The sequence below is a fragment of the Phragmites australis genome, chromosome 7 (genome assembly GCF_958298935.1).
Source record: "Phragmites australis chromosome 7, lpPhrAust1.1, whole genome shotgun sequence".
NCBI classification, from domain to species: Eukaryota; Viridiplantae; Streptophyta; class Magnoliopsida; order Poales; family Poaceae; genus Phragmites; species Phragmites australis.
In genome coordinates this window covers 12,857,695-12,929,783 of record NC_084927.1, presented here as the reverse complement: position 1 = coordinate 12,929,783, position 72,089 = coordinate 12,857,695, and the positions used below count along the sequence as shown (strand labels likewise).

Below are 72,089 nucleotides of genomic sequence, written 5' to 3'. Positions count from 1 at the left end.
AGTGATGCCCAAATCCATCATCACTGTCGGCTGAAGTCACCGATCGGCAGTGCTAGCATGACATGACTGTTGGCAGGTAATATGAGCCGACAATGATGTCTCGGCCATATAACAGTGGCCCTCCCCTTCTCCAAGCTTAATCACAACAGAGAGGAGCTCTGTTCTTACTCGGTATCAACCATTTTTACCTAGTTCTTGGGGCTTCAAAATTTTGAGGATTCCTCATGTCCTAGATATTCCAAGGTATATAACTTCATCTCCAATCCATTTGTAGTTGAATTTTATTTGCAAAATTGCTCTAGATTTTGAAATAATAGAGATGAACCTATGACCATGATGTTTTAAGACAATGTCCTTATTATTGATTTCGAAATATACCTCATTTAAGATATGAAAGATTGAATTAGTAGCTTCTTGTGGAAAGTGTCCTTATTATTGATTTGCATTAGCAATATTTATGAGCATATTTATTTTTTATTTATTATGAAGTGGAAAAATTAGCCATAAAATTATGGTATAAAGCAAGCTCCAATTATATTTTTATATTTTATTGAATTAGCAAGCTCCATTATAGAAATTTTAGGCATTAGCATATTTTTTTAATGACTTAGAAAAATTAGCCATGATATTTAGGTATGTAGCAAGCTCTAATTCTATTTTTTATATTTTAATTAATTAGCATGCTGCAATATGGAAACATTAGTTATGATCATATTTATTTTTTATTTTTAATAAATTAGAAAATTTAGACATGATATTTAAGTATGTAACAAGATCCAATTATATTTTTTTATTTTATTTAATTAGCAAGCTCCAATATAGAAATTTTATATATAAGTGTATTTATTTTCTATTTTTACTTAATTAGTCCTACGTAAGAGTTAACTAATAATGAGGCTACACAATACCTTTCAGGAAACCTAGGCAGTCTTGCCCCCTAGGTGACCTAAGCATGCTACGCCCGCGGTGTGTGGGCTCTACTTCCTACTAGGGCAAAGCCTACCCTCTGGGAAACCATTTTAGGTGACCTTGGGTTTAGGCAAGCGATGCTTACTAGTGAGTGGGCTTGTCATGCCTCCGGAGAAATCCCCCGGGGGCGCCGCAACTATATTACCAAGGAAGTCTCTTGATAACTGGCATCTACACACTATCGAGGCTACAAAATACCTTCCATGAACCTAGGCAATATTGCCTTCCAGGTGACCTAGGCATGCTACGCCCGTGGTGTGTAGGCATGTCGTGCGACGAGGATTCCTTGCGACAGCATTCCTCAGAGCACTGCAACTCCGCCACTAGGGACATTCTCCGGGGCATGGCTTCGACACCCGAGGCTATGCAATTGTCTTCCAGGGCACCTTGGGCATAATCTGCTTTGCAGGTGACCTAGGCATAAGTGGTGCCCGCGGTGTGTGAGCCTCACTGTCTATCGAGACTATGCAATGCTTCCAAGAAATCTAGGCAGTCTTGCCTTCCAGTTGACCTAGGCATGCTACATCCGCGGTACGTGGGCTTGTCACAACATCCGAAGATGTCCTACAGGTGGCATCACAGCACGGTCTATCAAGGACATCACTTGATACGTGGCAACTACGCTTATGAGGCTGTACAATGCCTTCGACAAAACCTGGGCAAACCCGCCCCTAGGTGACCTAGGCACGATGTGTCTGCGGTAGTGTAGGGATTTTGCATGGTTATACTAGCTAAGTTTTGCAGTCTATTATTGGCAATGAGAAGCTATTTGTAGCATAAAACATAACTAAGTGATATAACTGTTCATGCTAAGTGAGAATGTAACTTAAGTTCTACTGCTTCAACCCAGTGGCTATCTATTGAAAAAAGACTCCTAGCAGTAAGGTTGGAGACCTCTAACAAACTCTAACCTTGCCGTATGAAAGACAGATCACTAGGTAAACTACTTGGTAGTTAATAGTGGGTGTACCTTTGTCGGAATAAGGCCTCTATTGTGAGGCTTGGTGACCTCGAAGCCTATGGCTAGGCTGGGAGAGACGGTGCTTGACCCCCTCAGCCTTTAGCCGTTGTCCGGCTTCAGAGGTAATCTGTTCAGAGCTGGCGATGACATGTTGGAGGCGTAGTTGAAGGCTAGTCAGGAGAGGTGGTCCTCGACTGCCTCGGTCCTTGGCCACTGCCTGCCTACGGAGACATTCCATCTAGAGCCTGGCAACGGCGTGTCCCCGACTCAGTTCTCATTACTGGATGTGGTACTGGGAGTTTGCCCGAGGCCTCCAATCCTTGCGTCATCCTTCGCCCGCTCCTTCTGTGGCCAGCTATTCTGCTTGCCTTCTGAGGTATTCCTCCGAGAAGGTCATGAGGGTGCGGCAGTCGTTGGTGTTGTGGCTGCGCCCTGGTCCATGTAGGATGCACCCGTGTGCCTCCGGGGGCACCAGAGCTTTGAGTTGTCGTCGGGGTCGCTGCCGAAGGAGGACGCTGGGTGGACTGACTTTCCGAAGATGTTGGCTCGCTTGGGATATCCCATGTGTGGTCGAAGGGGACACCTGGGGACCAAGCCCAGGTAGGAGCACCCCTGGGTTGGACTTCCCAGAACCATTGGAAGGCGGCACGCTTACCTGTGGCTTCGGCCGCGTCGTCTCCTGAGGCGGTGAGGTCTTTGTGGTGCGGAGGATGGAAGGCCTCCGCGCCATCTAGAGTTCCTGTACCGACCCAGGTTTTGAGTTGGCTAAGGTTGGAGGAACACTTTCCCATGTGGCAGCAAGACTGGAGCATGCATGCGGTGCATATGGCTGAGACAGCCATGCATATGGTTGCATGCTTGCAACGGTGGGTATGGCGGTTTTAGCTAATCCTTTGGTGGTTTTCCTGGTGGATTCCTACCTCTCTTAGCACTTATGTATTCGGGTCCCCATGGACAGCGCGCTGTTGGAGCAAGAGTTTGTCTTGCCCCAGCAAGTACGGCAAGAGTTTCTTCTAAGGAGAAGACTCAAGCATAGAGACGAAATTTGAGAAGAAGGAACACCACGAATATATTGATGATAGAACAATGTATCACTCTGGGAGGAGTATCGTAGCGTTCACTGTCTTGAGTGTTCTTTTCTGCTGTGTGTCTGTCCTGCCCAGAGGACCATGGTATCCTATTTATAGGGCCATGCTTAGCTTGGCGTACAAGTTATCATAATGTACAAATATACGGGATATGTCCCAATTATTGGGCCTTAACCCGGATAGCTACCTTCTATCCTATCGGGGAGATAAATATCCGTCGTGGTAATTATCATGGTGCCTACCCCCTAAAGGGGGGAGCCAGTTGCAAATTGTGGCCCGGTGCCGCATTGTCAGGGGTGTCAGGATAGCCCTCATAATGCCGGGGTGTTAGAGTGGCGTCCATTAGCCTAGGCCTTTAAGGCCGGTCACTTCCTTACACGCAAAGCATGACCGGCGCTCCCCTTTCGGTAGATCTTTCCCAAGGCCTGTTGACTCACCCCGCTGCCCTCGGGAAGGCAGCCCGATCAACTCGAGGCGGGGGCCTCGGGAGGCATAGAACAGGGAGGTGAAGGCTTTGGGAAGTGGGACCCTGGAGGGCCCGGGCTTCGGGAGGTTGTATTTTGGAAGGCTTCAGGAGGTCGAGCCAGCGGAGCTAAGGGAATGCTTCATAGGTGCGAAGGGGTACCATGAAAGGATCTGATGATATCGGAGATCAAGCTTTTAACAGAGGGTCCGGAGACCAAGGCTCCGGAGGGACCTGGATGGTGATCTTCAACCGTTATCCTCAGGCTGGTTTATTTTCCCCCCAACAATGATGATCTAGAGGAGATGTTGGCTGACACCGACGTCAATGATCTGGAGCAGATGTTGCGCGATGGGGAGGGGAACTGCACTAATGAGAGAGTATTTCAAAAGTTCCAGCGTATGGTAGAGGAATTTAAAACACTATTGTCCCCAGGCTGCGAGAAGGACCACACAAAGTTAGGTACCATACTTTCACTGCTCCAATTGAAGGCATGCAATGGGCGATCTGATACAAGCTTCATAGAGCTATTACTATTCTTGAAGAATTGCTTCCAAAGGAAAATGGGCTGCCAAAAAACACGTACCAGGCCAAGCAGGTTGAGTGCATATTGGGGTTGGAAGTACAGAAAATAAATGCATGTCCAAATGATTGCATGTTGTATCGTGGAGAGCATGCAAACATGCAAGCATATCTCGTCTGTGGTGCAACATGATACAAGTGTGACGGTGATGATATCGATGGTGAAGGAAATAAGAAAAGGCATCCCATGAAGGTGATGTGGTATTTTCCTATAGTCCCCTGTTTGAAGCGTTTATTCACGAACAAAAGGCATGCCGAACTGATACGATAGCACGCTGATGAGCGCAAGGATGATGGAATGCTGAGACACCCCACTGATTCTACATATTGGAGAAACATCGATAGGAAATACAAGAAGCCCTTTGTAGAAGATGTGAGGAATATAAGATTTGGGTTGAGTACGGATGGGATGAATCCATTCGGCAACATGAGTAGTAGTCATAGCACATGGCCTGTGACTCTATATATCTACAACCTTCCTCGTTGGTTGTGTATGAAGTGGAAGTACATTATGATGACGGTGGTGATACCAGGCCTAAGGCAACATGGCAACGATATCGATGTCTACCTGAAACCATTAATGGAAGATCTTATAATACTGTAGAACGATGGTGTGCATGTATGGGATGCATACAAATGAGAGAACTTCAACCTACGTGCAATCCTATTTGTAACAATCCAAAATTGACCGGCTCTTGGTAACCTATCAGGCCAGACTGTCAAAGGGTATTGTGCATGCGTGCATTGCTTAGATGAAACAAAGAGCTTGTGGCTCAAGAACAACAAAAAAAATGGTGTACCTAGGTCATCATAAATTTCTTCGTAAGGATCATCTGTACCGTAGCAACAGGAGAGCTTTTGTTGGCTCACGAACTGTCAACTATAATCTTCACATTTCAAGGTTACGATATAAATGGCTATACATTTTATACGAGAGCTCAGGATAATAAGAGCGACAACCAAAATAGCGGTGTCTGTATAGATGCCTACAACTGTAATGGAAATAAGGAGACCTACTATGGATTCGTAGAGGAGATCTGGGAGCTCAACTATGGAGTGTTAAAGGTTCTTATTTTCTGATGCCCATGGGTTAGACTCCCAGGGGGTGTGAAGATCGACAAGTACGGTATGACTATAGTGGACCAAAAACTTGTTGGATACAGAGAAGAACCATTCATACTTGAGAATTATATTATGCAAGTCTTTGAAGTAAAGGACAATGACCCAACTAACAAGGATGAGCGCCATGTGGTTCTTCAAGGAAAAAGAAGGATTGTTGGAGTAGAGAATATTGTTGACGAGGAAGACTACAATCAATTCGACATGCTACCTCCTTTCGGAGATGATGTCGACCTAGGTCCCATGGAAGACACCGACGAATCTCACTATGTACGTCGTGATCATAATGAAGAGCGAATCATTAAGCCAAAGTAGCTAAATTGTATTAATTATTACGTAAGAATTTGTTTTAGATGTAATAATACCTCACTTATGTTATGGAAGCTTCAATTTGTAATTTAGATAAATATGTATTAGGATTTTAGGTTAACATAATATTAATAAATACAGATAGTAAAAAATCAATCAAAAACATTTGAGTAGCATAGCGGTTTGTGTGGTTTTACTTGGAGCAGGTCGTGGGTTCAAGTCTTAGCATGCGCAGCCAAATCAAATTTTTTTGCTCCCTGCACTTGCAATGAAAAGAGTTTCGCTGTCGGTGCACATATTCGATCGGCAGTGAAACCCCTTTCACTACTGGTTGTCCTATTGAGCCGATACTAAAGGTCACCTTTCACTGCTGGTGGACTTCTTTAGCCGGTAGTGAAAGTCCTCCCCTATAATACTGCTTGACACCTCATACCCTCTGAAACTTAGAAACTTTTTCCCTTCGTCACTCCCTCATCGACGCCGTTGTCCCCGTCCCGGAGCCTCGATACCGCTGTCCCTGTAACGGAGGCCCGACGCTACTGTCCTCGTCCTAGAGCGCTGGCCTCCCCGTCTCGGAGCCCCACTGTCCCCGGAGCTCATCATCGCCATCCCGGAGCCACGCCGTCCTCTCCTTCTCCACTCCCAAGGTTAGTGACGACATCTCCCACCACCCTCCTCCTCTCCTCTCTTCTCCTCTCCTTTCATCTCCTCTTCTTGTTCATCAGTTTCCCGCGACCTCATACTGATGTAGATCGCAGTCCGTTGCATGTACCGCAGCCCATTGCTTGTACAGATTTCCCGAATGAATGCTTTTGTGCACTTATGTATGTTCGATGGATGTTTTCCCATAGACAGGAAGATGAAAGTCATCTTTAATAGTACATCAAATTCATGAAGTCAACTATATTTTCTTGCCTGTTGGGTGCTTCATGTGTTCATGATATTCATTATGTGTATTGGCCTAACGGACAACTATTTGCACTCCGAGTTAGATTTTGCAACAAAATTAAGAAGTAGGTCGAACCATAATTTGTAAAACCAGTCCAATTTTAACTGAATAGATGCGTGTGTCCTATTCCAATGCTCCCCTGTTTCTTCATAAGTGGTGAACTTGAGTGTAAGCCTATTACGATTTTTAGTCTCCTTTTCAATTTCCCCCATATTTATTTTACCGCTCTATCAAACTAAGTCCTTCATGTTAATCTAAAGGATGCATCAATGTTCTCAGTCAAAAAGAGCTATATGATCCTTTCAGTAATGGCAAAGTAAATATAGGATTACTTGCATATATTGTTGTATATCCCAAGTTATGCGGTTGCTTAGGACATGACAGGAAGGGAACTTCAATCAACTAGCTGACATGTTTTTAAGTTCATTCAAAACTCAGCTATTGAAAACTGCACTGTTTTCTTACTTGTTTTAGTTTTTTGCAAATGTTGAAATTGGAGAACTATTTATCATACATATGACTACAAAGCTCGAATGGGATGGTTATTACACATACACCTTGCATGTCTTTGCACTATCACAGTCGAGCTTGCAGTCGAATATAATTATCTCCATAATCTGATGCAGACCAATCAAAGAATAGACTCTTTGTTGGATGGTGGTTGCATATGATGCTAGTCACTATTTTTTGTTTTTGTTTGTTGCTTTTCTTCTTTTGAAATACAATAAAATAGTGGCGATGATGATATGGCTCGAGGTCGTATTTCTTTATTACTTCTAGGACTTTAGTATTGATTACCTGTTAGGAGAGAAAGCATTCTTCTCAAGTCAGCATTTATGTGCTAGTCCTACTAGTTCAGCGAGCAGCTTCTCTCAAGATGAGTTGGACGCCCTGTCTGAGGTTGACCTCAGGAGTTTTCTTTTAGCCCAACCTATAATTTAGGACTCTTGAGGTCAACTTCATATAGGGTGTCTAGCTCGTCTTGAGAGTAGCTACTCTCTGAACTAGTAGGACGGGCACATAAATACTGAATTGAGAAGAATGTTTTCTCTCTGAACAGGTAATCAGTACTGAAGTACTATTAAGGCCATTTGCTAGAGCCACTGTGCCTAATAGTTTTTTGCAAGAACATTCTTTGGCATTAGTGTGGTTTGTAGTATATCATTTTTGCATATTGTCTGAAATTTAGGACTGCTATGACATGGTATGTTGTTCATCGTGGTCGACAAAGTGGAGTGTTCTCCATTTGGAACGAATGCCACGCACAAGTTAGTGGAGATTCAAAGGAGCATGTTACAAAGGATACAAGTCCAAACATGAAGCAGTTGCGGCATACAACAGTCAAGTTATCCAAGCCGAGCTAAAATTGGCTAACTTCGAAAATAAGAAGAAGTGTGATTTCATGTGGAAAGATATCATAATCCTAGTTCTGGTTGTAATCATTATTATTTTGCTATATAAGATGATGTGACTTGTAAGATTAATGTGTCAACTGTCAGTACCTTTATGCCTATTTTGCTAGGTAAGATGTGAGTTTTTTTGTTAAATGTGGTCGTAACGTACTCATTTACAATATTATATGTGTATGCATTCTATCTATTGACTCCTTCATGGTTATCTCACTCTTTTGACACCTCCCTCCCTCCCTCGTCGGTTTTATCTCTAGCTCCATCCTTCCTCTGCTCTTTATATGTAGAATACTCAACCGCTCCTCGTCATGGTATGCAGAACTCCCAGGAAGGGATGGCATCACCAACCGCCGATTCAACCCAGGTGCTAGAAGGAGATGTAGTGCCGCCGTCAAACATTGAAGAAGGTATCCCGAGCCACTACCTCAACCTAGAATAAACATACGCCTATGGAGGCGATGAGGTAATTCATAAGTAGATGAATGCATCTATTCTACATATTATCGTATAGGTTACCAATAATTTTTTCGCTTATGCACATATGCTTGATGCTCCGAAGGGTCACGACAACGAGCAATCCCAGGAGTGGCATCATGTTTGAGGTCCATCGAAGATGCTTGCGGGAGGATTTGTAATCACAGAGGTCTCACCAGCACGAGAGCCAACTACACCAGAGAGAGTTCTGGGGCCCTACAAGTTAGTCTGTAGGATTGCTGTTAAGGATCACGTGTCCATCAGCTACAGATTGTGGATTGGCGAATGTGGTGATCCGCACGTGGTTCCTGATTCGTTCAAGAACGACATCTTGTAGCCCAAGATGTTAGAGATGTTCGACTTCCCTGAAGGGATAGATATGGAAGTAGTTAAGCGTAAAACGCTAATGATCATGGGCCTTTCATTTAAGAACTGGAAGGGCACACTAAACAAAATGTATGTGCAGAAAGGTATAATGACAGATTTTCGCAAGTGGTCGCAACTGGAAGATCATTGGTAAGCCTTTGCGGAGTACAAGTCGTCAAAAGAAGCACAGAGCTTGAATGAGGTGAACAAAGTGAACTAAAAGAAGAACCTCCACCCCCACAAAAGTCGGTAGTCATGGGTACATGAGAAAAGAACGGTAGTGACAGCAACAGCTAGATCAACTGCGAGAGAGAGAGGTGTCACGCCTAAGACGGAGGGCTAGAGCGATCGATCGATGCACTTCCTTCTTAGGAGGGGTGCTTCATACTCTTCTAATGGAAGCTTATGTTTCACGAGCTCCAAAGACCAGGAAGCGACGCAAACTCTTGCAAAAAAGCTTATGGAAGCTCATGAGCAATCTGCACAAGGCTCTTTCAACCCAGACAGGGATAGGAATGAGCTCACCTTGGCCTTGGGAAACGGGAGTTCTGGGAGTTGACTCCATCACTTATCCCATGGACCACATCAAAGCATGGACACCATGTGAACTACACATTGGTGCTAAAAATATTATCATCAAGGTGGCTTCCAGCATGGCTTAACCCCGCACTGCCCATGAACTTTTGCACGAACGTCCGATAACGGAGGGCTACACTGTGGTCGACGTAGATGAGGAAGTTGACAATTGCCGTCATGTTGAGGTGGACAACCTTGTAGTGGAGGAGGCGAACACTATAGGAGAAAGCGATCACATATTTATCGCGTGGGAGAAGGCCTACATAGTGTTTCCATAAGGGAAAGCTCTCGAGAACCTCTACTCTCCATGACACCTCGGGCTGTCATTGCGTCATAGATCTCTCTCTCCTCAGTGATCTCCTAGAAGAAGTGCACCTCCTCAACCATCGCCTCTAAGAGGTCCGCCACTCAAGAAGCTAGCACCATCAAGAAGCCATTCATCATCTCAAAAATCACGATCAGGTTTTGTAGTATCCAAGAATACGACATCATCTAAAAAGTCGATGCCATCTAAGAAGTTGACGGAACCTAAGAATGTCTATTTAGTTAATCCTGAGCAAATTAAAAGGATTATGGACACCAGTGTAATGGCTTTTTACCATGCTCGAGCACCTCCACCGAAGCCAGTTATGCCTGAAGATAGCATGCAATTTTTCATGAATATAACCAAAGTTAATCAGACAGGCCAGCTTCATGTAAGCCACCGACTAACTATAAACGCATCTGCAAGAAGTGGACCAAAAGCAAATCAGGTCCAATCATTGAGGATGCTCCAAGCATTGGGGGCTACCTTACTACTTCTGCATTATTAGCAGAGCAATTAGCACAGCTTGTTGCGAGAGTGGAAATCCCAAAGTTGGATGTTAGATGGCCGTTTGAGTTGGGCAAATTTTTGGTCAAACCAGATATAGAAAATAACCGTACAACTCAAATATGTCGATTACATCTGTGGCACTTGGAGCAGTCCAGGAAGAGTATATAGACATTCCCTCTAAGATATGGAGATGAATATTTCCTCAACGGGGATGACTCCTTCTAGGTGAAGTTAAGTGCTTGTATGAATTGTACTAGGAAGCTGCCCTCAACTTGTCCATAATCTGAGAGTGGACTCTATATGTGAATTATGTATATAATTCACGTATGATCTTGTACCTTAAAATTGCATGGCAAACTTCTTACTTTTGTAGAATGGAGATCCACACATGAAGACAAGAATTAGATAATAAATTAGGATTCATTGATCCTAGGCTCATCAATGAGAAACTTTTAAAGACGAATCCATACTTCACCAAGGATTGCTTATTGAACTGCCTGCTTCACCACCAACATAAGACCGTCGTATTCTTACCATATAGCTTTGAGTACATGTCAGGGCATTATGCTTTTATAAGCAACTCGATTCTAGTTTGATGAACTGATTGTACCGTCAACATGTGGGAGAGCTTCAGATAACACCATACCTTCTAGGAGAGAGTATGCGATAATGAAGAAGTCTACCAAGGAGTTTGACAGCGTATATATGTTAAAATGACACTATATTTCTCAATTTGATACACTATGTATTAATATAGGATATGAATTACTATGTATTAATGAATATGTCTTTATTATTGATTTACATTAAATATGTGTCTCATTGTATGCATGTACTGAGAAGCAAAGAGACAAAGAGAGGAGGGAGAGAGAGGAGAGAGGAGAGCGAGAGGAGAGAGAGGAGAGAGGAGAGAGGGAGGGAGGAGAAGGAGAACACTGTTGGCTCCAGGATTCAACTAGTAGTAATATCCCGAGGATCACTACCGGCAGAAACCACCAGCCAACAGTGATACATGGGCATCACTGCTGGTTGAAGCCTTGAACTGGTAGTGATAACCTGCTACACTGCATGTGCCCGGGCCGACAGTGATAGTCGGGAATTATCACTACCCGTTGCCCACTGCCAGCTGAAAACCAGCAGTGAAGGGGGTTTAACAACTGACAGTGATAGAGTTTTCTGTACTTAGTGAGGGCAACCTGATTAATGAAGTTGCACCAGATTTTTCAACTCACACACAAGCCCACCGGCAGAAATAAGATCAAAAACCGATACTCCAGAGTATATCAGATCTTTTTTCTTTTTGAAACGGATATATCAGACCTTTAGACAACATTGCTGTTGCTAGATTGATGTGCAACTTGTATCCATCGTCCCATTTATATTTTTTTGATCATTGGTACCACTATGGTCAATATAATAGTATATAGCTAAAAATGATGGAAAAGATCAAATGTTAATTCTGGCTAGCCAGTTTCCTAGAAAATAGTTACTATTGTCAAAGTCAAAGCATATATTGATGCATCAGATTTCGATTTGTTGTGGTTCTAATTAACTTAATTTACACGCTCCAGAATCCTTGTCGCACTGTCTGTGCAGGAATTTTTTTCGTCTCAAGTACTCTCTGATAGCTAGAATTTGTGAGGAATTAATTAGACTTTTTCTGCTCAGGTTTCATTTCTAGCTAAACGGTGTCGCGTCTCTAATTTGGCTAGACAATAGTGGATCTAACTAATCTCGAAGAAATTAGCTAGAATTGATCTTGTCCGCTCAATTATAACAGGAGCATGTATCATGGGACAATTAACATATTGTCACACCCCTAGTTTCAAAAGAAAAAAAGAGACAAAAGAAAAAAAATCTCTCAATCTCTCCCTCCCCCGACCTCCTCTGCCACTGTCGGGCGGTGCACAGTACCACACCACCTCATCCCTGTGGTCTCATGCCTCGCACCTCACGCCCCGCACCATCCTCCTCGTGCCTCATGCCGCCACCTCACACATGCATGCACAGTAGCCGTAGCCGCGCAATGTGGCCATCCCATCCACAATGTCCACCGTCTCCTGTTCACCCTGGCAGCCAATAAAAAGGGTATAGATGCAATCTCGAGGCCTGGATGATAACCAAATAGAGACAGTTAAACCACCCTGAGTTTAAGAATAGCCTTAAGGGCAGAAATCAAAATGAGCTGAAAGACCTTTTGGATTAACAGAAATCACCAATAAAGTATTGGTGGATGCAAGTGGGCATGTCGTTGACTAAGGTTTTCTGATGGATAACATGTGTTTATATTGGTAGTCATAATGGATGCCCTGAAATTTAAATATATGAGGAAGTTACAATGAGATTTGGTGGACACCTCTATCAGATCTAATAAGAATAGTATGAAATATGGATCGCCAAATAGTATGAAATATGGATCGCCCCATGAAATATTAGTTGACTAAGCTTTAATATCTAGGGGCAACAATATACTATTCGGTGAATATAACTGGATTAAACCCTTGAGTTTGAATTCATTGGACTTTCTTGGAAATTCCGACAGGATTCGATGGAAACATATGGCACTATATGCTGATAATAGAAAAACATCATTGGTGAAATAGTCAAGAATTTGAAGAAGCCCTAAATCATAAAATTGTTTGCCGTTACCATAGTGCCAATCATAATCAAAGAGGATACACCAAAGATTCCAACAGTAATAATTAGATTATAAAATAGATATCCTTGGATTTTAAGGATACATGTGGAGTAATCAAGGAAAAGAATAAAGACCCCGGAATGAATATATGAATTGCATGAGATTAATTGTGAGGAACAAATTGATGAATTGGTTGGTCATAGTCACTTTCGCTCAGAGAATCCTTAGTCTCTTTTTTTAGGGAAAAATGCAAACCCCCCAGCCCCAAAACAAAGTCACTAGGATTTTGACTTGCCCCCCCCCCCCCCAAAAGTTGTTTTGTTGCAAAACCCCCCAAAAGTTTGACTTTGTAGCAAAAAGCCCCCAAAATTCAAAAAAATAAAAAATCACAAATTTTTTTTAAAAACAACTAGAGAGAATTATAAGACCTTCTGTGAAATTTTTTTTCAAAAATAATATCATTTGCATCATATTTCATGGAGATGAAGTTTGGAGAAAAAAAGAAAAATGTGCAGCTCATTTATTAACTCATGTTATTTTAACTTTGTCATGTCTACCATTATTTTTCCTACACAAATAATTGTTTAAGTGAACTAATAAAAGTGGTTTCACTAATTTTGGGGGTGTTATGGATTAGTTATGAATTAATATATCTGCAACACATTTACTCAATCCTGCACGTTACAATAACTATTTCAAGATTTCATGTATTTTTAGAAGATAGTGGATCATGTAAGAAAAGTCAAAATCCAAGTGACTTTTGGGGGCTTTTTGTATTTTCCCCTTTTTTTATGGAATAAAGGATGTTGAAGAGGAAGTTCCTAAAGTAAGAGAGAACCTAAAGGTAGCAGAAATTAGATAGAAGAGCTACATAGACACCGGGAGAAGGAATCTTGAGTTGAAATTGAAGAACCTAAAGGTATCAATGATAAGGGGTGCATGAAGATTTTGGATTAGAGGCAAAACAGCACCTCGATATAGTGGACATTACTAGATATTGAACATGATAAGAGCTGAGGCTTACCACCTTGAGCTTCCCTAACAAATGTCAAACACACACAACGTCTTTCATGTGTCATGGTTAAGCATATGAGAATCCTTGAAGAGCTCATACCGTTGAAATTAATGGACCATCAACCCAGTATATTGTACTAAGAGAGGCAAATTATAATATTGGATATAGCAGACCCTTAGACCAGTAGATCAACTGCTAGATTCTATTGAGTACATTGGAACAATCACACAGAAGCTAAGGCCACCTGAGAATACGACGACAATCTCAAGAATGAGTTCCCTTATTTCACCCTTCTATATCTCAAGGCCGAGATTTTTCTAAGTGGGATAGAACTGTCACACCCATACTTTCACCAAAAAAAAAGGAGTTGAAAGAAAAATAATCTCTCAATCTCTTAATCTCTCTCTCCCCAACCCTGCCCTCCCGCTGTCGGGTGTGGCACAGTGCCGCGCCACCTCATCCCTATGGTTGCACGCCTCGTGCCCCGCACAATCCCCCTAATGCCTCATGCAGCCGCCTCACACACACGCGCACAGTAGACACAGTAGACAATAAAGGATGTTGAAGAGCAAGTTCCCAAAGTAAGAGAGAACTTAAAGGCAGCAGAAATTAGATGGAATAGCTACGTAGACACCTGGAGAAGGAATCTCGAGTTGAAATTGGAGAACCTGAAGGTATCATCGATACGAGGTGCATGAAGATTTTGGATTAGAGGCAAACTAGCACCTCGATATAGTAGAACTTACTTGATATTGATCATCATAAGAGCTGTGGCTTACCACCTCGAGATTCCCTAAGAAACATCAGACACACACAATGTCTTTCATGTGTCACGGTTATGGAAGCATATGAGAATCCCTGAAGAGATCATACCATTGAAATAAATGGGCCATCAACCAGGTATATGGTACTAAGGGAGGCAAATTAGAATAATGGTTATAGGAGAGTGTCAGACCAGGAGATACACTGCTTCATTCTGTTGATTACATTGGAACAATCACACAGAAGCTAAAGCCACCTGAGAACATGACGATGATCTCCAGAATGATTTCCCCTATCTACCCCTTCTAAATCTCAAGGACGAGATTTTTCTAATTGGGGTAGATCTGTCACACCTGTAGTTTCAACAAAAAAAAAAGATGAAAGAAAAAAAATCTCCCCCAACCCTTCCCCACCGCCATCTGGCATGGCATAGTGCCACACCGTCTCATCCCTACGGCCACCCACCTAGCACACACACTCACAATGGTCGCCGCTCGTGAATCCAGCATAGTGGCCGCCACCTCGCACAGTGGCCATCCCAGCCACAGTGTCTGCTGCGTCCCATTCACCCCTGTCGCCTATAAAAAGGGCCGAGCTCCTTGTTCCTCCTCAACCCGAGCAGCTCCACCTCTTCTACCAACATGCCACCATAGGTCCTACTACCGCCACTGGTAAGCCGCCTCCCCATCTTCTTCCCCTTCTTCTCTCACCCAAGAATTCCAAATCCCCAAATCCAATCCACATACCTTAGCCATGCCGCGAGCCGCCTCCACCATGGTGTAGATCAGGTCGTTGTTGACCTATTTGCTAGTCGCTAGAGCTTCTTCTGCCCCGGCTGGCCGCCAACTGCTGCCGCCTCATCTTCTTCCTCCTCTATTCCTCTCATCTCTATCTCCCTCTCGATTTGTTTCTCCCAGTCAACCAAGCTAACACCTCTCTCTCCCTTATCCCTTCGCTAACATGGGGGGCCCTGCTGAGCCCCCACTCAAATGTGCCGAGCTGAGCACCAACCAAGCCAAGCCATCCATTGAGTCATCAACCCAAGCAATTTAAAACTAGCTGAGCCAATAGCCTGAGCCAAGCCAACCCACCAAGCCGAGTCTAGAGCCAAGCCAAAAATGTAGTGAGCTAAGCCTACCAGCCCAAGCCAAGCCAAACACTAGAATATTCTCGGTTCTCCTCCGTCCTTTTTCCTTTTTCCTAATTTAATCTCCCGACAAACCTCCCGCAACCCATTTCTCCTACTTCCTAGTTCCATTTTCAACGATTCTTCCACCGATATTCGTCAAAATTTGAGATCTATCCAACCATGCCAATTTCATAATTTTTGTAATCTAATTAGTTTTTAACGTAATTTGTTTAAACCAATTATTCGTTGTCGCAAACCTAGAATTAGCTCTTTAGCTAGTTTTATAGTAGTCTTAGTTGTAGTTAATTAGATAACCATGAACTAGGATTATGAGACCATGCTACCTCCGAATATGACAACTCTTGAGGAACGATAGGTGAATTTGTTTATGAAGATTTTATTTATATTGGGTGAGAATATGCTACTACCTTAATATTCGTGAACTGTATACTTTCAGATTATTTTCATCATCAAACTTAGTTCCAAAACAAGAAAACTTCTCCAACCTATTAAAAGCCATCAAATCACCTCCAAGACAAGCCAATTCGGATTACAATCCATGTCCTACTCAGATTCAAAATTAGAAGCAAATTCGGTGTCTACTGATTGGCATGCATAAAAGTATTAATAACTCTTTCTTCTAAAATCCAATGGAGATGTGTGAGCATAATATCGAAAGAGAACTTCATCAATGTAATAATGGATTTGTCCCACCTTAAAACTCATAAGGGAAGTGGGAAATTACAAGAAGTCAACTCAGCTTCAGAATTTTATTCGGATTCAAACAGACAACTGTATGGCAATCGGATCATATCTCATATGAAGTCCATGGAGGTTTTTAAATATAGCTTTGAAAGAATACGAGATAATCATTCCAATGGATCTAGCTCCGCTATGAATTTCATTTTGTGCATGCCACAATCATCCGAGAGAGATGTGGTGTCATCCTGTATATATAGTTAGCCATAGGTACCTGAATAATTCGGGTTTTACTTAGATTATTCCTTTTTAGATAGTTTAACTTCTTGTTAGGTTTGTGGAACCCCAACTCATGTTTTTATTGGTATTTAGCAAGATTCATATAGCATCTATTGTGTTCTTTCTTGTGTTCTCGATTCGCTTGCAGTAAAAGTCTTCTTAGAGAGGTCAACAGTGTTCCGCACGGTTGGTATCCACAGAGTAATGGTGTAGTGGTTGCGAGGATTCTTGATCGGTTCTAGTCAGAGCCTTTGAATCATCAATGTCGAAACTCCACCAAATCGACTTATCATATTACCTTTTGGAAGATCGGGTAATCCACCCATCAAATGGTACCAGAGCTTCGGTTGCCCGTTAGGTAATATCATTTATTCCCCTTTGTTTACTCACATTCCATCACCAAGAGTTCAAAATATTGCCCCACAAAAAATTTAGATCTTAGTTAATCCACTATCCAAACCACTTTGAGCATTTCACAATTGATTTCAGTTTTTGCGTTGTTGAATATGACTCCATCGTCGACGTCTTTGTTGCTAGTATATTTATTGTCTTCGTGGTTCTAAGTCTGCAAGTTTCTACCACCAATTTAGAGTTTAAGTAAATTTGGACTAGAATTCAATTTGGAGTCAGACTAACAGTCCCACATCTCTCCATGATCATATTTCTCACATCTGATTGGTTCGAGTTGTTTAAGTACAGGTTGTTTAAGTTGCTTGCTGCATAGGTACTGATGAGCTAGTTGCTAGCTTATAATTTTGTTGCAGCCAAAGAAATATTTATTGAGTTTTTATCATTTGTGGCTATAGTTAAAATACAAAACAAAAAAGAAGAAGCAAAGAGTGCCAAAAGAAAGAGTACAAAAAAATCAGATGAAAAAGAAGAAAGAGAATTCAGTTTGCATTGTGATTTTGTTACTTTGCGCTTATCGGGTATTTTCAGCATGCTTAAGCTAGTTCTACGAACAGGTTCAAGCCAGAACTGTTACGAGTATCCTGTACTGTTATTCAGCTTTGCTAATCTGAATTTATAATTTATATTCCTTGCTACTAAATATTTCTTGTCCGAGTTCCAAGGCTCTTGATCAGAAAAGGTTTCCCTTTGCAACTGCCTCACTGACACCCGATAAGGTATCACGAAAAAGCCATCGATGTGCCACCTGTTTTGATAGGTAAGAACACTTGCAAGAGCATAGTAAGATGCTTGAGAGTGTGTGATTCTACCTCCACCTCCACCACCTAGTAGCTGATAGGGATAATAAATTTTTGTTGTCTTCTATTTGCTACTAACCATGGCAGGTACAACGTTTGAGGAGGAGATGCGGGATTTCATGAGGAGTCAAATACAGAAATTGGATAAGTTGCTTTAGAACATGACAACTAACATTAAAGAAATAAAATAAATGACTGTGAGTTCCACTACCAACGCCTTATCTTTTACTATGGTTCAAGCTAACCTTTTGCAGGATAAGAAAATCACCAAAGCATTGTATAAATAAAAGAAGAGCAAGGAGAAAGAGGAGAAACTTGCTATTCCATGCATGTTTCAGAAAGTTACAAATGGAAATGCACTTATATTAGCTGAGCAAGAGAACAAAGGTAATAGATAAGGTGCTACAATCACTCAATGTGAGAATTGTTTTGATATGCAGAAATTGTCCACCAAAGATGCCATTGTAGAGGAATTGTTAATTGAACCAATTTCTGATTTACCTTTATAAAATTTGACTTTTTTTGTTCATTGTGAGAAAAAGAGTTGTGTGGTAATTCTTCACTTATATCACAACCAAGACTTATGCATGAATGTGTTAATTCTATTTTACAAATAAATAGTTGTTCTAAAATTTAACAAATTCAATGCATTGCTAGTGAGCAAGAAGAGCTAAAATTGGTTTCTTCTCTAAATACTTTAGGGTATATTGAATTCGATGTTCTTTGTGATCTGAATAGTTTAGAGGAGAAATTAAAACTTAATTCTGACTTGACATGCTTGTCACAAAATATTTTTCATGTTATTGGTAAGTATAATGATAAAGTAGAGTATATGGTGCATCAAGTTTATATTTTTTCAAATATGAAACCTCCTACTATTATGCCACAAAATAATTATTTATAGGACTGTAATAGCGCTATTTGCAACCTACATAATAGTTCTTGAGAATGGGCGCATTATTGGCTGCTACCATATACCCATCAAGTGCTACCATACACAAAAACTGTTGCATCACCTTTCTTTGTATAGAAGATGCAAATTCATACCAAGTTGTCATGCAATACCATATCTTTTAAAGAAGCGGAGAAAGAAATGGCACATGCATACATTGTACCAATGTTGTCTAGTATGGAAAATTATGATCAAGTACAATCATTTCAACGAGGACTGAAATTGTTTGATAGAGAACTTATGATATTACATAACGAGAGTTCCTTAAATATTTTTCTTTGTGTAGAAATTTATGGGCAAAATAATGCTATACGTAATTTTACCTATGTTTCCAAACCAAGGACGGTTTGTTGTCAAGAAGGGAAGGATGATGAGACCATGCTGCCTCTAGATACGAACACTGATCATGAGGAATGACAGGTGAATTCGTTTATGAAGCTTTCATTTATGTTGGATGAGAATATGCCACTGCATAATATTGGTGCATTATATATTTTAGGATTATTATCCTCATCAAACTTGGTTCCCAAACCAGAAAGCTTCTCTAAACCTTTTACAAGCCATCAAATCAACTTTAAGACAAGCCAATTCGGATTACAATCCATGACTTACTCAGACTCGAAATCAGAAGCAAATTCAAAGTCTGTAAACTGGCCTACATAAAAGTATTAATAATTCTTTCATCTGAAATCCAATGGAGATTTGTGAGCACAATTTGGAAACAGGACTTCATCTATATTCCAATGGATTTGGTCCTACCTCAAAACTCGTTAGGGAAGTGGGAATAAAAATTGCAACAAGTCAGCTCAGCCACATAATTTGATTCGGATTCAAATAGATAATTGTGTGGCAATCGGATCATATTTCTCTCATACGAAGTCCTTCAGAGGTGACTAAATATAGCTTTGAAAGAATAAAAGATGATCTTTCCAACGGATCTGACTTCACTACAAATTTTGTTTTGTGGACGTCACAATCTTTCGGGAGAGGCATGGTGTCATCTTGTATATTTAGTTAGCCATAGGCACCGGATTAATTCGGGTTTTACTTAGATTGTTCTGTTTCAGATAGTTTCACTGCTTGTTCATTTGTGGAACCTCAACTCATGTTCTTCATTGGTAATTAGCAATATTCAGATTGCATCTAATCTACCGTCTTCTTGCTTGTGTTCTTGATTCACTTGCAATAAAAGCCTTATTGGCAAGGTCAACCACATTCAGCACGGTTGATAACCATGGAGTAGTGGTGTTGTGGTTGCGAGGGTTCTCAATCTGTTTTAGTTAGAGCCTTTGGATAATCAACGTTGAAGCTCCACCAAATCGACTTATCACATTACCTTTTGAAAGATTGAGCAATCCTCCCATCATAGGATATATAAGAAATCTTAGTTCCTAGTTTCTGTGTGAGGACCCGTCCAAACAGTATTCAAATGAATCATCAGGCGGATCATTATTCATAACCCAACCTCAACGATTAGCCTGAACACCATTCCGGCAGTCCCGGAACGTGTTTTGTGCCCAAGGATTGGAACACATGCCTCCAACATAGTGCATCACAGCATAGCTTAATAAAGAGCAAGTAATAAACATTTATGTTACAAATATTAAGCATGCAACTGATTTCAACAATTTACAACAAAAGCGAGCTAGGAGGAGACAAAACCCCTCAACTCCTAACTAACAAAAGAGACTACGCAGGGGAAGAAAATAAACTATACAACAAAAGGATATGGAGCCACATGCCCTTAGGCTCTATACTAAAACACTGAGTTAGAGTATAGTGTGCTACTCCTGCCCGCCACCCTGATCGGCAGGCACAAAGTAGCCAAACATCGCCTCTTCCTCGCCGACCTATGAACCTGCATCAACTTAAGGGCAGAACCCTGAGTACGAAGGTACTCGCAAGTCTTACACAATATAGAGCACATATATATAGCTCGACTCCAAGGATCATACATTAGCTGGTAGCAAGGATTAAACATGGTTAAGTGAATTAAAGCGGTAAGCAACCTAGACATATGTGTGTGTAACTAACTTGACCAAAATATATGACATTTCCCTGCATCACCAACTGAAAATAAGTAATTGTAATCAACATGTGTATCAAAAGTATAACAAGTACCAACTCTGAACGGTCCCACATAACCACCCTGTCCATACCACCACCACAAACCCGAACTACAAATCCACAACGAAACTCTACGATGGATACAGATGAAACAATAGCATGCTCATGACCGAGAGCGCGGTAGTTCGAACTATTTATACACCCTGCAGGGGGATACTCCTGGACCCACACGACACGAGGACCATACGGCTTGTGCCACCCGCTAAAGTGCACACAAGGAGGTACCCGTGGCAACCTTTCCCAACCAGCCCCAACCGTGTGGGGCATGCATCGCTCGGCGCGGCGATACTAGAACTACTCCCGAAACAAACTAGTACTGCTTACAAGCCTACCCGCTCACACCATCGATGTTCATGCCCACAAAGCCACAACTGTGAAGTTATTCGGCTCTCCTTACCATTAGATCGGAATATGGTGAGTAAGGTAAGTGCTAAAGCCAACGGTACTGACAGACGGCCTTAAACGATGCAAGCGGTCTATGGTGCTCGGGTTTCCTCTCCCGACCTGCCCCCTGGACTTTCCACCGAGGCAGACGACACCCCTAATACTGCCCACATCTTGTCTCATACTCATCACTCACCAACCACCTCACCAATAGTATGTATTTGTAATCAATAGTAATCCCAACACTCGTGAACAACAGAAAACATCGTCGTTCGACTTCTACCGAAAGACCTAAGCATTGCTAAGCATGTATATCGTACTTGTACCTAGACATAACACCATCTCTAGGCTACAAGGAAATTACTTGAACAATTGACCAAGGTAAAAAGTTTTAATCAGCATAGGTTCTACCCAAGGGTACGCGACACATGCATACATACATAAGCATATTCATCAATTGAGACTTCCAAATTTGACATGGGTGAAATATGTTAGTTGCTTGCCTTGATGCACTGGTTCACAAAGGTGCGGTGTTCTAAGAAACATAACGCGTGCAATGATAAGCATAAATAAAATGCAACAATCTAAGCCACAAAGTGCAAATGATGAAATGCCATAAAAATATGCTTTAAAATGTAGGAAAACATTTTTCCTAGCTAGAACAAGTCATAAAAAGACTACCAAAATTGTTTTCATCCATTTTGGACTTGTAAAGAATTAATGGTGAATTAATGAAGCTTAAGCATAATTAATTAGCCTCAAAAAATAATTCGACATTTAATGGCTGGGGATATTTTTAGTAGATAGAGTAGTTTATTATGAAACCAAAAAAATTAGTTTCATGATTTTTGGAGTTCGTATGAATTAATTATGAATTTTACAAATTATCAGCAGATGCTGATGAACAGTGCACCCGGATACTCCGGTGAAGGCCAGATACTCCAGGGTACCGGAGACTCCAGGAGACTCTCCGGCAGCACCCTCTTTGTTATTTTCGGCTGAGGCTCACCCGGAGACTCCGGGGAAGCTCCAGAACTGGATTGTTTTGAGGGGAAAAATGCCCGGAACGAATTGCGATCTTCTCCAAACCAAAAGGGAACATGTTTGAGCTAGTTCAAGGGTTCTATAACTCATTTAACAACCTAGAAACTCCATTCCTAACTCAAATTCATACAATTCTTCAAATTAGGTCTAAAACATCCAAAAATACCCAAACTTCACTACCTAGCTCCAAATTCAGATTTCAACCAACCAAATGCGTATCCAAGCCATGGGAAGCCTAGAGGACTTACCCAAGGTACTTTGCCGAGGTTGGGGACCGCCGGAAGAAGGAGAAAACGGTGGGAAATCGAAGATCCCACCGAAGAACTCTGGTGTTCTTCACTTTTCAACCCTACCACCAAAAGACATCCAAATCAGCTCAAATCCTTCGGGAATGAGCAAACAAATTGGAGGAATGGAATGCTTGTGAGCTTGTGATAGCAATGGTACCACATGCATACCTTGATTCAGCTCCTAAAGTGCGGATTTGAGGGAGAAAGGAGAGAGGGAGTGAGAGGGAGAGTGAGGGGAGCTCCCTTGCTTTGGCTAGTTGGGAGAGGAGAGAGGCACGTGAGTGGGAGTGAGGGAGCAGGTGGGGCTACTGCCCAAGTGGAGGGAGAGATGGTGGGGCCGGGTGGGTCCCACATGTTAGAGAGAAAGAGGTCTATTTTAACTACGAATTTAATTCTTTTCTCTCCCAAATTTCTTTCTCTCATCTAATTGATTTCAAACAAAGTACTCTAGTACACCAAAATAATTTGCCTCAAAAATAATTATGACGCTAATGATGCATGATTAAGCTTAATCACATGATTATGGAATTTGGGACGTGACATTATGCAAGTTTAATTTGTGTAGATAATAATTAAAAGAGTTTTCCCTTTAGGATAAATAATAGCTCAATTAGATAATTAAATACATGTTAATTAGGTAAAATTCCAGATAAATAGGAATTAGGTCAAATACCAGATAAATAGGAATTAGGGAATATGACATAGATGCACTCAATAGTGTACAATCACCACATAAATCGTACCTCACGTTTCTGATTCACATAGCATTAGATAGAAATAGAGAATATCCTGCTAGAGTCGCTAGACCCGTTCTCCCTAGTGTTCATTCCTCATTAGAAATCTGTGTAGATGCTTTCCCGATCAATCGCTTATCGATGTTCGCTTGCATAGATTAGAAGAAGTGTTCTAAGAAGATCCCGATGATCGGGTTATGAAGAAGAAGCAGACGAGGACAACAATGAAGGAAATTATTATACCGTTGATCATATTGCACCTATGTTTTTCAACACAACCAGTAGAGCCTTGTTTTTAAACTATAGTAATATGGATGCTTAAGTTATGAACTCTAATTCAAAATATTGAGATAGTTATGTCCTAGCTTGTTATACACATGCCTTGTTATTTATTACCTTTATTATGTTGAAATCCTAGAAGGTCCCCAACATCAACTATATTTATTGTTTGGATGATTGCTTTCCTACTAGCATGCTTAGGACTACTCTGTGTAAATGAAGGAATCATGGGTTGAATATGCAATAGCAATCCAAGGATGCATACCTCGATGGAAACTAAGTCATAATAACATGGATCATGCTTTTTCGAAATGGGTGAAATGTGGTGTGTGTCCTTTGTGGTGTGAGTGAGTGTGTTAATAAAGAAACCCCAAAGATGTTTTGACGGGGGTGAGTATGATGAGCAAGATGCTGGGAGACACCTCGGTCGCATAAGACTGGTTCATTTTGACATCTCACCTGGCGACCTTCCATACAACCACATGTTCTGGGGAATGGGTAACGGGTTTGGCAACTCACCTTTTGGCCTTTCCGAAGGACCGCCTGAATGAAGGAAGGCATTGCAATGGGAGCTAGGAGAAGACTCGAGTCAGCCATCGGGAGGTGCAAGGTCCAACTAGAGGCTATTACATTCTGGATATGCCTTGAGAGGCCTTGGCCCTATGCAGCTCAGTTGAAAGCCAAAATCCCTTATTGTCGATTTCCCGTAGCTAGGAATTGGAAGGCTCAATTGGTGAGTAGCCTCATTATTCTACTCAACTACTGATCCCAGTCGGAGGTCAGGTATAACATGTGGCTAAATTATTCGAATAGCCTTGTTCCATGGTCATGAACAAGGCTATGGTGTGGTCTCTTAATGATTGATTAGCTCCATGGTGTGAGTATTTCTTGATGTGTGAGTGGGCAGTGTGCATGTGTTTTGGAAATGCAAGCTTTGAGCCTTGGGTTGGCAGGGACGTGGTGTCCACCAACTTTAAGACTTGGGAACTAGAGAGACGGATTGCATCTCCCCCAAGACCAACGACCCCATAATCTTAAACTTAACTTTGTTTTTCACAACTATATTGAAAAAGGCTTTGCAAAACTAGACCCTTGCATCAAAAATTGGCTTTCCGCAAAACCTAAGGGTTCTATAGCCTTTTCCTCGCTCCACACCTATGCTTCTACTTTTCCCCTTGCGGTAGGACTTGCTAAGTACCTTATGTACTTCAGTTGAAGATCCCGAGAAAGACTATGCCAATGGCGATGAAGAGTAGAAGACTAAGGTTTTGTCCGCACCCAAGATGCATGTAGGCCTTGGGATCTACCTATTAAGTTTCACTGCATCGTAAGGTTTTAATTCAGGTAATATTCAAAGTATGTACATGATATCCATTTTTGTTGAAATTGTGCATATCAGCTACTGATCCAGGGACTGATATTGTTTGCATAGGGGACCCAAAGGTGGGGTCCAAAACATATATGTTGTAGAATCATCGTTGTTGAATAAGTTTCATCCAATGATCCTAATTAAGATACGTACATGTATGCAAGACCGGTGGCCTGTAGATAATTTTAATTAATGGGCCCAAGCCACTGTCTAAACAAGAATGTACTCATCCAAACTTTTTGAGATTCTCAACGGAACCTGCATAGGCCTTTGGTCATATTTATTTGTATAATGAGATATAATATATTATAGCTTCATTTAGCATGATCACGAATAATAGATAATTACCATATCCAGGTACCCCAAGCTGTCCTATAATTCTCGAAGCATATCTTTATCTCTAGGAAGGTGATCCCTAGAATAAAGGAAAGTACCCACGGGTATCTAAGGCACCCTGTAGGAAGAGTCATGAGGACTACAATACCTCCATATATATACGGAGCCAAGGGGCCCTATGGAGGAGAGTTCCACAAGCCACTACAAGTCATTAGGAGTCCATACAAGCAAAGCGAAGCTAAGTAAGAAGCTGTCGACTAGGTTTAGATCCATCTAAGCTAGCTACACCCCCTTATAATAGGCTCAGATCAATTCAAGACTAACAGAAGGTCCAAACTTATCTAACTCATGTGTGTTCCCCTTTTGATTCGTCTAATCGAAGCATCCCCCTATTCTTCGACAAGTTCATTATATCAGTGGTTTAGTAATTGCAACAGTTGGCGCCATCCGTGGGTATCAAGATAAAAGGCGTTGAAGAGTCTACACATGACATATGTTGATATCACCCAAAATTTTGCCGAAAACTGGTTTTTCAAATGAGGGGTTCTATGACAACTTTAGCTCTCTTCCCGACGAACCAGTGATCGATCGGGTAGATTTCAGCAATGATTACGGCATCGAGTTTGAACCACTCAGCTAGCAAGACAACTGTGAATTTCTGATTTATAGCAAGTTGGGATCAATCCTCGCATCTTCTGACAACATGGATATTGGAACAAGAGTTCATCTTGTCCTAGCAAGTACGGTGAGAGTTTCTTCTAAGGAGGAGACTCAAGCTTGGAGACGAAGTTTGAGAGGAAGAACACCACGAATGTATTGATAGTAAAAATATGGACTGGGCTAGGAGGAGTATCACAGGAAGAATTTGTGATTATGCTCCTCCATGCTGTGTTGAGTGGGCTCCTTCTCACCTCTCTCTTCCAGGTGACCACAATCCCCTATTTATAAGGTAGTATGTAGCTTAGTGTACAAGTTATCACGATGTACAAATATCTAGGACCTAGCTGAATTACTAGGCCTTATCCTGGATAACTACCTTTTACCTTACATAGAAGATAAATATCTATGATGGTAACTATTTTGGTGTCTGCCCCCTAAGGGGTGAGCCGGTTGCCAATTACGACCCGACGCCGCTCTACCAGAGGTGTTAGGATAACTTGCATCATGTTGGAGTGTTAGGATACGCACCACTTGCACCGGCATTAATCGCCCATCACCTCATGTCAGGTAGGTTCCAGGAGGGTGTCCTTGCTTCCCTGATATTATCTCTGGAGGCCGGCTGCGTCTTTAGGCTTCAGAAGGCCACATGGGCACCAGAGGCAGCCCGAAGGGGTCCGCAGCCTATGGGGATAAGGCCTCCTGCTGAGTCTGGAGGCCGAAGGCTCTGGAGGGACCTTTGATAGCGATCATCAACCATTATCCTCAGGCTGGTATATTTTTCCCCAACAGTACCCCCTCATTCTCTGGCCTCAACGTTTGGAGGGGTGAGAGGATGTAGAGGAAAACCAATTCCAGCCTGGGTTTGTAACAAGAATGGCCAAAGACCATTCACTGTCCCTGAGGAGTATTTTAGCGGGAACTACGGGCGTTGATGGTGAAGCTTAATGTCCCTGAGGAGTATTTCAGCATGAACAATGAGCGTTGATGGTGATGCTCAAGGCTGATGGTGCATTGGTGATGGCAGCACACATTGGGGTTATGCTGAGGTTGGAGGTGCAGCCAGCGTTGAAGTTGGAGTCGAAGGCCGGAGACATATCAGCAGATGATGTATGTTCCGAAGCCTATTGGAGTTAGAGTATGCGGTATCGGGACTAGAGGCTGGAGGGGCATCGGTGGAGGTGATGCACTCTAGGGTCTGTGCCGAGGCCAATTTAGATTCTTTGTATTGTTTTGGCCACCGGCGGTGGCGCTAGTGGGCGTCTAGCTTTCGTCCCTATGGGGTGGACAGCTGCCTGTCACCCTGCCTAACCCCCGGTTCGGGAGGCCATGAATATCGAGATCATCGATATTTCTAATGATGAGGATGAGGTCGACTAGGATCTCGTACGGAGGGAGAGTGACGAGGAGGAGCGGGCTTCAGCGGAGAGGGTCGGGAAGAAGCGGGAGGAGGCCTCAATGGTGGCTCCTTCAGTTTTTTCTTCGTTTTCTGATAGCTCGAGGGCCGGCTACTACATCAGCTTCCATTGCAGCAAGCTACGGATGACGTGCATACGCCGCTCCATGCGCGGCCCCTACCGGGATCCATAGGTGGCGAAGGTGGCCTTCAGGGGTGCTTCGTGGACATCCCTATTTTGCTATTTGACTATGGCCCTGCCGCGGGCCATAGTTTTCTTTTGCCACCATGTACTCTTTCTCCCCCTAGTATGCTCTCTCGAGGTTTGTCTCCTCTACAACGACCTTTGTACTGTTTGCTTCTTTGTACGTGTCCTCCGAATGCACGATTTGTTTAATAATATAATTTGGACCTTCGAGCAGGGACCGCATGTCTGTGTGCCTTCGTGCCTTCGAGCCGCACTTCTTTGTCCCCTTTGTAGGCGATGACTAGTTTTTTGGATAACCGAGGTACCGAGCCTTTGCATAAATCATCGCCAGTTTCATTCCTTCTGGGGGAGAGGTGGCCTTAGGAATCTGGTGGTGGTAGATATGTAGGGTAACTAAGGAGGGTCGGGTGAAGCAGTGGCAACCTCGTTGTTCCTGGTTATCGCATACTCCGCAACGCTAGTAGGGCCTTCTTCCAAATTTGTTCCAGATTTTTGACCCAGCGAAGTCCATCTGGAACCTTTGGAGACAAACTCCGGAGGTGGTCCTCGACCCTTTGGGTCCTTAGCCACCACCCGGCTTCAGAGGCAATCTGTTTAAAGCCTGGCAATAGTGTGTCGGAGGCGAAGCCGAAGGCTAGGTGGGAGAGGTGGTCCTCAACCTCCTCGGCCCTTAGCTGCTGCCCGACTCCAGAGGTAATCCACCCGGAGCCTGGTGATAGCATGTCGAAGGTGAAGCTGAAGGCCAGACTGGAGAGCTGGTCCTCGACCCCGTTGGCCCTTAGCTGCTGCCCAGCACCGAAGGTAATCCACCTGGAGCCTGATGATGGCGTGTTAGAGGCAAAGCTAAAGGCTAGGTGGGAGAGGTGATCCTCAACCCCCTCAGCCCTTAGCCCCTGCCCGGCTCCAGAGGTAATCCGCTCGGAGCCTGGCGCTGACATGTTGGAGGTGAAGTCGAAGGCTGGGAGGGAGAGGTGGTCCGCGACCCCCTTGGCCCTTAGCCGTTGCCCAGCTCCAGAGGTAATCAGCCTGGAGCCAGCAATGGTGTGTCAGAGGAGAAGCCGAAGGCTAAGCGGTAGAGGTGGTCCTCGACCCGCTCGGCACTTAGCCACTACCCTGCTCCGGAGGTAATCCGTCCGGAGCCTGGCAACGGCGTGTCAGAGGCGAAGCCGAAGGCTAGATGGGAGAGGTCAACTTCGACCTCCTCGGTCCTTAGCCACTGCTTGGCTCCAAAGTTAATCTGCCTAAAGCCTGGCAATGGCATGTTAGAGGTGAATCCGAAGCCTAGGCAGAAGAGGTGGCCCTCGAACCCCTCGGCCCTTAGCCGCTGCTCGGCTCTGGAGGTAATTTGCCCGAAGCCTGGTGACGGCATGTCGGAGGTGAGGATGAAGGCTAGGAGGGAGAGGTGAACCCTGACCGCCTCATCCCTTAGCCGCTGCCCGGCTCCGAAGGTAATCCGCCCGGAGCTTGGCGATGGAGTGTTGGAGGCGAAGCCAAAGGCCAGATGCAAGAGGTGGTCCTCGACCTCCTTGGTCCTTAGCTGCTACCCGGCTCCTGTGGTAATCCGCCTAGAGCCTGGCGACGGTGTGTCAGAGGCGAAGCCGAAGCCTAGGCGAGAGAGGTGGTCCTCGACCCTTTCGGCCCTTAGCCGGTGCCCGGCTCCGGAGGTAATCCGACTGGAGCCTGGCGACGGTGTGTCGGAGGCGATACCGAAGGCTAGATGGGACAAGGGGTCCTCGACCCCCTAGCCTTTAGCCACTGCCCGACTCCTGCAATAACAAGTTAGGGATACCATACTATTTCCCGTGCCATGCAAAGTGGGCTTTTCCTTTATGTTAGCATGATCTTTATAAATGATGTATGAATTGTGTCTTTAGACAAGACTTGTCGGTGATACGGGATCCGGGGGTTCCCGAGTCCCGAGGCCAGGACAGCGTAGTGCCACATGGTGCCTTCCCTCGGGGACCACCTCCCCAAGGGCCCGAGGGAGGCCAGGTTCGGGAGGGGGTGCTCGGGGCCAAGAACTGGTCCCCAAGTACCTAGAGTGCCCCAAGGACCCGAGAAGAGCCAGGTTCGGGAGGAGGTGCTCGGGGCCAAGAACAGTTGGTCCCCGAGTACCCAGAGTTTCCCAAGGACTCGAGAAGAGCCAGGTCCAGGAGTGGGCGCTCGGGGCCAAGTGCAGTTGGTCCCCGAGTACCCAGAGTGCCCCGAGGACCCAAGAAGAGCCAGGTCCGGGAGTGGGCACTCGGGGCCAAGAGCAATTGGTCCTCGAGTACCTAGAGTTCCCCAAGGACCCGAGAAGCCCCATGCCGGTGGACTCCACAGGGACTCCACGATGAGGTATCAATCGGTGGGAGGCCCGGTGCTGCATTTAAGGGGGAGCATGGACGGTCACATCCAACCACTCTCCCCCATGCCTGTCGTACTGAATACGTCAGTCCCTGCCACCGCCTGACAGGAGGGTGTGGGAACAATTAATGCGGCGGGTCCCATCGCATGTCCCTTCGCGGGGCTCATGAAGAAAGATGGCTTGAAGATATCTTCGATGGGCTTGAGGCTTATCGCCTATCGCCCTGTTGCATCAGACCATGTCAGACCTACTCTGACCAAACGGGCATGAGAGAGTACTCAGAGACTGGCCGGTGGGCGCCCCTGCGCTTGCTAAAGTTGGGACATGAAGACCGATGGGGCCGTCCGAGGGATGCATTTTCAACCCTTGGTAACATCAACTGTAGACCCATGTTGGTTGCTTTCCATTTATTGTTTACGGGAACTTGTGCCCTCGTTCTGGGCACTCCCTGGAGGGCCTCTCCCCAGTAGATAAAAGGGGGGAGCACTTCGTAGAGAGGGACTTCAAACACAGCCGATAGAACAGCAAAAAGATAGGCCCCAAGACCTTGTAACTTAGAGAAAAATGAGAGTGCTAGAGATCCAGAGAAAGGCATTCGAAGAGCATTGATAATATACTAGACACACAGGAGTAGGGTATTACGCCTCCGTGCGGTCTGAACCTGTCTAAATCCTTGGTGCATTTATTCCTTCCAGCCAATGATGGTTCATCCCGCCTGAGTCCCACATGCATTAACCCCACGTATGAGGTAGTTCTAGGACCAGCCCCTCGGCCGAATCTCAAAGGGGGTCCCTCAGGATCCCTGCTTGCGGTGTTCATCCACCGACAAGACTGCAGGGTAATAACTTTACCTATTCCCATACATGTTTGAGTCATGCAGGCAATACCTCTTCCTGCGGGAGAGGGGTTTATACCCCTTTGGTCTGTTGGTTGTGCTTGTCGGGGGCTAGTGGGCTTCACACCCCTCTGCTACAGAGGCTCTTGCCTTCAAGATACTGGGGGATTTTGTCCGATAGGTTTTTTTGGAACCTCACCATTTGGCTGAGGTTTTTGGAAGATATTCCCACTTGCAGGGGGTTTTTGGAATTCTCTCCATCTTGCAGAGATTTTCTAAGACTCTCCTTCTTGCAGAGATTTTGGGAGTTTCTCCTTTTTGGCGGAGGTTTTGCAAGGCTATCCATTGTTGGCAGAGGTTTTTGTAAGACACTCTAACTCGCATAGGTCTTCAGAAGTCTCTCCATTTTTGTCCGAGATTTTGTAAGACTCTCCATCTTGTGGGGTTTTGGGAGTCCCTCCATTATGGTAGAGGTTTTGCAAGGCTATCTGTTGTTGGCGGAGGTTTTTGTAAGATGCTCCGCCTTGCGGAGGTTTTCGGAAGTCTCTTTGTTTTCGCCGAAGCTTTCATAGGGCTCTCCGTTTTTGTTGGAGGTTTGGTTGGACTCTCCGTTTATGCCGGAGGTTTTGTAAGTTTCTCTGTTTTTTGCCGGAGGTTTTGCAGGACTCTCCATTTTTCCTAGAGGTTTTGTAGGACTCTCCATTTTTTCGAGAGGTTCTATAAGTTTCTCCATTTTTGTCAGAGGTTTTGTAGTACTCTCTATTTTTGCTGGAGGTTTTGTAGGACTCTCCGTTTTTGCCAAAGGTTTTGTATGACTCTTCATTTTTACCAGAGGTTTTGTAGGACTCTCCATTTTTGCCGGAGGTTTTGTATCCCCTTCGGCATGTATTAACGTTGAAGGCTCTACACACTATTGGGGCTACGCAATACCTTCCACGAAACCTTAGCAGTCTTGCCTTCCAGGTGACCTAGGCATGCTACGCCCATGGTGTGTAGGCTTGTCGTGCTCCCGAGCAAACGCCACGGGTGCACCGGAACACTACCCACCAAGGGTGTGCCATGGGGCGTGGCATTTATATGACTGAAGCTATGCAATACCTTCCAGGAAATCTAGGTTTGACGCCCTCACGGTGACCTAGGCATGCTGCGCTCGCGGGATATAAGCACATCATGCAATGAGGATTCCTTGCGACATCATTCCTCAAAGCACCGCATCCTCACATCAAGGTCATCCCTTGATATGTGGCGTCCACACTACCGAGGCTATGCAATGCCTTCCACGACACCCTGGCATAATTTGCCCTCTAGGTGACCTAGGCATGTTGTGCTGCTGCAGGCATGTGGGCTCCACTACCTACCCAGGCAAAGCCTACCCTCTGGGAAACCTTTCAGGTGACTTTAGGTTTAGGTGAGCAATGCTTACAGGTTTGTAGGCGTGTCACGCTTTCTAAAGAAATCCTTTGGGGGCACCGCAACTACATTACTAAGGAAGTCCCTTGATAACCGGCATCTACACACTACCGAGGCTATGCAACACCTTCCAGGAAACCTAGACTTGATGCCTCCACGGTGACCTAGGCCTGCTATGCCCATGGTGTGTGGGCATATCGTGCAACAAGGATTATTTGCAACAGCATTCCTCAAAACACCGCATCACCGCCCTTGAGGACATCCCCCGGCATGGCTTTTTCACTGCCGAGGCTATGCAACGCCTTCCAGGACACCCTGGCAAAATCTTCCCTCTGGGTGACCTAGGCAAGCGGCACGGCTATAGGCATGGATTTTGCATGGTTACGTACTAGTCAAGTTTTGTAGTCTACTATTGAATAAGTATCTAATTGTAGTATAAGACATAACTAGGTCAGATGACTATTCATAACTCATGTCAAATGAAGATGTAACTTAAGTTCTACTGCTTACCGCTAAACAGGGATGTAATCTAGATTTACCATTCTACCTAATGGCTATCTATTGTAAAAACTTCTAGTAGTAAGGTTGGAGGCCTCCAACATATTTTTATCGTACTACACGAAAGATAGACTAGCTGGGTAAACTATCTATAGGTAATACCGGGCGTACCTTTGCCAGAATATGGGCTTGAAGACCTCGAAGCCTACGGCTAGGTCGGGAGAGGTGGTCCTCAACCCCGTCGGCCCTTAGCCATTGCCCGGCTCCAGGGGTAACCCGTCCAGAGCCTAGTGATAGCATGTGTCGGAGGTTGAGCCGAAGGCTAGTCGGGAGAGGTGGTCCTCAACCCACTCAGCCCTTAGCCATTGCCTGGCTCTGGGGGTACCCGTCCGAAGCCTTGTGACGGTGTTCTTCGACTCAGTCCTCGTCACTAGGATATTGCACCGTCGGTAGCGGAGTTGATGGCAATAGAGCGGGGTCGGAGGGCCAAGAATCTACCCGGGAATTTGCCCCAGGCTTCCGACCCCTATGCTGTCCTTCGTCGGTTCACTCTGTAGCCAGGTATCCTGCTTGTCTTTCAAGGTACTCCTCCCGAAAAGTCGTGAGGATTTAGTAGTCATTGGTGTTTTGGTCGTGCCCTGGTCCGTGTAGGATACACCCGTATGCCTCCGGGGGTACTGGAGCTCATGGTTGACATTGAGGTCAGTGCCGGGGGCCACGTGCCCGGAGCCTGTAGTTTCCCTAGGGCCTCATTTCCTCTGGGGAGACCGTCGGGGTCATCTGGTGAACCGATTTTTGGAGCCAGAGTGGCTCCGACTACGCCTCCCTAGACGAGGTGGATTGGGTTTCCCCGCGCGTGGTTGGTATCATGAGGGCTGCGTCAAAGGTGCTGGCAGGGTCTACGCACACTGGTGCATTGTGCATCTTCAGAACCTTCTTTCGCCAGGGGGGGTGAGGAGGACACTGGGTGGATAGTGATGAGGACATCACCTCTTTAGTTCCAGCCACATCACCTGCTGTTTCCACAACTCCAGAAATGATACAAGGACCGATGACTCGAGCTCGTGCACGTGAACTGAACTACGTGATTCTCCTAAGGAATGAAGGTCCAGAACATGGCAACAAATAAAGGGGTGCTGCGCCACCAATCCTTTGGGCTGGGCCCATGTAATAAAGTCATGTTTTAGGCAGTTTAGGAAATGTTAGAAGGAGATTTCTCCCTGCCTTTGCTACTGGCCGAAATCTCCTCCCCCTCCTCCTATTTAGTCCAGGTCAAGCCTCCCTTATGAGGTGGGTTTTCTTTTGTTTAAGTTTAGCCATTGTGCAAACATTGATCTTCAGTTGTGTCCAGCGACCACCTGTAAGACAGTAATTGAGAACCCCATATTCGAGTGATTTCAGTTTGCCTACATCTTGTTCTTGCTTGTTCTTCGATTGCTTGCAGGAATTGAACCTCGTGTTCAGGTTGATCTCGCTATTCCAGCAAGGTCAATAACCATTTGGAGTTGGTTCTGCGATTGCTAAGGCGCCCATGACCTGTTCGTTCATAGTCGAATCGCGAGAGTCACCACCACTCAATCGATATTTATCCTCTCACCGAAAGATCGGGCACTCCAGGCATATCAAGTGGTATCAGATTTTAGGTTGCTCGGTGAGATCGTTCCCCTACCCTTGTCATGCAATTTACGTTCCTATCATCCACATAAAAGCCAAAAAAAAAAAGGATAGGTTAGTCTTGCTGTCCAAAACCGTTGTGCCATTGCATCTTTCTTTCAGTATTTTTGCTTTGTTGAATTTGTGTTCTATCATCGTTCTGTGTTGCTGGTCGCACAACAACTCTGTATTTCTCGCTTTGCACCACGATACAACCCTTGTTTTCCCACGCAACAACCTACACATCCCATCCATACCCGCTTGGAAAGCTCTCTCCGAATTGGATAGTTTCTACTCATATTTCTACGCCCAGGTGTCTTTCCTTTTTAAATGGCTTTAGCAAGGAAAGTTCCAGCGCCTGTTTTTCTTCCAGGAACCAGCATTAGCAAGGAAAAAGGCAAGGTGCACAACACAAAAAGGAAAGAAAAATCCGCACCTAGTTGTCAAAAAAAAGGGGGTCATGCAATAGGAAAGTTTTCTACCATATCAGAACGCTGTTGGGTCGTGCTGTAATTTCCTCTTGTTGTCTCAACCATAGAAGGCAAGAGCCATTTCCAGGGTTTGCTGATCCATTGAAATAGGAAGGAAAGTACCTGGTTGATCCATGCGCACAGGCTTCCTTCTTTTAATAACCTTTTTACCCCTGTGCGCCACAACTACAAAAAAAAATTGTGCCCAGTACACTCCCAGGACCTAGCATAGGCTACACTCGTGCTTCCTGATAGCCTTCGTTGCACCAAAAAAAAAAATTCCATTTCATCGTTCGAGCCTAGCTGTTGCATACTACTCAAGCTAGGGGCTGTTTGCATTGAACTTCGTTTTCATATGCATGTGCCTCACGTCGTGTGAACTTTTCTGCCCCCCTAACAGCAGCTTTGAGTAGTTGGCTAGGGTCTCTCCTAGTACTTGGTGTGAGATTTATTCGTTGCTTGCATCAAGTCACATTATTCGTTGCGCAACCAAGCTGATACGTTTCTCACCTTGTTTATACCAGCAGCATTGCAACATATTTTGAACACTTATTCAACTTGCATGTGCTGAATTGATTGTGCTCATCCTTGCTACAAAGTGAAACCTTCCTATAGCTACACAGATTTCTACAACGAACGGCTTTGTGTCACTGGCAATCGCTCCATCCAATCTTCACTGGTTGACGCCGCTGGTTGCAGGTCACCCCTGTCGGCTTGGTAAGAATTTGTAAGAATTTGATAATGGCTTTAGCGTGTGTAACCTGAACAGCACCACACCCTGAAGTTGTTGGACATACACTTGTGTTCCTTGCTCTCTTGTTTTGTTGTGCTAACAATGATAGGTCCTTCGGATACTTCAGACAACAGGATGGCGCATTCTCCTCAAACAAAGGGCATCATACAGCACTTTGAGCGGCAAATGAGGCTGCAGGTAGAAGGACTTGACGAGGATATCCGAACAACAAATGAGCGCCTGGGCCAGCTTGAGAGCTCCCAGCTTGCAACAGGTGCAACGCTCAATGAGATGAAGATCGCCCAGGCCACCACCAACACTAATCTGGCCAACATCATGACACGCCTTCAGGACCTGTCACAACAGCTTGCTAATGTTGTACAGGGCCAAGCTGCCCATAGTGAGATTGATGAACAGGGCGATGCTGATTACGCTGGTGACACCGAGCATGAAGAGCTTCCCAATAACCACAATGCTCGGGATCATCGTCGGCGGTGTGCAAATCAGCAAGGTATGCGTCAAAACCAGCACCGAAGTGAGGTGCGTAATCAGGATGATTCTTTTGCTAAAGTTAAATTCACTATACCTGCGTTCAATGGCAAATATGATCCTGATGCTTATGTTAACTGGGAGCTCGCTGTTGATCAAAAGTTTGCATGCCATGCTTTTCCTGCAAATAACCAAGTTAGGGCTGCTACTAGTGAGTTTACAGATTTTGCATCTATTTGGTGGAGAGAACATTGTGGTAAGCATTTCAATAACATCCCCACAACTTGGGAAGCTTTAAAATTACTTATGCGACATAGATTTGTTCCCTCATACTATGCTCGTGACATGCTTAATAAACTACAACGCTTACGTCAAGGTACCAATTCTGTTGAAGAGTACTATCAGGAGCTACAAATTGGTATGTTGCGTTGTGGCTTAGTTGAGAATGACGATGCAGCTATGGCGTGGTTTTTGGGGGGGCTGAATCGTGAAATTCAGGATGTTCTTGATTACAAGGAGTACAATAATATTACTCGTTTGTTCCATCTTGCTTGCAAAGCTGAACGTGAAGTGCAGGGACGTCAAACGAGAACACGAGCTAACTATTCTGCAGGTCGCACCAACTCTTGGAAACCAGCCACTACGGCTGCGTCGTCCTCCCCTTCGGCTGCACCATCTCCATCCAGCAGCAAACAGCAAACCGTGGCTTTAGCACCTCATGTACAAACCAAAGCTGCACACAACAGTTCAACACCAAGTGTTTCGGTTGCTTCTACCGGACGCACTAAGGAGATACAATGCCACCGCTGCAAGGGCTATGGACACGTCATTCGTGAGTGTCCAAACAAGCGGGTGCTGGTCATACGTGAGGATGGTGAGTATTCTTCAGCTAGTGATTTGGATGATGCCACATATGCCATGCTTGCCACTGACGTTGCAGGACACGAAGATACATTTGCTCATGAAGAACATGTTGCTGCTGATGATGCCGACAAGTATTTGAGCCTGGTAGTGCAGCGTGTACTTAGTACTCAGCTTGCACCACAAGAACAAAACCAGTGCCATACTTTGTTTCACACCAAAGGCGTTGTTCAAGAGCGATCAGTTCGAATCATCATCGATGGCGGAAGCTGCAAAAACTTGGCAAGCACAGATCTGGTGGAAAAGCTTGCTCTCTCAACTCGACCACATCCCCACCCCTACCACATCCAATGGTTCAACCAAGGTGGTAAGATGAAGGTAACACGTTCAGTAAGGATCCACTTTGCTATGGGTTCGTATCATGATTATGTTGATTGTGATGTTGTTCCTATGCAAGCATGCTCCTTGTTGCTAGGTAGACCTTGGCAATATGATACAGATTGTGTGCATAATGGTCGCACTAACCAGTACTCACTCATCTTTAAGGGAAAGAAAATTGTTTTGCATCCAATGACCCCTGAACAAATTGTGCGAGATGAACTTGCTAGGGCGAGTAGAGAGCGTAAACAAAGTGAGAATCAGATTGTAGCACAAGAAATAAAACTGAATGGTCCTGTTTTGCTTCCTACTCAAGCTGATTTCGATGAGTAGGACGCTAGTGCCTCTACTTGCTATGCTCTCATATGCACACAGGTGCTGTTTTCGATTGACTAGGCACCATCTTTTGTGCCTCCTGCTGTCACTAATCTTTTGCAGGAATACTCCGACGTTTTTCCAAAGGATTTACCTGCAGGTCTCCCACCTCTCCGTGGCATTGAACATCAGATTGACCTTATTCCGGGAGCTTCATTACCCAACCGTGCACCATATCGCACCAATCCCGACGAGACGAAAGAAATTCAGCGCCAAGTACAAGCATTACTTGATAAGGGGTACATCCGTGAATCTCTTAGCCCATGTGCTGTTCCTGTCCTTTTAGTGCCTAAGAAAGATGGCTCCTGGCGTATGTGTGTTGATTATCGCACCATTAACAATATCACAGTACGATATCGTCACCCTATCCCTAGGTTAGATGATATACTTGATGAACTAAGTGGCACTATTGTGTTCTCTAAGATTGATTTGCGTAGTGGGTACCATCAGATTCGTATGAAATTGGGGGATGAATGGAAAACAGCTTTCAAAACTAAGTTCGGTTTATATGAGTGGTTAGTCATGCCTTTTGGATTAACTAATGCACCCAGCACTTTCATGAGACTAATGAATGAATTTTTGCGTGCTTTCATAGGCAAATTTGTGGTTGTCTATTTTGATGATATACTGATTTACAGCAACTCTTTGGAGGAACATATTGATCATTTACGTGCTGTTTTCGATGCTTTGCGAAGTGCATGTCTTTTTGGGAACTTGGATAAGTGCAGCTTTTGCACAGCCCGTGTATCTTTTCTTGGCTATGTTGTTACAGCACAGGGTATCGAAGTGGACAGCGCCAAGATCGAAGCAATCCAGAGCTGGCCAACTCCTTCCACGGTGACGCAGATTCGGAGTTTCCTCGGGCTTGCTGGATTCTATCGCAGATTCGTTCATGATTTCAGCACCATCGCCGCCCCGCTGAACGAACTCACGAAGAAAGGTGTTCCATTCTCTTGGGGTCCAGCACAAGACGAGGCCTTCCTGACTTTGAAAGATAAGTTAACCCATGCACCTTTGCTTCAGCTTCCTGATTTTACTAAGATGTTTGAGCTAGAATGTGATGCTAGTGGAATTGGGCTAGGAGGTGTGTTGCTGCAAGAGGGCAAACCAGTTGCTTATTTCAGTGAGAAATTAAGTGGCCCTAGTTTGAACTATTCCACTTATGATAAAGAGCTACTTGCGTTAGTTCGAACGCTTGCGACTTGGCAGCATTATTTGTGGCCTAGAGAATTCATTATTCATTCTGATCATGAATCTTTGAAGCATATTCGAAACCAATCAAATCTGAATCGTCGGCATGCTAAATGGGTAGAATTTATTGAGTCTTTTCCCTATGTCATCAAACACAAGAAAGGGAAAGAAAATGTGATTGCTGATGCGCTGTCTCGCCGATACACCATGCTCTCTCAGCTTGATTTTAAGATTTTTGGGCTAGAAACTCTGAAGGAGTAGTATGCACTCGATCCTGATTTCAATGACGTGTTACTGAATTGCAAGAATGGGAGACCGTGTGGCAAGTTCTTCATGGACGATGGATTTTTGTTTCGTGCTAACAAGCTGTGCATTCCAGCAAGTTTTGTTCGTCTTTTGTTGTTACAGGAAGCGCATGGAGGTGGACTCATGGGACATTTCGGCGTCAAGAAGACCGAGGACATTCTTGCTGATCATTTCTTTTGGCCAAAGATGCGACGTGATGTGGAGAGGTTTGTTGCTCGCTGCTCGACATGTCAACGAGCTAAGTCACGACTCAATCCCCATGGTTTGTACATGCCTCTCCCTGTTCCTTTTATTCCTTGGGAGGATATTTCGATGGACTTTGTCTTAGGATTACCTCAAACCAAGAAGGGAAGGGACAGCATCTTTGTCGTTGTTGACAGATTTTCTAAAATGGCTCACTTCATACCATGTCACAAGAGCGATGATGCTACTCACATTGCTGATTTATTCTTCCGTGAAATTGTTCGCTTGCATGGTATGCCCAATACAATAGTTTCAGATCGTGATACAAAATTTCTTAGTCATTTTTGGAGAACTTTGTGGAATAAATTGTGGACTAAATTGCTGTTCAGCACTACATGTCATCCCCAAACCGATGGTCAAACTGAGGTTGTTAATCGAACTTTGTCTACCATGCTTAGGGCTACTCTAAAGAAGAATCTAAAAATATGGGAGGAATGTTTGCCTCATATTGAGTTTTCTTACAATCGTTCTGTCCATTCCTCCACAAAGATGTGCCCTTTCCAAATTGTCTATGGTTTTATTCCTCGTGCACCAATTGATTTGATCTCTGTTTCGTCCTCTGAGGACATGAATTTTGATGCTAACCAACGTGCAGATCTGATATTGAAAATACATGAGCAAACCAAGGAGAATATTGAGTGTATGAATGCAAAGAACAAAATTGCAGGTAGTAAAGGACGACAAAATGTTACCTTTCAACCTGGTGACTTGGTTTGGTTACACTTGAGGAAGGATCGTTTCCCTGCTTTGCGCAAGTCCAAATTGATGCCGCGTGCTGATGGACCATTCAAGATACTTAAAAAAATAAATGACAATGCATATAAACTTGACCTTCCTGTAGACTATGGTGTTTCTTCTAGTTTCAATGTTGCAGATTTGAAGCCATATGAAGGTGAGGAAGAGCAGCTTCCGTCGAGGACGACTTCGATTCAAGAAGGGGAGGATGATGAGGACATCACCTCTTTAGTTCCAGCCACATCACCTACTGTTTCCACAACTCCAGAAATGATACAAGGACCGATGACTCGAGCTCGTGCACGTGAACTGAACTACGTGATTCTCCTAAGGAATGAAGGTCCAGAACATGGCAACAAATAAAGGGGTGCTGCGCCACCAATCCTTTGGGCTGGGCCCATGTAATAAAGTCATGTTTTAGGCAGTTTAGGACATGTTAGAAGGAGATTTCTCACTGCCTTTGCTGCTGGCCGAAATCTCCTCCCCCTCCTCCTATTTATTCCAGGTCAAGCCTCCCTTATGAGGTGGGTTTTCTTTTGTTTAAGTTTAGCCATTGTGCAAACATTGATCTTCAGTTGTGTCCAGCGACCACCTGTAAGACAGTAATTGAGAACCCCATATTCCAGTGATCTCAGTTTGCCTACATCTTGTTCTTGCTTGTTCTTCAATTGCTTGCAGGAATTGAACCTCGTGTTCAGGTTGATCTCGCTATTCCAGCAAGGTCAATAACCATTTGGAGTTGGTTCTGTGATTGCTAAGGCGCCCAAGACCTGTTCGTTCATAGTCGGATCGCGAGAGTCACCACCACTCAATGGATATTTATCCTCTCACCGAAAGATCGGGCACTCCAGGCATATCAGATAGATTCTCCAAAGGTTGTTGGCTCGCTCGGGGCATCCCAGGGGTTGTCGAAGGAGATACCTTGGGACCAAGTCCAGGCAGGAACATTCCAGGGTTCGACCGCCCAGAACAACTAGAAGGCGGCCTACTTGGTTGCGACCTCGACCGCGACCTCTTCTGCTATAGCAAGGTCTTCACCATGTAGAGGCTGGAAGGGCTCCATGCCGTCTGCAGTTCCCGTACCGACCCAAGGTTCTAGGTCAGTCATGGCCGAAGGAACACCGTCCCATACGACAGTGAGGCTGGTGGGTATACGCGATGTGCACGGCTGAGACAGTCACGCATCTGGTTGCATGGTTGCCACAGTGGATATGATGGCTAGTGCATTGGTGGTTTTTCTGGTGGATTCCTACCTCTCTTTGGCACTTCTGTGTTCGGTGCCCATGGACAATGCCACTGTTGGAACAAGAGTTTGTTTTGTCCTAGCAAGTATGACGAGAGTTTCTTCTAAGGAGGATACTCAAGCTTGGAGACAAAGTTTGAGAAGAAAGAACACTATGAATGTATTGATAGTAAAAATATAGACTGGGCTAGGGGAGTATCACAAGATGACTTTGTGATTATGTTCCTCCATGCTGTGCTGAGTTGGCTCCTTCTGACCTCTCTCTTCCAGGTGACCACGACCCCCTATTTACAAGGTAGTACGTAGTTTAGTGTACATGTTATAACAATGTATAAATATCTAGGACCTGATCGAATTACTGGGCCTTATCCTGGATAACTACCTTTTACCCTACATAGAAGATAAATATCTACCGTGGTAACTATTTTGGTGCCTACCCCATGAGGGGTGAGCCGGTTGCCAATTACAGCCCGACGCCACTCTACCGAGGGTGTCAGGACAACTTGCATCATGTTGGGGTGTCAGGATAAGCGCCACTTGCACCGGCATTAATCGCCAGGCACCTCACATCAGGTCGGTTGCACAGGGGTGTCCTTTCTTCCCTGATATTATCTCTAGTGGTTGGCTGCATCTTTAGGCTTCGAAAGGCCGCATGGGCACCGGAGGGGTAGCCTGAAGGGGTCTATAGCCTCCGGGGATAAGGCCTCCTGCTAAGTCTAGAGGCCGAAGGCTCTGGAGGGACCTTTGATAGCGATCGTCAACCATTATCCTCAAGCTGGTCTATTATCCCCCAACAATGGACTATCAGGATACCAACCTGGAGTAATCTGATGAAGCATATCCATGATGGATCTAAACACCTCCTCTAGCAGAGATTACCCCCAAGAAGTTTTTGCTATCGGAAATAGGGGTGATGATCTGGGTCATCATGATGACGATCCTACAAACTCTTGAGGTCCTACGAACCCAGGGGTGGGCAATGGTCGGTCAAACGTGGACACAACACCATCGGCCCTTGTCGGGGACCTAGTCATACAATCTCCCAATTATCAACAAGTGGTTGTGCACTTTAAATCCACGACTGCTAAGAGGATCCTCCTTCTACAGGAGGCCCTCATGCACCCTCTGACCATAGATCTAACTACCCTAGCTAGTAAGGATTGGGTCAACTTGGTGGTCAACTTAAAAACCAAGATCATGCTCCTGGCCGAGAACTCCCATCTAGCCCTAGCTTGAAACAGTACTAACCATGGCAGTCCAAACAATCCCCCATCACAAGACGCGTTGGACCCAAAAAAGGTGTAACCCCAAGAATAAGGCTTCCTGGGATGACAATCCATCAAATAACCGTTGTCGGACCTCACCAGTCAAGGGTCATTCGATTAATGACTTGCGTTAGGCCCCAATCCTTCCTGGTGCAAAACCTTTACACCAGGCCCTGATGAACAAACAGAAAGCTCTAGTGTGATTTCCACCAAACTGACAATCACAACATCTATGAGTTCTGCCTCTCAAAAAAGTTGGTCAAGGCGGAAGTCAAAAAAGCAACCAAGAGAAAGAAGGTCCAGCTCGTGACCCAAAGCAGGGACTCTGACTCAGATGGCCACAAGGATGACATGGACACAATATCTTTTCAGCTAGGAGAGAGGACGATCGACCACATGTTTGGTGGTTCTGCATCCTACAAGTCCAAGAGGTAGTGCAAGACATTGGCCCGAGAAGTCCTAGCCGTCATTCCCAAGGGTCATCAAGTGGTGAATTAGTTGAACACCGAAATCTCCTTTAGGCAGGAACACTGCCTAGATAACTTCGTACAACCAAGCCACTTCCCGATAGTGGTTGAGCCTACGATAAATAACTACAGGGTTACCTGGGTCCTTATCGATGGAGGGAGTTCCCTGAACATCCACTTCACTAACGCACTCAGAGGAATGCAGATCTCCCAATCTGCAATCAATCCGGTTTCACAAGCCTTCTACAATATAGTACCCAGATCTCTGCCACTCTCATCAGCTAGATATCGCTACCTGTTAACTCCGAGAAGCATGACAATTTCCAAATAGAAAAAAAATATGTATGGCGTATTCGATTTTGAGATAGCATATAATGCCATCTTAGGAATACCTACTCTTGCCAAGTTCATGGCAATTATGCATTATGCTTACTAGTGTGTGAAGATCCTGGGAGCCAAGGGAGTGGTCACCATCTAGGGTTGTGTCACACCCCAAAATTCTGATTTTGGGTTTGAGCATTTTAAAACAATAAATAACATTTTTCCTGATATTTGGAAGCTTTTCAAATAAATTTTAGAGTTTAAAAAGCATTTGTTTGTGTGATGAAAAAAATGTATTTATAAAATATTATAATAGATTAAGGAATTTCAAGGTTAGATAAATCCTTGCTCCTTTTTCACAATATTATCCAAGATCCCTATATTAATTTCTTCCATTTTATATCTTGTCACCATTTCCCTAAAGCTCCGAAGTTCCTTATCTTTATTTCTCCCTAATTCTTTCCCATACCAAATATGGCCCAAGCTGCCCTGTCCCTCCTTCCATCTTCAGATTGAGAGGAGGACATGAACAAAGCCATTTGCCTTTCTGACTCCATGGCTGAACATAGGAGCTCCCAAAACCAATGAATTCAATGTGCATCCATACTGTTTAAATGCCAATATTGAACATGTTGTTGTCCTCATTCAATCGCCTCATCAATTCCCTCTTTATTTTCCTCCATTAATGATCAAAATCGCCACTTTAATGGCCATAATGGCAATTGAAGCCGACTGTCAGTTACTCCTTGTCGTCAGCTTAGGAGTTCAAGATAGCAACAAATGCAAATCTTGACAATACCAAAGTTGTAGGTCTCATAGAGAGCTTCAATTTGCACCTATGGAAGTACCTATTTCGATAATGGATTTGAGAGTTATTACCCCCGAGATCAGTCTTGCGCAGTTAAGGCTGAATTCAACAGTTTTTATTGTGGTGCAGTTTTGGACATCAAGATGGCGTTTTCAGAAGTCCTAATGAATACTAAAGTTGTATATCTTTTCGAGTACTATACGATAGAGTCTGAAACGTCCAATTTGGAGTTGTAATGGTGAAGTAATTATTCTTGAACAGAGCCATTCGTTTCATCTTTCTTAGCCATTCATTTCATCTTCCACCTCCGGCCTCTTCCTCTTCCCCTTCTTGTCTAGCATCACCCAGGCTATCAAGATGAGCTCCACACCCTCAATTGCCCCTTCCCATTCCTTCCAAATCATATCCATAGTTGCTGCCCTGCCCATGCATCGCCGCCACCGTTGTTCGCCGCTGTTCCGATGAGTCATCGCCCATGGAGGAGCTGCCCTGTCGCCCCACCACCGTCGATGATGTCTCTGTGCTACAGCATGTTGTCAGCACCACTGAGGATCCTCTTTGTACCCCTGCTCGCTGGACAGTGCCACCATGCCACTGGTGCCACATGTCATCGCCGCCGGTGCCATCATCGTCTCCACAAATTCTTCTTCAGTGCCACCATGCCGCTGGTGCCACATGTCATCGCCGCCGGTGCCATCATCATCTCCACGAATTCTTCTTCACCGATCATCGCAGCAAGGTGAGAACCTGGACCAGCCCCTTTCCCTCCTCTTTTCCCCTCTATGTACATCATTTGTGATCCCTAATGGAACCCCAAGCCCGCCAAAGCCCTCACTGCACCGCCATGGCCGTCGCCGTTGCAGACAGCCGCGCAGCCGCCAATTGGCATCTGCATTCCCCAGCCAATCTGAGGTCCGATCACCGCACCCTTTGACCAGCACATGCCCCTGGATGTCCCACAAACCCTCACCAACCCGTTTATCTATTAGAGCCCTGATGCCGCCGAATCACGATCGCCATGACCGCTGCCTAGTCTGGAGTTCTGCACGTGCAGTGTGGGTTTAGATCGCGTTCCCCGGCGAACTAGCACTCCAATCCACGAGTCCTTGGGCTGAGACATGCCCCTACTAGTCCTCTACATCATCCCAAAATTGGTTTGTGCAAAGCTATAATAGAGCCCCCGTTCTCGACATCTCAATTCCTACTGCCCAGTCCCGTACACATTCTACGTACCTAGAATGTCAACCGCGTTCCCCAATGAACCAGAGTGCCAATCATCAATCCCTCTCACTGAGATGTGTCCCAAGTTATCCTCAACAATCCCTAAAATTAGGTCGGGCAGAAGAGCACCGACGCCAATGGTTTTGTGGTCGCTACACCACTGCCTCAGGTCTGTGAGGGTTCTGCACGTGCACCCAGAATGCATTCGTGTTCCCCGTCAATCCAGGAGTCATTTGGATGCACCAACCATGTCACGGTGTGTCCCATCACATTTTCTATGCGGCTACATGAGGGTTCCTCGCATCTGTAGCGATGCCTCCAGGACCGCGATCCTAACTACCAACGTCGTTACGCAGTCTCGCCAAAGTTCCAACCGATCGATCTCCTTCTTAAGTGAAGCGCTATCCAAACCATCTCTGCAACATGGAGACTATCACCTGGTAATGCGGGTGATGAAATCATAACCCGTCGGAAAGATGGGCAAACTCTGCAGAGTATAAATTTGATCAATTAGCCGTGCTCACAGTCAATAGCGGCTTGGACTTCTTCTAGATTAGTTGGGATCATGGTTTTGGTGTGGATGATTGGGTAGCCAAGTAATGAGATTACCTGGTGAGTTACGGTAGCCGGATATGGAATATCTGGTGAGTTTGGTAGTCAGATGTGATCCAATGATCTATTCCTCTTGTTTAGTTGTGTCCTCACACTTAGTAAATAGGATGCCTGTTGTTAGAGTCATATGTTAAGGTTGCTTAGTGCAGTTAACCAATGTCTGACCATTTCTTGACTTAAGCCCTCATGTCATACTTTCCTACACTTATGGAGTACGATATATACTCACACTTGTTGTTTCCAATAATAAATGCTTCTCAGTGAGAGAAGTCTATGTGGTGATCAAGGAAGATGAAGGCTATATGAGGGTGGAGCGTTCTGGGTCGCGTTGCCACCAGTCGATTACCTCTGGTGTGCCTTGAAGCTTTCATTGGAGTTTCCTCTTGATCTTCTGTTGTTTCCTAAAAACTCTAGTAACCTTTTCAATAAAGTTGTTTTGTTCGATATAGAACTGTATATCACTTATTATGTCACCGCATGTATCATGAAACTGATCCTGGTATACATGTGGAATGCATCTGGTTATTCTTTTGAAAAACTGGCTGTGACAGGTTGCACAAAAGCAGGCTTACACTATAACAAACGAAGTTTAGATATGGCCACGCAGCATCAACCTGACAAGGAGATGAAGAATTCAAGGCCTAAGGCCGTCGTGAAGTTTCACGGTGAAGTAAAAATAGTTCGGATCCAACAAAGCTATCGAAGACCATTCGGATTGATTCTAAACTAGATGCAAAATAGGAACTCATACTAATCATTTTCCTTTGGGAAAACTCTGACGTGTTCGCCTGGCAACCGTCAAACATGCCTAGATCCCCAGGGATGTGATTTAGCATATATTAGCTATACAGCCCAATGCAAAGCCGGTCAAACAAAAACTCTGATAGTTCGCACCTGATGGGAAAGAAGCTATCAAAGAGGAAATCAAAAGGCTAACCAAGGCAGGCTTTATTTGAGAAGTGGATCACCTCGAGTGGCTCACAAACTCTGTTATGGTAAAAAAAATTAAACAGAAAATAGTGAATGTGTGTCGACTTCACGGATCTCAACAAAGCTTGCCCTAAGGACGCTTTTCCTATACCATGAATAGATAGGATAGTTGATTCACCTCCGGATGCAACTATCTAAGCCTTCTTGATGCCTATTCTGGTTATCACCAAATCAGCATGAATCCAAAAGATGAGGAGAAAACCTTCTTTATTATCTTATTATGGGTCTTTTACTATGTTAAAATGCCCTTTTGATTGAAGATTGCAAGCATCACATACCAACGAGGAATGCAGATAACACTCCATGATTAGATAGCTAGAACGTAGAGGCCTACGTCGATGATCTCATAGTCAAAACCAAAAAGAAGGAAGATCTCATCTCTGACTTACAACCTACACAGAATTAGGTAATGCTAAACCCGGAGAAGTGCACACTTGGAATCACGCGGGTAAATTACGTACATATCTAGTATCTTACAGGAGAACAGAAGTCCATCCCGAAAAGATCGAAGCTATTGAAATGATGCAACCCCCTAAGTTAGTGCGAGAAGTTCAGAGACTAACATGATGCATGGCAGCCCTTAGTCGATTTATTTCTAGACTTGGAGATCGGGGACTTCCCTTCTTCAAACTATTAAGACAACATAACAAGTTCGAGTGGTCAAAAGAAGTAGATGAGGCATTCAAAAATTTAAAGAGGTATCTTCCCCCCTGTGCTAGTCGCCCCGAATACTAATGAAGATTTACTCTTATACATCGGGGCCGGAATACGAGCTATAAGTGGGGTATTGGTGGTGGAAAGAGAAGTGCAAAACAAACAAGAGAAAAACTAGCAACCAGTGTACTACATCAGTGAAGTGCTCTATGGTACTAAAGAACACTATTCATAGGTGCATAAGCTATTATATGTAGTGTTGATAGCCTCTCATAAGTTATGACATTACTTCCAGGCTCACAAGATCACTATACCATCAATATTTCCACTTGGTGAGATCCTACACAACAGAGATGCAATCGGTTGAATTGCCAAGTGGCTAGTTGAACTTGCGGAATTCAACGTATGTTTCATGCCTCGAATAGCAATCAAGTCACAAGCATTTACTGACTTTGTGACTGAATGGATAGAACCAGATGAACCACAGGACCACTGCGACAACCTATCAGATGTATAGACTTTTTTTTTGATAGATCACTCACACATCAAAGTGTGAGGGCTTGGATTATACTGATCACTCCAACAGGAGAAAGCCTCCAATACACTTTGCAGGTCGATTTTATGGCTACGAATAATGTAGCCGAATATGAGGGTCTACTCACTAGACTCTGAGTAGCTTCTGCTCTTAGTATCCACCGCCTGCTTGTGAAAGGGGATTCACAGTTGGTGGTAAGTAAGTTAGTAAGGAGTATCAATGTTGAGACCCATCTTAGGAGACTAACTAATTTCATTTATGTTCTAAGCCTAGAAATCAATCCCAACATATAGTGACTTCATTGATTATAATTATTACAATATCCATACCTTAATCGAATAAATTGTTTTACAAGAGAGACCTTCAAGGGTCGAAAAACCAAATAAAACTACATCATATCATAAATGTAGTCTTTATCTTCACTGATAAACACACGGGCAATCGATGAAGAACACCTCCCTAGAGTTTGGCTCTTCCATGATGTCTTCCAATCTTTCCCAACTGACTGTTTGGTTATAACAAGTATGAGCATATGTCGTACTCATCAAGTTGTGAGGAAATGATATGACTCTTTTATAGAAAAGCAACATTTATTTCAAAACCCATTGAAAAGCAAGTAAATAGGTGAATAAACTATAGATAACTTTTAACCTCAAGATTCCAACCATCCTGACATAACCATCAACTGATCACCTTAACCAAGGTTATCACCACCAAGGTTGACCAACTAATACCTCAACAAAGGCTACCACAACCAAGGTTGATCAACTATCAAACCACCTCAACCATGATTCCTACCATCGTGATTGATCGACACCTCAACCATGGTTCCCACCACCAAAGTTTGATCAATCCAACCAAACCATCAAGTTCTAATCATGTTAGGTTTTCTATGCCACTCTAATCGTGAGCACAGCTGATTAACTAATTTTACACTATGCAGAGGTTGTACACTTTACCCACAAGTTGTGATCTCCATTATGCCCGCATTAGGTAGATGCTTACACAATTTCAAGGTGTGCGGCCAAGAAATCATTACAAAGCCTTTACAATACCCCTCTCAGCACATGCCTACCTACTAAAGTTTCACCGTCGTATGAATACACCTCAACAACGGTAACGCCATCTTGCGTCGTTCAAATCCCAAGGAATCTCATCCATTCCTCACTTTTCTGCTTGGTCTACACTATGCTAAGAGTAAAGAAAATTAATTGGACAGGCCCCTACCATACCAAGCTTGTGCTTGCATTGTAAACACAGAAAGGTCACCACACGAACCAGTCCTTAGATTTGAGAAAGACTACCACATTCCCAACCATAATCCATTACCGGTCTCCTAATACCACATTCTAAAATCCATATGCCATGTTGCTACAAAAATTATGTCATCATCTTTTATCATTGTTGCATACGATCATTATCTTATTCGTGGAGCAATTATCTTGATTACAATCCCAAAGCAAGGCTAAGCATCATCTACACTTCCATAACCGAAAACCATACTATGGTGACAAGGATGATAAGAGAAAAATAGGGTAAAACCTAACTCTTGGAATTCCCAATAAATTATTAGCATGCATTCTTGCAAAAAAGAAACATTTTGAAAGCTGGGATAAATATGATCAAGAACGTAATTTGCCTTCACTCGACTCAATTGTGTCTTCAATGAAGCCTTGATATTGAAGTTCTTCTAGATCCTCCCTAATGTTGGTGTCTACTCGCGAACATAAGTGAAAAAGCAACACATAAACACTAAGATCCATAAAGAACCAAAAAGCACGCAACAAACATCATCACACACAAGATCACACATTTTTGGATATTCTAATGAAAGAACGGATAAAACCAGACCTATTGTTGAAAAGCTACAGCTTCCAAAAGACTAAAAAAATACAAAAACATTAACTATAGATCAAATTATGTTGCTAGAAATTTTCTAGAATTTTTCCAAAGTCATATATGATTTTCTAGGATTTTCCTAGAATGTATTAGAATTTATTTGAATTGTAAAACTATATAAAAACTTTATATCAAATTTAATAACATTATCAAACATCATTTAATTAGTAGCATAATTATCTTCCAGAATTAATCTTATTTGCCAGATTTATTTTTATATAGGAAACATATTTATTGGAATTTTCCACTAAAGAAAACATTATGTGGTATTGTTAATAAATTATTTAACAAAACATTATGTATATTATTAGCAAATGTATTACATATTTTCTAATATTATTAGATATTTTTTCTATGGAAACTTTTAACAAAATCATAAATTATTTTCTTAAGTAAATAAAACCATTATAGAATCTATTAACAATTACTTACCAAATATATAAATAATCACTATTTATAAAGGATTTCCCAGATTATTCCTTTGTACTTGAGAACATCTTTTATTATGTCATTGTTTCCATTTATGACATCAGCAACAGAGATAAATCAAAAAGGAAAAGGAATTGTTGACTAGGCACACCATGCAAGCACATGCATCCGACGTGGTAGCACCACATGGCTTCCACCTCAGCTCAGGCGGCTACATGGCCAGCTAACGTGGGTTACTAATGGCTTCAAGGTGGGTTAACAGTGCCATTAAGTCTCATTAAATCCTAACATCAAAACCGAAACTATCAGCTCAGATTTATTCAACCTGAAGCGGTATGTTTGATCTAATCTCAACCACTCATGCTCGATCGGATGAATGATGCTCACCTTCTCCGCTTTCGACCAGACAACAAGCGATAGCAAGCTTCCATGCAATGGTGCATTTGCCGGGGCAAGAGGAAAAGCTTGGAGGCCCACTGGCCGGTGCGACCGCAACTTGATGATGGGCCGGTCTTGGCTGCGCCACGGTGGAAGGTGGCTCGGGAACTCTCGGCCAGCACCTGACGGTGAGCCGTGCCGACCAAGGCGGCCACCTCCTGGAGCCAGCGGCCTTTTGAGGTTTCCCCTGCCGCCTGGACTGGCGGGTGCCTGAGAAGAGCTTGCGCTGCAAGCAGCGCACTCCCAGGACTGGCCTCGCCGAAGGCGAGCCTACGCCGTAACGGCGCCCGGCGCTGTCCAGACGTGGATCTGGTGGCAGGAGTTTCTACCACCTACTGAGGGTTAGGCGGTGCGCTAGCAACAGCGGCGGCGGCCCTGTTGGGCCCAGCACCATGGTCCCCCTGGGAGGGGAGCGCCGTGCGTGCGAACCGTGGCTGCTGCTGAGGAGCAGCAGCGATTGGGGCCTCTTGCGCGAGGGGCTCCATTTCCACACTGGAGCTGGAGCCGGTGCGCCGGAGACGATGGCCACCTGCCATTTTTTCTACAAGAAAACAAACAAATTCAGGGATGCAACCCCCTACCTGGCGCGCCAGCTGTTGCAGGGTGAACTCTTATCGCAGGGATCCTGAGGGACCTCTTTTTGAGATTCGGCCGGGGGGATGATTCTGAATATGTTTGCGGGAGAAATAAATGGATGTAAATGTGATGGCAGGTGGGGTGGAATGATCTAATGCAGAATGCAGTAAATGCACTGGACGGATTTTTAGACAGGTTCGGGCCACACTGAGCGTAATACCCTACTCCTATGGGGATGCTATAAATGCCCTGAGAATGTCTCTCAGGAATGTTGCTGGTTACAAGAATGTTTGTCTATCCTAGAGCTTCAGGCTCCTTATTCTTCGGTGGTCTCAGCTTCTGTGCTTGCACTGAGGTGTTCTTCGAGTCTGGCGTCTGTGCTCTCTCCGAACCTCTGAAAGAATTGTCTTTGTCTGTGTCCGCCAGCTCCCTTAAATACTCGTCGGCGGTAGCGTGCCCTGAAAGGGAGGGCACGAGTTCCAAGGCGCCATAAATGGAAAGGCAGTCATCATGGGCTCGCCAGCGCGAAGTGACGGGGTTTGAAAATGCGCCCCCCGCCCTGTCTTCGGTCGTCATGATCGCGCTGGCAACGGGTGCTGTGGAGAGGGCCCACCGGGCAGTCGCAGAGCAGCCCGGCGTGCCCGCCCGGTCTTGTTCGTCTGACACAGCAGGGTGGCAGGCGGGGCGCCTCGGGCCTTGCGATGCTATCCCGAAGCGCGCTGGATGACGCGGGATGGGACCCGTGCAATAAATGTCCCCACGCCCTTCTGCCAGAGTGTGGCAGGGACTGACACCGAGCGTGGCAGGAGCAGTTGGAGGTGACAGACCACGCGCCCTCTTAAATGCGGCATCGGGCCTTTCACAGACTAACACCTCACCGCTGGACCCCTGTGGGGGCCACTTACAAAGGACTTCTTGGGCCGTCGGGGGTCACTGCTCACCTCCCTAGCACTCTCTCCCGAAAATGCCCTCTCTTGGTCCTCGGGGAACTGAGTGCTTGATGGCCACTATTCACGGCCCCGAGCACTCTCTCCCGGAATCGACTGTTCGGATCCTCGGGGAACTGAGAGCTCGGGGGCCGCTGTTCTTAGCCTAGAGCAATCTCTCCTGGAACAACCTTCCTTGGGTCCTCAGGGTACTCGGTTGCTCGGGAGCCACTGTTCGCAGCCTCGAGCACCCCCTTCCCGATATTCGGCTTTTCTGGTCACCGGGGGACTTGGGTGCTCGGGGGCCACTGTTCATGACCCCGAGCACTCTCTTCCCGGTCACTTGGTCTTCGCAGATCATCGGGGAACCCGGGTACTCGGGGACCACTGTTCATGGCCCCGAGCGCCCTCTCCCGGGACTTAGTCTTTTCGTACCTCGTGGAGATGAACTCCGCGGGAAGGCACCACGTGGCAGAATGCTAGCCTGGCCTCGGGATTCGGGGACCCCCGGTTCCTGATTCACGGACAGCAGCCCCGGGCCTATTGGCAGGCGATGGCCCAGAGACTGCAGATGGGGCCTTCATCATCATCGAGGCTGAACCCAGCACTGATGCCACGTGGCGTGCTTTTAGGTGCTGGCATCTCTGGCCCAGGCTTCTGGTACGGCCCAACGGGGAGCCGAACAGACGCGCATCCAGCCGACTCCCGAGGCGCATGATAACGAGGCGGGCGGCGCGCGTGGCAACCGCGCAGATCGAGGGTTGTACGCCTGATGACTGCTGACATCCGCGCGGTCTGTGACTGGTGGCAGGCGTCGTTTGAAATCCCTGGGGTATAAAAGGAGGAGGGGAGCGAACCGCCGCCCCTTTACGCCATTTTTGCGATCGAACCTTCTTCTTCTTCCTTGCGCTCCAGAGCTCTCGCCCTCCCTTAGGCGAACAGCGCACCCTTCTTTCCCCACCGTTCCAACACATCCCCCACCCTGACACAATGCCGAGAGCGGGAGGTAGCCGCCATGACAAGACACCCGATAGCATACTGCCGGAGTCACGATTCGTCAACGAGGAGGCGGCGGACAAGGTGCGGAAGATGATGGTGCCCGAAGGCTAGCTGGAGGCCTCGGTGGTGAGGCCGGCGAGCTTCCCGCCAGTCACGGACCGGCCGAAGCGCATCGTCATCTTCGTCTCCTTCATGGTGGCCGGGCTGGTACCGCCGTTCTCAACCTTCTTCCTCCAGATCCTCGACACGTTCAGGATCCAACTGGCACACCTCAGCCCGAACTCGGTCGTCATCTTGGTGATCTTCGCACATTTCTGCGAGATGTTCATCGGGGTGCCGTCATCGGTGTCACTATTCCGCCACTTCTTCGGGCTGCGTCCGGCCGGGAAGAAGAGGGGCTTCTCCACCGCGGATGTCGCTGGCTGCTACAACTTCCAGCTGTGGGACGGCTTGGCGGAGCTGTACATCCCCCAAGTGCTACGGAGCAAGTGGGACGACTGGCGGCACGACTGGGTCTACGTTGAGGTCAGTCCCCACAACCGCCTCACGTTGCCGGAGCTGGCAGCGGAGCCCCAGAGGTCAATCTGGGATGCAACCGGTCAGTGATGGTGGTGGCGGACTACCTGCGCTTGGTGCCTCTGCGGGAGCGGGTCCGCCCCAGCTAGATGTACATGGGCTCCCAGGACATCACCAGGAACCAGATCGGCGAGGACTGGGACCTGGACGAGGCGGCGCTGGCGGGCCTGCTCCGGGTGGTGACCGGCGTGGAGGACTTACCCGGGCAATGCTCCCCCGAGAACAGCTGGCACTCTGCGCTGACCCAAACCAGGTGGCGCTACAAGCGACGCTGCCCGAGTTTGACGCCCAGGGTCTGGTCGAATGGCCAGGGCGCCGGAACCCCGGGACTATCCAGATTCCCGGGGTAGACGAGGTGATCAGCTGCGCTCCGAGGGCCTCCCGCGGGGACGCCGCCAGTGGTAGGCCGCAGGCGAGCGGCAAGGGGGCCGTGGGCGGCCGGGCGCAGACCAGCGGTGCGGACGCAGCGGGCGGCAGGCTGCAGGACGGACGTGGGGCTGCCGCAGGCAGCAGCTATCAAGCTGACGGAGGAAGCGCCGCAGGCACTAGAGCGGCGGCGGTGCCGGGGGACAAAGGAAAATGCCCCCGGACATTTGTGCCCCAGCCGACATCCTCGTCGTCACCGTCGCCTCCACGGCAGTGGCCGTCGGTGGGTGGCGCGAAGGAGGGAGGCCAGGGCGGCCAGTCGTCCGGCACGGAGTCCGCGACGGAGGCGAGGTCCGGGGCTTGAGAACCTGGAGACCAAGGCCGGCGCTGGAGCGGGTCTACAGCGAGTGCTTAAGCTGGCCCGCCGCCGGTGACGGGCTCTACGGCGGAGGCGAGGCCCCGGGCGTCGGAGCCCAGAGACCAAGGCTGGCACGGGAGCACGTCTACAGCAAGTGCCCAAGCCGGCCTACCACCAGAGACGGGCTCCACGGCGGCCCCGCAGAGCCCCCCGCCGAAGAGAAGGAGGGCAGTTTCTGGGCTGAAGCCGTCGGGCCCGGAGTTCCAGATCCCGGAATCACGATGGCAATACCGAGGACCAAAGACTGCGTAAGTGTTCTTCTTTTCCCCGAGTGAGTTGGGGACTAACCTATTTTTGCTTTCAGGCCGCCCAAGGACGCCGCCGGGGACCAAAGGAAACTGGAAGTGCAAAGGCCGGCTCTTGCCCCGGAGCCGAGCGCGCCTGAGCCGAGCGCGCCGGCCGAGCCGGAGCTGCAGGCGCCACCGAGCCCCGAGCCGAGGGCAGCGGCCACGCCCGAGCCACCGGCGCCGGCCGAGCCCGCCCCTAGTACTTCAAGGGCGGGGCAGATGGCCGCGGCGAGGGCGACGCAGTCAAGGCAGCAGTCGGGGACCCCGAGCGCCTCTACAAAGAGGGCTCGCAGGGGACCCAGTGCCCGGCCGCCGTCCAATCAGGCCGCGGAACCCCTCCCGGACGTCCTAGGAAGCGCCCGGGAGGTGATCGAGCGACTGGAGGCGGCCGTGGCAGGAGAACAAGCACAGCTTGAGGCCGAGCGCGCCGCCCTTATCGAGGAGAGGGGGCGGCTAGAGGAGGTCGACCGTCTTTTGGAGGCCCGCATCGCCTCAGCCTGTACCGCCCATTAGAGGGAGAGGCGCACGATGGACGCGGAGTGGGAGACCCTGGACAAAGTGCGCGAGGAGGCCATCGCCACGCAAGAGGAAGCCACCCGCTTGGGTGAGATATTGCGGTGGCGGGCCGCAGAGCTGCTCACCAGGGAGCGGCTAGTGCGGGCTCGGGAGGATGCCATCCTGCCGTGTGAGAAGGCGGTGGAGACCTCCCAGGCAGACTTAGCCCGTCGGAAGGATGAGCTCGAGTGGAGCCGCACCGAAGTCCACCGTCGGGAGGAGGAGGTCGCGATCCATGAAACCGACGTCGGAATCACGGCGACGGCTCTGGATGCCCGGGAGGAGCAGCTGACTCATCGTGAAGCGGAGGCTGCCTCAGCATCGGCGGCTTTAACTGCTCGAGAGGAGCAGGCCACCAAGTGGGAGTCAGAGCTGACTGCTTGGGAGCAGGCCCTCTCTGCCCTCGCCGAGCAGGTGAAGCAGAAGCAAGCCAAAGTCCCAGCGCCCAACGTTGTCCCGACCAGCGTGGCTGAGGAGCTAAGCCTTGAGGAGCGGCTACAGATCACGAAGGACGAGCTTGAGACCGTTACCGCCGAGCAGGCCAACATCAAGCTGATGATGCGAGACATCCTTCGTCAAGCACGGAGGTCCGTGAGGGTGGCCGGGCTCGGGCGAGTCTACGTGGGCGAGAAGGGGATGGAGCGAGCGACCATCGGCCACATCGCCCCTGGCTTTGAGGAGATCAGTCGGCGACTAAAGGCGCTTCCACGGGCCGTGCAGAAGTTAGCCTCCCGGGAAGGGCGTGATTTGGCCCAAGCAGTGGCCGAGCAAGTCCTGGCCTGTTACCGGAGCCGGGACCCCAACTTCTCGCTGGAGCCAGCCCAGGAAGGGGTGGTCGAGGCCGAGGAGGAGGCTGCCCGGGAGGCTGTCCGGGGCGTCGCCGCCGAGGTGGTGGCTTGCTTTATGAGGGAGCCGCCGCCGGCGCTGAGCAGTGGCAGCAGCAGCGAGGACTCCTTGCCACCTCCTGAGCCCGCCGACCTAGATTAGGCTTTTGTATTTTTCTTTTTCTTTGACTTGATATAAATATGGGAGTGATCCCTCAGAATAGCTATCCTTTTTTGAATATAATGGGAGCCTTTCCTTTGGATTGCAACTCCAGTACTATCTTGATGCTTGATGAAGTATCTGCTCTTTTCACTTGATGTCCCGAGGAGTACTTAGTTGGACCGAGCCCGACCTTCCCCCCCCCCCCCCCGAGAACGAAGTCGCCCCAACCACTCATCGCCCGAGTAGTGAGGCCTCTTCGCGCGTTCAGCCCCCGAGCCCTCGCGAGTGCGCAGTGGCTAAGTCAAGAGGCAAAGGCACGAACTTCTTTGCTCGGGAGATAGGTCGATCCAGCACGGAGCACGCCATGACCAGTGAACGCTTTCCCATTTTGCGACCACTCAAACAAGCAGACCAGAGACACGTGCGGGTGGAAATGCGACCAAGAGTCCCCACGATTTGGTGGTGCTCGGGCTAGGATGGACCGGACCGAGCACCGACAGCCCGCCCCCAGGGTCTAGGCTCCCGACCGCTCTTTGCTCGAGTGGTAGGATTACCCGAGAACCCCAGAAGCTCGGTAGTGCCCAGGGTACTTTTAAGCGGGCCGAGCACTATGACCACCATGAAGGACTTCGGTCAGACATTGCCGTTCATACGGTACACCTTTCTACTGTCCGTTCTGTCATTCCAGGAAAAGCGAACACGTGGGTAGGGTTTTGTGCGCGAGGAGACCATCTCGCCGAATAGATTAGAATGTGAGGGTCCCGAGGATAACTCAGGAACAATAGATTACTGAATGTAAATTCGTATGACTTTAACCACTCACCGGACAGCTGTCAGCTTTTCGGCCGACCGATCCAGGAGAGGTATGCGCTCCGAGCTCAGGGTGCCCGGGAACTTGGTTCCTTCGGTCGGAGCGCCTGAGCACTGGGAAGCATGAGAGGGAGCCCAGGGTCAGGCGGTCCCGACCACTCATGCCCGAGCGGCAGGACGACCCGAGGACCCCCTAGGCCTGAGCAGCAACCTGGGCACTGAGGCCCTTGCGGTCGAGCTGCTTTTGCTCTTGGTTATTGATCTGTAACTTAAGAAAATAGGAAAAAGATTCTTTGTTCGGTGCGCTCTGTTAGTGCGGTACTCATTATAGACTGCTCTCGTTTTCGACCCGAGACCTCTCGAATACCCGGACCGGCGAAGTATGCAGACAGAGGCATAACCTAGAGGTCCCATGGCACGGTGGTGCCCGGGAAGGACTGACCAGGCCGAGCACCGACAGCCCGCCCCTGGGGTCTAGGCTCCTGACCACTCTTTGCTCAAGCGGTAGGACTACCAGGCTCGGTGATGCTCGGTGTACTGCCATGACACCGAACACCACAGCCTACCACAACAGACTTAGGTTAGGCGGCAACTGTCTACGCGCATACCGATCGGGATTCTTTTATCAACGGGGAAAATGAGAGAGCATGTTTTTCTCGCATAGTCGAGCATCTCACCAGACATATTAAACATCTGGATTCCAGAAAAAATAAAATTTGAAATAAGACCTGGACATTGATAATATACATATTGACAATTTTGTACAAGACTGGGTGACTTACATGGTTAGTGGTAGCCCCCGGCCTGGTTGGCCCGAGCACATACATGCCACCTATGGATAGAACTTGCGCAGATGCTCGTTGTTCCACGCATTGGGGAGCGGTTGCCCGTCCTCTGCAGCCAACCGGAAAGAGCCTTCCCGCGGGACACTGATCACGGTAAAGGGGCCTTCCCACATAGGGGGTAGTTTATTCCTTCCTTCGCGTGATTGGACGCATCGGAGAACTAGATCCCCCACCTCGAGAGACCGGGCCCGGATGTGACGCAGATGATAGGGCCGCAGACTTTGCTGGTATTGGGCTGCTCGGACGGTGGCACGCCACTGACGCTCTTCCATGTAGTTGACGCTGTCGTGCCTTCGCTGTTCCTGTTCGCCTTCGGAGTAGGCATGCACCCGAGGGGAGCCAAGAGTGAGCTCGCAGGGAAGGACCGCCTCAGTGCCGTACACGAGGAAGAAAGGAGTGTCCCCAGTAGCGTGACTTGGTGTGGTCCGATTGGCCCATATCACAGCAGGTAGCTCGTCGATCCACCCTTTCCCGTGCTTTGCGAGCACGTCGTAGGTCCGGGTTTTTAGCCCCTTCAGTATCTCAGCATTGTTACGCTTGACCTGCCCATTGCTCCGAGGATGAACGACAGAGGCGAAGCAGAGCTTGATGCCAAGGTCCTCGCAGTAGTCCCCAAACAGGGCACTTGTGAACTGAGTGCCATTGTCCGTGATGATCCTATTCGGGACACCGAAGCGACTTGTGATACCCTAGATGAACTGAAGCGCCATGTTCTTGGTAACCTTGACGACTGGAACCACCTCCAGCCACTTGGTAAACTTGTTGATGGCGACGTAGAGGTACTCATAGCTCCCGATTGCTCGGGGGAATGGACAGAGGATGTCCAGCCCCCAGACCGTGAAGGGCCATGATAGGGGGATGGTGTGGAGAGCCTGAGCTGGCTGGTGAATCTGCTTTGCGTGGAATTGGCACGCCCTGCAGCTCCGAACCAACTCGGAAGCATCCTGGAGAGCTGTAGGCCAGTAGAAACCTTGCCGGAAGGCCTTCCCGACTAGCGTGCGGAACGATGCATGGCCGCCGCACTCGCCCTCATGGATCTCCGAGAAGCTCACCGCCTTCTGCCCGGGTGATGCATTTCAGGAGGACACCGTCCGTGCCGCGCCGGTAGAGACCCCCGTCTACTATGGTATAACGTTTGGACTGCCGCGCAATTCTTTCGGCAGAGGCATCATCCCCAGGGAGGAACTTTTCTTTCAAGTACCCTCGGATCTCATCCATCCACGAGGCATCTTTAAGAACTGCCAGCAAGCGCAGTGCTCCGAACTGCAACTGCACGATGTACCGGAGTTCTTCACCCGTTGGGGAGGTGAGAACCACTCCAGCCCCCGCGCCTTTCAGCTTGAGGGAACCGTCGAAGTGCATAATCCAGTACCTAGGCGCGTCGTGCCCGGGATAGGCGGAAACTTCTTCTTGGTCGATCTCAGGGACGGGCGTCCACTCTGCCACAAAGTCAGAGAGCGCCTGGCTTTTGATCACCTGGCGGCTAACAAAGTGCAGATCAAACTCCGCCAGCTCCACTGCCCACTTGACAATGCGCCCAGTGCCTTCTCGATTCTGGAGGATCGGCCCCAGTGGATACGTGGTAACCACCGAGACCCTGTGCGCCTGGAAGTAGTGGCGTAGCTTTCAGGAAGCAACGAGCACGGCATAGAACAGGTTCTGGGCTTGAGGGTACCTTGTCTTGGCATCTCGGAGGACTTCACTGACGAAGTACACCGGTCGCTGTACACGGCGGACCCGGACTGCGGCCTCACCCAAGGGCCTGTCACAGCCCTCGAGCTCGGCGGTGTGGTCGGGGCTGGCTGAGTGCTCGGGCTCAACTCCCTGGTCGGGAGGAGCCGAGTGCTTAGGCTTGACCCCCGGCTCGGGGGGAGCCACGAGGACTAGGGAGTGCTCGGGGGCAGTCGGGAGCTGGGACCCAGCACCTTGCCCCAAGCACTCATCGCGCTCCACCACCAGTACTATGCTCACGACCTGAGAAGTGGCTGAGACGTAGAGCAGTAATGGCTCACCCTCGGAGGGGGCCACTAGTACGGGCGACGAGGTGAGATATTTCTTCAAGTCGCGGAAGGCCTGCTCGGCCTCCAACGTCTAGTCAAAGTGACCGGTCTTCTTCAGGAGTTTGAAGAGGGGGAGTCCTCGCTCCACGAGTTTGGAGATGAAGCGCCCGAGGGCCGCCATGCAGCCAGCGAGGTGTTGAACATCCTTGAGTCGAGCTGGGGGTCGCATCTGCTCGATGGCCCTGATCTTCTCCGGTTTGGCCTCGATTCCTTGACTAGAGACCAAGAAACCGAGGAGTTTGCCCGCAGGTACTCCGAAGACGCACTTCTCGGGGTTAAGCATCAGGCGGGTAGTGCGAAGACTGTTGAAAGTCTCGGCCAGATCTTCGAGCAGGGTGGCGCGGTCTCGTGACTTGACCACGAGATCGTCGATGTAGGCCTTGACGTTGCGGCCAACCTGCGAATCAAAGGTAATGCGCACAACACGCTGGAAAGACGACCCAGCATTGCGCAAACCAAATGGCATCAATACATAGCAATAAGTCCCCACCGGAGTGGTAAAAGAAGTTTTTTCTTCATCCTCTATGGCCATGCAGATTTGGTGATAACCAGAGTTTGCATCTAGGAAACATAAAAGATCGCACCCCGCGGTTGCATCTACAATCTAATCTATGCGGGGTAAAGGAAAAGGATCTTTTGGGCAAGCTTTTTTTAGGTCGGTGTTGCCGTTGGCCTTCGGGATGATGACTGGGTTCGCCAGCCACTCGGGGTGGAGGACTTCTCGGATGAAGCCGATGTTAAGGACCTTACTTACTTGCTCCCAGATGAATTCCTGGTGCTCAGGCGCTTGCCGCCAGACTTTCTGCTTCACCGGCTGTGCGTCCGGGCGCACAGCCTGGTGGTGCTCGATCACCTCCCTAGGGATCCCGGGCATATTGGACGGCTGCCATGCAAACACGTCGATGTTTGCCCGGAGGAAGGCGATGAGCGCGCTTTCCTATTTGCCGCCCAGGTCACCGTCGATTCGAACGACCTGGGAAGCGTCTTCGCCCACCACGACCTCCTTCGTAGGAATGGAGGCGTCGGCAGCGAGTCGGGGTTTGGATGAAGAGGGTCCCGGGCCCCCTAGACGACCTTCGACCTCGGCCCGAGCTGAGACCAAGGCCGAGTATAACTGCTCAGCGCAGGAGACGGCGCTGCCGGTCTCGGCGGACACGGAGATGGGGCCCGCGGGGCCCGGCATCTTGACCGTGAGGTACGCGTAGTGGGTGACCACCATGAACTGAGCGAGCGCCAGGTGCCTGAGGATGGCGTTGTAGGGGAGGGGGAGTTCCACGACATCGAAGATGACGTTCTCCGTCCGGAAGTTATCCCGGCTCCCGAATGTCACGGGCGTCACCCCGTAGAAGGGGAGCGAGGGCTTTAGGCACCTGGAGGGCACCTGCAGCTTCTCGAAGGCCTCTCGGGAAAGGAGGTTCACGCCTGCAACCCCGTCAATCAGCACCCTGTTGACCTTTACGTTGCAGATGGTGGGGGACACTACCAGGGGTAGTCGCCCCACGCCTGCAGTACTGGCGGGGTGGTCGGCCAGGCTGAACATGATCGGGGCATCTGACCACTTCAGGGGCCTTAAGACCTCTTCGCTCGGGGTCACCGAGCACACCTCGCGCCACATGGTCTTGACGCTGCGGCGGGAGGAGGGCGTGTACGCGCCTCCGTCGATGAAAGTGATGGTGTGCTCAGGTTCCTGGAAGCCGAGCTCTTGGTTGTCGGGGGCGACTCTGTCGTCGCCACCCCTGCGGGGCTCCTCGCAGTCCCTCTGGCGCTGCTCAATGAGACCTTTGACCCTGCGGCACTCCATGAGGTCATGCCACTTGGTCTGGTGGATCTGGTATCACTTCCCCGGCTTGGGCCTCGCAGGAGCGGGGGCCCTTGCGGGAGCGGGAGCCCTCGCGGGAGCCGGAGCCCTAGGAGGGGCTTGGGCTGGAGCCCTCGCGGTCGCGGGCCTTCTATCGGCGGCCGCCCGGTGAGCTGGCTGGCGGTCGGGTTCCTGGGCCGACCCATGGGCGAGGCCTTGGGCTGGCTCGACGGGGATAGCCTCGTGCCTCCTTCTCTTTTTCTTTTTCCTCCTGTCAGAGCAACAAGGACCTGGTTGATCGGCGGCAAGATGCTCAGGGCACGGAACATGCCATGCTCGAGCCTCCGCCACCTTGGCGCACTTGTCGGCTAGCGCGAAGAGTTCCGCGGTGGTTTCGACCTCGTGCGTGCCCAGCTTCTCGAGCATCCGCTCGTCGCGGACACCCTGCCGGAACGCGATGATCATAACATGAGGGGTTATCCGTGGAATGGTGTTGCGGACCTGGCTGAAGCACTGTATGAAGCGCTGCAGCGTCTCCCCCTCCTGCTGTTTGACGGCGTGGAGGTCGCACTCCAGGCCGGGGCGCGTGAACATGCCCTGAAAGTTTGCCACAAACTGGTGGCAGAGATCATCCCAGGAGCTGATAGATCCTGGGGGTAAGTTCATAAGCCAAGAGCGGGCAGAGCCCCTCAAGGCAACATGGAAATAATTGGCCATCACCTATTCACTACCGCGAGCCGCTTGGACAGCAGTGGTGTAGATTTGGAGGAACTCGACGGGGTCGATGGACCTATCGTACTTCTCCGACAGTTCTGGCAAGAACTTGGTGGGCCATTTGACGCGGCGGAGCTCGCTGCTGAAGGCACGACAGCCTGTGTCGTACCCTGTTACACGAGTAGCATCCTTGGGCGGTGAACACCGGCGAGCCGGGGAGCCCCGGCGGTCATGGGCCGGTAAGGAGGAGGCCTGGTCCTCGGCTTCGACCACATGCCAGGTCTCTCGCTGGCGCTCGAGGGTAATGCGCGCGTCTTCGACGGCCCTCCGCTCTTGGGGTGCAAGCGGAGGTCTTGAGCTCCGGTAGTGGCCAGGGGGGCGGCACTCCACTTGGAGGCTTCCCGGCCGGTGCGACCGCCACCTGATGATGGGCCGGTCTTGGCTGCGCCACGGTGGGAGGTAGCCTGGGAACTCTCGGCCAGCACCTGATGGTGAGCCGTGCCGACCAAGGAGGCCACCTCCTGGAGCCAGCGGCCTTCTGGGGTTTCCCCCGTTGCCTGGACTGGCGGGTGCCTGAGGAGAGCTTGCGCCGCAAGTAGCGCACTCCCAGGACTGGCCTCGCCGAAGGCGAGCCTACGCCATAACGGCGCCCGGCGCTGTCTAGACGTGGATCTGGCGGCAGGAGTTTCTACCACCTGCTGAGGGTTAGGCGGTGCGCTAGCGACGGCGGCGGTGGCCTTGCTGGGCCCAGCGCCATGGTCCCCTGGGAGGGGAGCGCCATGCGTGCGGACCGTGGCTACTGCTGAGGAGCAGCAGCGACTGGGGCCTCCTGCGCGAGGGGCTCCATTTCCTCACTGGAGCTGGAGCTGGTGCGCCGGAGACGATGGCCACCTGTCATTTTTTCTGCAGGAAAACAAACAAATTCAGGGATGCAACCCCCCTACCTGGCGCGCCAGCTGTCGGAGGGTGGACTCCTATCGCAGGGATCTGGAGGGACCCCTTTTTGAGATTCGGCCAGGGGGATGATTCTGAATATGTTTGCAGGAGAAATAAATGGATGTAAATGCGATGGTAGGTGGGGTGGAATGATCTAATGCAAAATGCAGTAAATGCACTGGAGGGATTTTGAGACAGGTTCGGGCCGCACTGAGCGTAATACCCTACTCCTGTGGGGATGCTATAAATTCCCTGAGAATGTCTCTCAGGAATGTTGCTGGTTACAAGAATGTTTGTCTATCCTAGAGCTTCAGGCTCCTTGTTCTTCGGTGGTCTCAGCTTCTGTGCTTGTACTGAGATGTTTTTTGAGTCTGGCATCTGTGCTCTCTCCGAACCTCTAAAAGAATTGTCTTTGTCCATGTCCACTGGCTCCCTTAAATACTCGCCAGTGGTAGCGTGCCCCGAAAGGGTGGGCACGAGTTCCAAGGTGCCGTAAATGGAAAGGCAGTCATCATGGGCTCGCCAGTGCGAAGTGATGGGGGGTTGAAAACGCACCCCCCGCCCTGTCTTCGGTCGTCATGATGGCGCTGGCAACGGGCGCCGTGGAGAGGGCCCACCGTGCAGTCGCAGAGTAGCCCGGCGTGCCCGCCCGGTCTTGTTCGTCTGACACAGCAGGGCGGCAGGCGGGGCACCTCGGGCCTTGCGATGCTATCCCGAGGCGTGCCGGATGACGTGGGATGGGACCCGTGCATTAAATGTCCCCATGCCCTTCTGCCAGAGTGTGGCAAGGACTGACATCGAGCATGGCAGGAGCAGTTGGAGGTGACAGGCCACGCGCCCTCTTAAATGCGGCATCGGGCCTTTCACAGACTGACACCTCACCACTGGACCCCTGTGGGGGCCACCGACGAAGGACTTCTTGGGCCGTTTGGGAACCGAGTGCTCGGGGGTCACTGTTCACCTCCCCGAGCACTCTCTCCCGGAAACACCCTCTCTTGGTCCTCGGGGAACCGAGTGCTCGGGGGCCACTGTTCACGGCCCCGAGCACTCTCTCCCGGAATCGACTGTTCGGATCCTCGGGGAACCGAGTGCTCAGGGGCCGCTGTTCGCAGCCCCGAGCACTCTCTCCCGGAAGTACCTTCCTTGGGTCCTCGGGGTACTCGAGTGCTCGGGAGCCACTATTCGCAGCCCCAAGCACCCCTTCCCCATATTCGGCTTTTTTGGTCACCGGGGGGCTTGGGTGCTCGGGGGCCACTGTTCATGACCCCGAGCACTCTCTTCCCGGTCACTTGGTCTTCGCAGATCATCAGGGAACCCGGGTACTCGGGGACCACTGTTCATGGCCCCGAGCGCCCTCTCCCGGGACTTAGTCTTTCCATACCTCGTGGAGATGAACCCCGCGGAAGGCGCCACATGGCAGAATGCTGGCCTGGCCTCGGGATTCGGGGACCCCCGGTTCTTGATTCACCGACAGTAGGGGTCACATATTTATACCCACGAGGTGGAGAAGGTCAAGATCGACATGGTTTAGGGTTTAGAGTCGCCAACGATTTTATCCCGTTCAGACTCCACCTTCAAATCATGATTTTCTTGGAGATAAGGTGCCCAAAGATTCTAGATGGTCAAGTCCCCATATCTCGGTCGGACTGAAGGTGAGATGCCGAGCTCCTATCGGATTTGCATCAGAGGGAAATGATAAGAGGAGGGCGATGACAGGTGGTCCTAGCTGTTGAGTTGGCTTAGGCAAGCGGGCTGCAGCCCAGAGAGTGAAAAGAGAGGAGAAAGAAAATGGGTCGGCCGACTGAGTTAAAGTGTCTCGACCCAAAACATCTTTTCTATTTTTTATCCCTTTTCTATTTCCTTTCTATAATTTCTTATACATACACATGTATATGTATATATTTATATAGCATATATACTATATATATTTATGTTAGCTCACATAATCAACCAACAAATCAAACAATATATATACACATATATATCTATTGATATTCTTTTATAAGAAAATAGCCCTCAATGTATATATGTATTTATACATATAAAACACATACTCACATATATGTGTATATGCATATAGTCACACATACACACTTAGGATTTTTATTTAGTTTTTGCATAAACTCGTTTACTTTCTTTGATTTTTTTTTTTATTTTTCTTGGTTTTAGGAATTTGAGCTGTTACAATCAAACCTCAGATAAGAACATGACAGACTACCTTGTGGAGGTGAGGAAGCTAGAAAAGAAAATCGTCAGATTTGAGGTCAAGTATATCTCAAGGAAAGATAACTTCCTCACTGATTGTCTTGCCCTCATGGCATCCACACGGTCTCCAAGACAACCTAGGATTATCATAGAGAAACTCTTCAGGCTGCTATGTAATCATCAGAGAACACAACTGAGGGAGTGGTGGTCTACAAGACTTATAACTAGTTTCGGGGTTGCCAGGGATTCACGACCCAAAAGGAGTCATGTGGGAACTCGTGGCTCTGCTCAAAAGCGAAGTTTCTTGGATGAAAGCAATCCACAAATACCTTCAAGATCAAGTTGTGCCTGAGGATGATACACTGACCGCGGAAATTTCCTGTCCATCCAAGATGTATACTTTGGTGGATAGCATTCTTTATCGAAAAGGCACTCATGGAGTACTCATGAAATGCATCTCTCATAAGCAAGGTAGAGAACTACTCGAAGAAATACATGGAGGGGTGTGTGGAACTTAGACTTCCTTCTGAACCCTGGTCGAAAAGGCATTAAACAAGGTTTCTATTGGCCTACGGTTCTCCATGATGCGAGAGAGTCGGTAAAAAAGTATACAAGCTATCAATTTCACAGTAGAAGAGTACATCAACCTGCTCAAGCCTTACAGACGATCCCGTTGTCATGGACATTCATGACTTGGGGGCTGGATATTCTGGAGGCCTTCCCAGTAGCACATGGGAACTTCATGTTTCTATTCGTTGCAACTGACACATTCACCACGTGGATTGAAGCTAAGCAAGTTGGAAAATCACACTAGTGCCCACTAAGAAATTTATCATGAAAAGCATCATGACAAGATTCGACATCCCGAGCAGGATCATCACCGACAATGGTACTCGGTTCTCCAATGTGGCATTCATTGATAGTTGCGAGGAACATGGCACTATAGTCTACTCTGCGTTCATGGCACACCAACAAAGCAACAGATAGGTCGAGCAAGTAAATGGCCTAGTACTTTAGGGAATCAAAACTCGTGTCTTCAATTGCTTATCTGCCTACACTAAAGCCTGGGCTTCCAAACTGCTTAACGTACTATGGGCACTCCGAACGATGTCCAGTAGGGCGATGGATGAAATGTCTTTCTTCCTAGTCTATTGGGCTCAAGCAATGCTTCCATTTGAACTCAAGATTAAGTCCCCTAACTCGAACTATATGCCGATAAGGACACAATCCCGAGAAGACGGGATGACCTTAATATTCTATGGAGAAAAGGACACAAGTGTTGATAAGATCAATACGATACTAACAAGCTCTCTGATGCTAAAATGACCTGAACATTCATAAAAGATCTTTCGAACCCAGAGATCTGGTTCTACAACTAGTACAAAGCCAAAAAAATAGCACCAAGCTATCTCTGAAGTGGGAAGGTCCCTATAGTGTTGTCGAATCCAATCGACCTGGGTCGTATAGGTTAGTTATGGAGGATGGTCAAGTCCTTCAAAATTCTTGGAATATTGACCAGCTTCATAAGTTCTATGTGTAAGTACTTAGAGTATTTTTGTAATATTGATTATCATATTATTAATATACATATTTTCACTTATCCTTGAATGAATACCTTAATAAAAACTGAGATAAGGCACAATTCAATAACTTATACCCACGCACACACTCTAATTTTTGGACTAACCATCCGGAAATCCTTCCTCGATAGCCAGTCAAAGGCTTCATGTACACTAGAAGTATAAAACTTGTTGTGTATATATTTTTCCTATTGATAACGGAAGAATTTTTCTTTTAGGGATTGCGAAAAACCTTATCGGATCCCCGAGTGCCTGGAAACTCATACGTTTTCTGCTTGAAGTTGAGCATAAGGTCATTACGACAAACGTCCCAATAAGAAATTTTACAAACCTCAAAACTATCTGAAAGGGATGCTGGATACTTGTTAAAACTTCCCTGTATTCAAAAGAAGGATTATAGTCATACACAGCTATTCTATTAGAAGTAGGAACCTTCCATTTAACAAGATTTTTTTGCTCTTTTAAAGATAAGATAATGGAGAGATGATTACAAAAAGTTCTAAAAGAGCTACCCAGTGAAGAGGAATGAGAGACTGCCCTAACCCTCCTACCAATGAGAGGCTAAGGTGAGCAGTGCCCTAACTCCTAGCTAAACTCGTCGTTGTTGCAGCCCGAGATCATCAACATCTCGAATGATGATGATTTGGACTCTCCACCACCGATTGCTGCTCTACGACAATGGTTCATGGGGAGGGATTAGGTCGCAACCACCATCACCAGAATCACCACCTTGGGTACTCCTTCCGACCACCCTCGCCGGAGTAACATGAGGATAGAGAGGATGAAGCAGCTGGTGTTGACATCTTTAATGGAAATGCTGTTGGACGCCTCCTTCTTCTCCGCCTCAACCACCGCTTCTTCCTCCTCTATTTCTACCTCCAAAATATCCCAGTCCACCTCATATTAGACCTAAGGCACTAAGGGCTTGCCGTCTTTAATAGGGACATCATGAGTCCCAGCCCTTTCTTCAATCTCCTCGTTGAAGGAGACGTCGATGACCTCCACCACTGAACCAAATTATGTGGGAAATGATGAAGGTGTGTGGGGTGTGTACTTGAGGGAAGAAGGTGAGTAGTCGAGAGAAGAGGGTGTGTACTCAGACGAAGGAGGAGAATCCATGATCGGCGAGTTTGGTGCAACTAAGATCTGGCACCTGAAGGTTTATATAGACCAACGGGTCAGGAGGCGAGACGCCTCACCTATGTGAGGAACCATCCAAATGTATTCTAATTAATCATCAAGAATGATCTATAACATAATCACATTCATAACGATTAACCAAAATCCAATTTCGATAGTCCCGCCACATGTTCTATGCTCAAGATTGGAACATGTGCCTTTCCAACATAGAACATCACAATAAAACTTAAGAAAGATCGAGTGATTAAATATATTACAAGTTCTTAATCACTTAATCATTTACACAATTTACAACAAAACAAAGATAGGAGGATAAAGAACATATCCCCTCTAACCAAAACTAGAAACTATGTAGTGAATGATAACACCTATTAACACCAGAAGCTAGGTGAAACCATATGCCCTCAGGCTCCACCCAAAAGCACGCAACATGAATAGTTTGTACTACTTATTCCCACCACCTATATTGGTCGGCATGAAATAGCCAAATACGAGCTCCTCCTCACCGGCAAAACCTGATAGAGCAGCGTGAGTACGAAGGTACTCACAAGACTTAATCCATAATTGGTACATATAATAACTTGACTCCAAGAATTATGCATTTAGGTCATTAGCAAGGAGTAGGCCACAAGTTTAAGTAAACTCATAAGCGTAAGCAACCTAACACCTATGCTTGAGCATCTATACTTAACTCAAAACACATCTATCCTGCAACATCAACCTGCACATAAATATAAAAGAAACCATCTCATATAATCAATAATCCTCAAAAACCAAATCCGACATACTATGCCATATCCCCAAATTCAGAAACTCTACGACCGATGCAGATGGACAGAAACATACTCATGATCGAGAGCATGGCAATACAAATTGTTCTTACATCTTGTAGAGGGTACAACTTTACCCACACGACTTGAGTCTATCCTCTTGGCTCCCGAGATAACATTTCTCATACCTGAAACTACCTACTTGCACATGCACATATGGCACTGAGGTTACCATGAGCGTGTCCTGGACACCTCCGGCTCCCTGCCACCATGGTTCTCCTTTATTTTTCTTATGCGTCATGGTGATGCACGGTAAGCATTAGCAAGGTGTATGATACTTGACTCATTTGTCTATTATGCAAATATGTGGTTTTATGGAAAGTGCTCATGAATAATGGTTGAACCATCGCTCAACTTCTACCGAGGACCTGTGCATTGCTAAGCATTTTGAAAAACTCTTAAGTTAGACATCAACAATGTTACTGAGGCGACAAGGATATGGATAATCAACAATTTCAAGTTAGAAGTAATGCATTCAACATAGGTTCTACCCATATAAGCCTGACAATGACTCGCTAAACATGCAAACATACCTAAGCAATGAATTTTTAATTTAGACTCCATTCAATTCAACCTAAAGGTGTAATATGCTTAGATACTTGGCTTGCTACTCCAGCAGTTGCCTAATACTACACACATAGCACTCACAAAACTCTGGTAGCTCGGTGTCGCCTTCACTCGCTTGGACCTTCAGCGCAACGCTCTCTAAATGAATCAAGAACGCATTGCATAAACAAACGAATGATGGAAAAATGTGCAACTGATGCATACTTGGATAATAATAGAGAGCCGTATTTCAAAAATATTTGCAAAGAACCGCCAAAAGAATAGGGTTTCAAATTTTAAAACTCCAAACAAGGTAACCTAAGTACATATAATCTTGAATGGCTGGCAATCAGACTGACATGGAAGTGGCTGTCTGACCGCCAGCCTGCAGAAGATTTTTGGCGCCTGGTGGTCAGACCAATTGTATGTTGGCGGTCAGACTGCCGTTTGGCGATCGGACCGTCAGAACATACTGGTAGCACCTTTGTGGGGTCACCGGTGAGGATCCGGTGAGATCTTCAACAACGAAGGGCACCAAAGTACTCCATAGGACTATGGGAATGCATTCTATGATTGTTTGAACGACATGCACGGTCCGAACATGTAAGACCCCAAAAATGAGATCTAGACCTAGTATTCACTAGGGTTTTGCAGCGAAAATTAAAAGGGGATCGCATAGGGCTAGCAAACGACAGGAAAATGGTAGGGGGATGTTTACTTCAGTGTAGAGGAACTTTGCTTTGGATTGGAATCTTCCGGGGAAGCTTCGATCCACTGATTGGACTCTCGAATGGTGAATGAACTCGCAGAGGAAGAAATGGCGAGGAAACCCTTCCAACGGGGAGGAAAGGGGGAAGAAGCTTGGGGAAGTCCTTCATGGAGCTCGTGAGAGTTTCACCGTAGATCTTTGGTCATCGAACGTGTCGAGCAGATCTCACCTTCTCTCTTTAGGGTTTGGGGAGGGAGAGAGTGAGTAAAATGAGAGAGAGGGAGGGAGAAAGAGAGAGAGAGAGACCGGTCGACCACTTAAGGGATGCCTTTGTAGCACTCTGGTAGTCAGACTGCGAGGGGCATCAGTCACATCGCGGGATACCCACGTGGCTACTCCCTGGTGGTCAGACCATGGTGAGACCCAGTCAGACTGCGAGAAGGGTTCTTCTGCTAAAATTTTCTAACTTTACCCTCTTTTTATTCTACTTTATTCTCTCCTTCTCTTCAAATTATTAGGGTCTTCCTAAAGAGGTCTAGGCCAACTCTGAGTATTTTGAACACGTTTAAAACTCAAATTATCAAACGAATACGTATAAGCATCATATCATTATGATTGTGCATGCTCAATCACGTGATTATCATCTTGGTATGTGACAACCTATCAAGCCTTAATGTTGGACATGGCTGCATTATGAGTAATGGGCACCCAAGCGACACTCAGTCATCAAAGCTACATCTTTTCGGCTGACTAACATCGACAAAGAGGTGGATTTTGGGTTTTTTCCAGCGCATGGGAGTACTTGAAAGGATAAAGCAACGGATCGTTCACATTCCTGACGGAGAATCTTTTCACCACCAAGCAAACTTTCTATTGCCACGGTTCAACTTACGAGCCAAGCCAAGCATGAGTAGATGATCTTAGAACCTAGGAAATCCGATTATACATTTTTGTCCTAATTGGAAATACAAGTCTACTCGATGATATGGTCGGACAAAAAGCTCATCTTTGCTGCCAATATTCATGAAGCGTACATACCTCACTTTATGTGCCAATGGGGGGCTTAATGATATATAATGGATAGTTACCATATCCGGGTACCCCACGGTGTCCCGTAATTCATGGAGAATATCTTTATCTTTAGGAAGGGGATCATTGGAAGAAAGAAAACTGCTTGCAGGTATCCAAGGCACCCCATAACAAGAAAAGTCTATCTCCAAGAATATGAAGGAAGA

At 47.1% G+C, this 72,089-nt stretch overlaps 1 protein-coding gene across 1 annotated transcript; it reads left to right on the top strand.

Annotated features, from left to right (window-relative positions):
- The first annotated feature begins 35,666 nt into the window (after positions 1-35,666).
- On the top strand, positions 35,667-40,264 carry LOC133925400 (uncharacterized). The gene is made up of 5 exons (XM_062371338.1): positions 35,667-37,028; positions 37,698-37,944; positions 38,230-38,744; positions 39,234-39,337; positions 40,249-40,264. Exons 1-5 carry the CDS (start codon positions 35,667-35,669, stop codon positions 40,262-40,264), a joined length of 2,244 nt encoding a protein of 747 aa, XP_062227322.1.
- Positions 40,265-72,089: the final 31,825 nt, after the last annotated feature.

Excerpts from the sequence above, each read along its gene's own strand:
- LOC133925400 (XM_062371338.1), top strand. The coding sequence starts at position 35,667 with ATGGCGCATTCTCCTCAAACAAAGGGCATCATACAGCACTTTGAGCGG. Across the intron at positions 37,945-38,229 it reads TAAGAAAGATGGCTCCTGGC|GCAAATTTGTGGTTGTCTAT; the intron begins GTATGTGTGTTG and ends GTGCTTTCATAG. Across the intron at positions 38,745-39,233 it reads TGCTGCAAGAGGGCAAACCA|GAAGCGCATGGAGGTGGACT; the intron begins GTTGCTTATTTC and ends TTGTTGTTACAG.